The 72,089-nt window shown below is 36.4% G+C and overlaps 2 protein-coding genes across 2 annotated transcripts in view; both read right to left on the bottom strand.

Annotated features, from left to right (window-relative positions):
- Positions 1–44,359: 44,359 nt before the first annotated feature.
- Positions 44,360–53,844, bottom strand: LOC137724780 (3-ketoacyl CoA thiolase 1, peroxisomal-like). Its single transcript, XM_068463476.1, has 11 exons — positions 53,793–53,844; positions 51,819–51,894; positions 51,591–51,674; positions 51,395–51,410; positions 51,133–51,256; positions 45,581–45,631; positions 45,292–45,388; positions 44,904–45,027; positions 44,704–44,812; positions 44,487–44,570; positions 44,360–44,400 (listed from the first exon to the last, which is right to left on the bottom strand). The coding sequence occupies exons 1-11, from the start codon at positions 53,842–53,844 to the stop codon at positions 44,360–44,362; spliced, it is 858 nt and encodes a 285-aa protein (XP_068319577.1).
- A 9,925-nt stretch (positions 53,845–63,769) lies between these two features.
- The window catches only part of LOC137724779 (RAF-like serine/threonine-protein kinase PRAF), a 9,408-nt gene continuing 1,088 nt past the window's right edge, over positions 63,770–72,089 (bottom strand). The window contains exons 2-5 of the mRNA XM_068463475.1: positions 64,876–64,996; positions 64,698–64,784; positions 64,361–64,489; positions 63,770–63,781 (exon numbers count right to left, since the gene is read on the bottom strand). Coding sequence (XP_068319576.1) covers positions 63,770–63,781; positions 64,361–64,489; positions 64,698–64,784; positions 64,876–64,996 — 349 coding nt within the window. The remainder of the gene's footprint in view (positions 63,782–64,360; positions 64,490–64,697; positions 64,785–64,875; positions 64,997–72,089) is intronic.

The raw sequence follows: 72,089 nt of genomic DNA, 5'->3' as shown, positions 1-72,089 counted from the left end.
ACCAAATTATTGGGTCCTCTTTGTAATTTCAAGTTTATTTGGTTGTTAAAAAGCAAAAATAAATTGTCAAAATTCATGAAATACAAAGCCCAAACAAACAACTAACTAGAAAGAGGCTACGAATCTAATTACAAAATATATATATATATATATATATTTTATTTTTGTCAACGCAACTTTTCATGCAATACAAAGCCCAAACAAACAACTAACTAGAAAGAGGCTCCACAGTAATTAAAATTAGAAAACAGGTCAATCCATTCTTTTAAGATTAATAAACTCGTAAAATTAAAGACGGTTGTTACATAATAATAATAATAAATTATTATAAAAAAAAAAGCAGAAAACCAAAAGATTTCAAACAAGAATTAAATATTAATCACCATATAGCATTCTTCTTTAAGTATCAATTCCCAAATAAATTACACCAAGGAAGTACAACAACATTATAAGGAAGAATGACATGCGAATGACATTTAAACCCCTAATGCACGCAATAGCTAGATGTAAAAAGGCTAAAATGGTGTCCGCATTAGTACAAGCCATGGTGGGGTTTGGGTAAACGTCAACTGATGCTGATCATCTTCTTGTTCTTGGTGTTTGGCGCTTTAGCCTTGTCGGTTGTGAAAACCGAAGAGAAAAATTGGACGATATCATCAAGAATCATTCGCTTCACTGACCTCCTCTTTGCTGGAATTACGCTCGCAGTCACACCTGCTTGCGGTTTGAAACAATCAGGCTTCATGTCTATTTTCTGAGATGAGTTCAATTTCATCAGCATCCCTTTTGGCTTTGCTTCTAAACTTGCCTTCGCTGACATCTCTCTCTGTCTCTGTGTGTGTTGATTGTGTGCTTGTGAACCATAATTTTATGAGCTTTAAATAAGCAGCAAAGAAGGCAAGAAGAAGAGAGAGTGGTAATTGGTGAACTTTGGATCGACGTAGGCTCTTTTACATTTTGGTCGTGTATGTCAATGTCATGACGCGAACGTATAATTAATTACGCGCTTTTAGTTTTTGAGGCAACTCACTTTTGTATATTTTTTAATAATTTGTTTTCTGCACCAATTTCAATTTATTTGTGGTCACAATTTGCACTACATTTGTGATTGGTACTTAAGTTAGACTCCATCAATTTGCACAACTTTGTTTTCTTAAGAAACAGGAAATTTGCATAGAGTTCATCAAAACATGCATGTAGTAGTTTGTCTTCTTCATCATCCTCTAAACGATAGATTTTGTTATAGAGGTGTGCTATCCACATACATTTTATTTTACTTTTCACACACCCCTTGATAATTTATGTCTTTTGATCTTCTTCAATTCATTCGATCCGACAGCCGAAAATTAAAAAGGTATGTGAGAAGTCAAATAGGATGTGTGGATATCACATCCCTTGTTATATTCGTCATCCACGTGCTCCTGCCATCATGTAAATGTTTAACTTCCTTTCACTTCTGTAGGCAACATGACCCTCCCATATCTTGAAAATGGGAACAAGTGTCAAAACACGGGGGACATGAAAATGATATGCACGAAATGAGGAATTTCAGTGATCGACTTGTATATTTGCGGCGATTGTTGACCGTGGCAGTTGAGGTGCACGTGTGATGGAATTTCACAACTCACAATAAATTGGGTGCCGCTATACAAGAAACACGTTTTTAAGTTCCTTGAAGGAAAATAATTGGTCCTTTAGATAAGGAGTCAAGTCACTATTTTGTTTTTTTTTTTTTTTTGAGGTAAAATTAGATAAAAGCGCTCCAATTTTACATCTTATTAATTAAATATTTGTGGGTTTTCAACTTTTTATTAAAATGCTTTGTATTTTGATTAAGGTGCTTCCATTTTTATCCATGTCATTTTTTAGTTTCCAACTCATCATTTTAAGTAAATTTTAAAGAAAAAAAAAATTAAGATAAGAGTTATTTATATTGAAACTAATCAGATCTAAAATCCTTAAATTCATGGAAAGAAAATAAGTTTGAAAATTTTGATTGAGTCATTGTCCCATTAATTAATTGTTAAGAATTTGATATAATTAATTTTCAATACAAAGTTTTGATATGAAAAATTCTCTCTTTTTTAAGGGTCATAATGTACCACTAGATTGTACGTGCCAAAGTTAGATTAACACATTGTACCAATACCATGGTACATACTAAAACAAAAATCACATAACGTACCAAAAGTAGTAATCTGTAATGTACCAAAATATTAATACGTACCAAAACTAAGATTATATAATGTACCAATTATGTACCAAGTTATTGGTACGTTATGTTTAATACATATGTGCATTCATGTATCATATCCATAATTGGTACGTTATGTTTAATATGATGTTAGTTGTATTCTTAGAATTTTAATGATATTTTTTTTATTTGAATAATAAAAAGTGTCGTTTGAAATGAATTATGGGATAATAAATCTCCTAGATTTTAGGATTTAGGTGATATTAATTTGTCATTTGATTGGTAAACCAAATATATGTAATTTTTGTTATTAAAAATTACATAAGAATGTTTGATCAAAAGTCTAAAAACTATGGATGTTAAATATAAGAATTTCAAAACTGAGGCACCTATATCCAAACACCCCTTTTTTTAAATACATTACAAATTATAAAGAAAAAGATATTTGTGTTTTATTTTTAAATTTTACTGAGATAATTTATATGTTAATACTGTGACTTACAGTTTAGCAGAGTCAGATAAGGAGTGAAACCGTATTCCTTTATTTATGAGCATGACGTAGATTAATGCTCCTAAAAAATGGTTTATCCAAAATATGAAGTTATTTAATTATTAGGTAAATTACATTTTGTACCCTCAAGTTGTTGAGAGTTGATGATGTGTGGACAATTTGTCCCGCATCAGTGAGGGATTGACTTAGCTATGGGCTTATATGGTTTTGGGTTACTCTTCATATTGCTAATTGGTTTTATGGTGATTTCATTCTGGTATCAGAGTGGGTAGTCCCTTGTGAAAGCCCAAGTGCCACATGTGCTCACATGTCACCCAGTTGTTGTTCATGTGTAGGCTTGAAAATCGGTCACACGTGCGGTGGCGTGTTGAGAGTTGATGATGTGTGGACAATTTGTCCCACATCGGTGAGGGATTGACTTAGCTATGAGCTTATATCGTTTTGGGCTACTCCCCATATTGTCAATTAGTTTTATGGTGGAATCCCAATTTCATCACAAATTTGGGTGCAATCACAACTTCTTACAACATCTTTAAAATATTTCAATTCCATACTTTTACTATTATTTCATTTCAATTCCGTATAACCGTCCCAATGTCTGTTAGAATTTTTTTTTTAATTATAAAAAGGGCCCACTCTCTTCTTCTTCTCCAGCCACTGGTTTCTTTCTCCCTTCTTCTCTAGCAAAGGAGTTGGTGAAGATTGAGAGGTGTGCAAGCTATATGATAGCGTATAAGCTTCTTACATTGATTTCGGTGTTACTGGGTTCAATCGCTTCAATGGAGAAAGCTTTTTCTGCTATAATATTGTGAAAACACCATTGCGTACAAAATGGGAGATCAATGATTGAGTAATAGCATGATTGTTTACATTGAGAGATGTATTTGCTTTTATTGATAACGAGTCTATTAAGCGATATTTTTATGACATGAAATCTCGCCGGCAACAATTGAAATTTGTTTGTATTGATAAATTATGGAAGACACTACTATATAAAAGGATTAGGTTGTTGCCATTTTTTTTTAACCTTGCACTCTTTTAAGTTTGTCCATTCCCCCGATAATTCCTGGCTTCGCTACTGATTGTATAAGGTTAATTATAATTGTATGTAAATCTGAGGGGGTAAATTGTAATTTACCTTTAATTGTTTGATCTTGATATTGATATTCATAGATATATAATATATTAAGTTGGACACTAGTGGAAATTTCATGCTGTACCGTATTTTTGTAAGAAGTTTATACTAAGTTGATGCATGTTAAACTCAAAAGACCAAGACCGCAAGTAGTTGATAAGTTCAAAACTTTTCCAAACTAAAATAAATGATGCAGCACGGTTTCAAAGATGAGACTCTTACATCGACACGGTGAGTTCCAAAATGTAACAATCAATCCCAATCAACGAAAATGAAAAGAAGTTTCTAGCTCGATGCTTTGTGTATGTTGGCGACGGGGCTGTGTAGAAATTGGTACTCGACGTGGCCAACTTGTTAAGCTTTTGAAATGAGTAACGTAAAAAGAGTAGGCTTTCATGCACGTTTATTTAATTATTTTCATATACACAAGTACATAAATAATGATACAAATTAACAAGGAAAAATTTGAAATAGGTCTAATTTTATAGATCATCTTTTGAAATAGGATCAATTTTAGTGACTTTTGACTTTTGAAATAGGTCCAATTTTTAGTTACTTCGGACCCATATAAAAAAATCCCAATTAACAATCATGGTCAAATAACAAATATCCAAACTCGAAGAAACACACAATGACACAGAAAATACAAGGGCTACGCGGTTCACCAACTAAATTTGAGTGTTACCCTTATAAGAGTATTGTATGCTTACAGGGGAAGTGAATATCTGGAAAACCTAGAGAAATTACAATGGGAGCAACAGTCAATTTATAGCCAAGTAGGCCGGTCAAACAGGGTTGGCTCCAACAATTGTAACTAGCTTGCCATTCAAGTTTTGGGAGACCAAATTGTACACATCAAACATCTCGAGTAGGGCTGCTCGATTCGGCATCTCATTTACAAGCTGGTGGTTCAGCGTACTTGTATATGAATATGCTACCACATCAAGGCAGCCTTAACCAAGATTTTCTTTCGTCGTATTGTAATAGTTATATAATTGTTACCTGTACTACTATGCTCCAAGGCCCTTGACCCTAAATATCAATTTGCACTAAATGTTAAAATTTTGTAGCACCTTAAACAGTGATTTATATATGTTTCAATAATGCTGTATAAGGGGAGTTTCAATGATTTAAAAGAACTCGATGCCCTATTATTTTTATTATTACTACTACGAGGTCGAAACTATTACATTATTTTAAAGAAAATGAGAGTTTCGAATAGTAAATACATGAATAGAAATTCATCTATCTGTTCACTAAGATATATTAGACCATATACTCGATGCCTTTAATCATTTAAATGGGTTTTTAGCACAAGTTTTGCTTCAAACTATAATATTTTTACTGCTTTTGCCATTGTTGGAACTTTTTTCTTTCACTTTACTTGGGGACTAATGGTATCACTACCAGAATTTATTGTTAGCCCGACAGAAATATTACCAATGGACTGTATATTCGTCGGGTAAATTATATTCAACAGACGGAAGAAATCATTCGATCAGGTAAACATGATTAACGTTTTGGATTTCTCTAGAAGCTTTAGACTACGACAGACCTTTGACGGGAAAATTTAATCCGTCTGGCAAATCGGACTGAAAAAATATGACAAAGAAGGTAGAACATGTAGAAAAAGGTATGTAGGCTAAAAAATATATTTGTTATTGATACGTGAATGTGGAAAAATAGAAGAGAATGCAAATGGAAGAGAATGCTTATGGAAGAGAATGCTTAATTTTTTCATTATATTTCTCTACAAGATTACAAGGATATATATACATGATACAAATGTGTAGGTAGGACAAGGTAGCCGTCCTAGTGTGTAGGTAGGACAAGGTAGGACGGCTGTAGAGGACAAGGTAGCCGTCCTAGTGTGTAGGTAGGACAAGGTAAGACGGCTGTAGGACGGCTAGTGTGTAGGTAGGACAAGGTAGGACGGCTGTAGGACGACTTATTCTTCCAATAATAATATTATATACAATTACACAAGGACTCCAACCATATTCCTTATTTGTCTAACACTCCCCCTCAAGTTGGAGAGTAGATGTCAAGAACTCCCAACTTGCATAACATACCCGAAAACTTTTCTTTCCCAAGAGGTTTGGTAAACAAGTCTGCCAACTGTTGTGCCGTACCCACATGCTTGGTCTCTATTGTGCCATCTACAATCTTATCTCGTATAAAGTGACAATCCATCTCAATGTGACGAGTTCGTTCATGAAAAACAGGATTGGCAGCTATATGTAACCCTGCTTGATTATCACAAAATAAAATGGAAGGACCATCCAAAGGAATGTTCAAATCCTTCAACAAAAAATGAAGCCAAACTATCTCGCAACAAGCACCTACCATGGCCCTATATTCCGCCTCTGCTGAAGAGAGCGAAATGGTTTTCTGTCGTTTCGTCCGCCAAGAAATCAAAGAACCGCCCAAGAATACACAATACCCAGTAGTCGAACGGCGAGTGATAGGGCAACCTGCCCAATCAGAATCACAAAACGCAGTTAACTTGGTCTGGTTGTCAGAACGAAATAATAAACCTTGACCTGGAGTAGCCTTCAAATAACGAACAATACGAAGCGCAGTATCCAAATGAGATATCCTTGGCTCGTGCATAAAACGGCTTAGAACATGCACATAATAGGTGATATCCGGCCGAGTGATAGTGAGATATATTAACCGACCTACTAATCGTCGATACTTTTCAGGATCCTTGAGAAGTTCTCCTTTATCAGATAATTTTGTGTCATCCATAGGAAAAGCAATGGGTCGTGCTCCCAAAAAACCATAGTCCTTGAGAATCTCTAATGCATACTTGCGTTGAGAAATATAAATCCCTTATTTGGAACGAGAAACCTCAATACCCAAAAAATATTTTAAATCACCAAGGTCTTTTATCCGAAAATGATCACGGAGAAAAGACTTCAGAGAATTAATGGCACTAGCATCATTGCCTGTAATCACAATATCATCCACATAAATGAGCAAAGCTGTGAAAGAAATACCAGACTTTTTAGTGAACAATGAATAGTCAGCTTTGGATTGTTGAAAACCGGCAGAAATGATGGCACTAGTGAATTTGGCAAACCATTGGCGAGAAGCCTGCTTAAGACCATAAAGTGACTTGTGAAGGCGACACACAAGATTCTCCCCCTGTCGCCGAAGACCAGGAGGAGGAGACATATAGATTTCTTCATGTAAGTCACCATGTAAGAAAGCATTATTAACATCAAGCTGATGAAGAGACCAAGACTGACTAGCAGCAAGAGCAAGAAGACAACGCACCGTAATCATCTTAGCAATAGGAGAAAAAGTGTCATGATAATCAATACCTTCAGCCTGAGTGAAGCCTTTAGCAACCAAACGAGCTTTGTAGCGGTCAATAGAGCCGTCGGAATTGTGCTTGAGTTTGTACACCCACTAACAACCAATGGGAATTTTGCCAGGGGGCAAGGAAGTTAAAGTCCAAGTACCATTAGCATGTAAAGCTTGAAGCTCCTCAGTCATAGCACGTTGCCAATTGGGGTCAGTGGCAGCCTCGGCAAAGGAGGAAGGCTCCACAGTCCGACTGACAGAGTTAATGTAAGAAAAATGCCTGGGAGAGTAACGGTGATAAGAGAGAAAATTACAAAGTGGATATCGCGTACCTTGTGTAGAACCGGGTTGCGAAGTCGAAGATGGGTGGGATGGCAGAATCACCTGCGAGCAAACGTAGTCTTTTAAATGGGATGGAGGTTTATGGGCACGGGAAGAGGTGCGGGGAAGGGGAGGATTGGTTGGTAGTGGGGGGGGGTAGGGATGTCCGTGGGTAAAAGGGTGAAAGGTAAGGAAGTAGCGGGGGGGGGGGGGGGGGAAGGAGGGGATGCCGAGAGGGCAGGGGCATGGGGAGGAATGGGTAATGGGGCAGCAAGGGAATCTGTGGGAGGCGTGGAAGGGGAGGAAGGTGGAGGAGGGTGAGGCGTCAGGGCAGGAAGGGGTGGGTTATATGTAAAGTCCAGAAGGGGTGGGATGGGTAGGGTAGGCGAAGAGGATGGGATAGGAGGGTGAGAAACGGCATAAGGGAAAGTAGTTTCGTGAAAGATGACGTCTCGACTAGTGAAAATGCGGTGATTGTCGAGATCGTAAAGGGTATAGGCCTTTTGTCCATGAGGATAACCGAGAAAAATGCAACGATGAGCCCGAGGGGAAAATTTGGTGGTGGGAGTGACAGAGGTGACATATGCCAGACAACCAAAGACGCGGAAGTGGTCATAAGATGGGGTTTTCGAAAAGAGAACCTCAAATGGGGATTTATGATGGAGAAGACGGGTAGGGAGACGATTGATGAGATAAGTAGCGGTAAGAACACATTCCCCCCAAAACTTGATAGGAAGATGGGATTGAAAACGAAGGGCGCGAGCGGTTTCAAGAAGATGACGATGTTTTCTTTCAACAACGCCATTTTGTTGGGGGTATAAACACAAGAAGTTTGTAAAAGCACCCCATGATCAGAGAAAAAACTACGAAGAGATAAAAATTCACCACCATTGTCAGTACGAATGCATTGGATGGTAGTGCGGAATTGGGTAGTGACATAAGTAAAAAAATCCTTAATTAATTGTTGAGTGTCAGATTTATGTTTCATGAGGAAGACCCACGTAAAGCGAGAAAAATCATCCACAATGCTTAAGAAATAATGAGCACCAGAAAGAGAAGATTGACGATTCGGGCCCCAAATATCACAATGAATTAAAGCAAAAGGGAAAGTTGATGAAATTGAACTCAAAAGAAAAGGTTGACGAGTTTGTTTTGCCAACGGACAAACATCACAAATATGACTAGAATCAAAAGTACAATTAAGAGAGCTAGATGCTAAAGCTTGCAAACGAGTGGAGGAGGGGTGACCTAGACGCCTATGCCAGAGGGAGGAGGGGATGGTAATGATGTTGCAGAGAGGTTGACGGGTGGGGAGAGAAGAGGTAAGGGCCACAAGGTAATACAGATCGCCACGTCGCTTACCCACACCAATCATCGCCTTCGAAACCAAGTCCTGCAAAACACACCAAGAAGGAAAGAAGGTTATGGAACCCGATAATCCATCTGTAAGTTTACCAACCGATAAAAGGTCCACTCGGAAATTAGGGACACATAAAACATCCTTCAAAGTAACTGAGGAATTTAAAGGAAGAGTGCCGGTAAAAGTAATGGGAGCGGAAGCACCACTAGGCAAAGAAACAGGCGGCAAATGTGAAGGAGAACGATTAACCAAACATGAAGCGGAAGAAGTAATATGCTTCGTAGCACCACTGTCAAGAATCCATTGACCATGACGAGAGGTGACAGGTAACAAACCTTGGGCAAAATCAGTAGTGAGCACGGCATTGGCCTGAGGAGAGGTGGTGGTGTCACGTAGAGCAGCTAGAACACGGGAGTGCTGCTCGGCAGAGAGGTCAGGCATGGCAAGCTGCAAGTCATGCAAAGTGGGCTGGGTCCCGTGCACTTGGTGGGTCGCTGGAGTAGAAGAGGAGGCGGGGGCCTGGGTGCCTTGCACGTGATGGGCCTGGGTGAAATTATGGGGCCGGGAAGCAGAAAACTGTGGCTGCCGGGGAGGACTGGAAGGTGCATGGCTGCGGGAAGAACCGGAAGCAGTGGCACGGCACGGTGGTCGCCACGGTTGGCCATGGAGGGGATGGCCAACAGGATAGCCATGAAGTTTATGGCAGGTGTCTCGGGTATGATAATCAAAATTGCAGTAGGTGCAGTGGAGGGGAGGACAAGCAGAGGAGGGACGGGACGGGCCACGAACAGCCATGGGAACGGCAGAGAAAGCTGCCGAAAAAAAAAATTAGGGCTAGGGTTATAAACCTGCTCTGTATACCATGTAGAAAAAGGTATGTAGGCTAAAAAATATATTTGTTATTGATACGTGAATGTGGAAAAATGGAAGAGAATGCAAATGGAAGAGAATGCTTATGGAAGAGAATGCAAATGGAAGAGAATGCTTATGGAAGAGAATGCTTAATTTTTTCATTATATTTCTCTACAAGATTACAAGGATATATATACATGATACAAATGTGTAGGTAGGACAAGGTAGCCGTCCTAGTGTGTAGGTAGGACAAGGTAGGACGGCTGTAGAGGACAAGGTAGCCGTCCTAGTGTGTAGGTAGGACAAGGTATGACGGCTAGTGTGTAGGTAGGACAAGGTAGGACGGCTGTAGGACGGCTTATTCTTCCAATAATAATATTATATACAATTACACAAGGACTCCAACCATATTCCTTATTTGTCTAACAGAACATTCGGTAACTAATAAGTTAGAACATTCCTGTAACTAATAGGTAGAATATCCCGACAACTAATAAGATATGAGAAAGAAGTTAAAGCATCCTAGAACTTATCCAAGAATTAATTATTTACCAGATGCTTATAGAAGTGAACGAGAATGACAAGCACCTTTGAAAGTTGAAACAAAGAAAGAAGGGAGATTTAGGATTTATTAGAATATATTATAGTATATAGTACTACTAAGCTAGGTAGGTAGATAGGTTTCTATTTTAGTCAGTAGAGCGAAAAGTGGCAACTTATGGATATTTTTAGGAGACGGAGGATATTAGTTGGGCAAAATATTTTTCGTCAGGCAATTATTTGGCGCTAAGAAGAAAATTTGACGTGAATGGCCTTAAGTCTGAGGGGACGAAAACTATATCCGTCGGGTTAAGTAATTTTACTTGATGCAGTGTTCCATCGAGTAACTATATCATTCCGTCATTTGAAAAACCATGCTGATATGTTTAAAAAGAGCGGTAAAACACTTAATCGTCGACATATTTTGATTTAGCTGACAAAATATTCCGTCGGGTAAACCCTCCTCAACCATTAAGATTCATGCCTTCACCTTTCCCTGCTTTTTTCCCCTCCCCCCAAGGTTCCTTTTCTCTGCCTCTCTTCCCCTTTCTCTGTTTCTCTTTTTCTCTCTCTTACACACAAACAGACACTCTCCTATATATCTTCCTCTTCCAATTGATTGAAGGTTGGCTTATTTTTAGTTTGGTAAACTACACAAAACCACCTTAATTCTGGGTTGGACCATAATCTCATATCTCACTTTTTTTAAAATTACAATGTCATACCTCAATTTATGAATTTGTTGCAATGTTAGAGCTCTGTCAATTTTTCTATTAATGTTAATTCTGACTTGGCTTGAGGCAGGGCTCACTCCCTAGTCCAACTGGATTAGAAATTTAAAAATAAAATCATTCAAATGTTTTTATAAAAAAATATGGGACCCACTGCTTACAAACCTATCACCCTCAGGCCATCTCCAACCGATAGTTGGCCAGAGGGCTCGTTTTAGCTCTCTGGGCCTCCAAGATTCTCCAAGATATTAATATTTTAATAAACAATACAGGGCCATATTTGCCTCCGTCTCCAACCGAGGGCTAGAGGGCCAGATGGCTTGTTTTAGCCCTGCCACAAAAAACCGTCTCCAACCAAGGGCCAAAGGGCCATAGGGCCAAACATAATTTATTATTTAAAAACTACAACTTAAATTCAAATCCAACGGCTAAGTGACGTCTGCTAGCCTTTGGTGGCTGACATTATGCTGACGTCAGCTAGCCGTTGGATATGAAATTTTCTTTTGCTATAAATAGGGTGGATATTGGGCTATAATTCACATAACTTTGAATTCAATCTATTTCAATACAATCTCTTTCAATTCAAGTTTGCAATGAATTTCAACTGGGGGTTCTCATCCAATTCCAAATTGGAAGCAAAATGGGCGCAAATGAGACGAGAAGATGAGAAGTGTGATGAAGAAGTTCAAGTAAGGCGCAACAAACAAAACATGGCAGCAGCCATGGCTGCGGCCATGGTGTGTTAGCCAATTGAGGAACAACCTCAATGGGGTGGCTCTATTGCTGGTCGCTCTTACAAACCACGAAACAGAGCGATGTCGCATACCAATCTGATGAACAATTACTTCAACCCCAACTCGGTGTACACAGAAGAGGATTTCAGACGTCGCTTCCGGATGAGGCGTTACGTCTTCGAGCGTTTACTTCGTGATGTCTAGCAAGTCAATCCATACTTTCGACAGAAGCTGGACAGAGCAGGCTTCCCTGGTTTCTCACCTCATCATAAGGTTACTGTTGCACTTCGAATGATGGCCTATGGCTCCCCAGCTGATTCGATGGATGAAACCCATGGTATGTCTGAGTCTACATGCTTTGATACTCTTCAACAATTCTGTGACATAATTGTTTAGGTTCACAAAGACGAGTACCTCCGCGAGCCAAATCAAAAAGATCTGAATCGGCTCCTTCGCAAAGCTGAAGACCGTGGGTTTCCGGGCATGATAGGGTCATTAGACTGCATGCATTGAGATTGGAAGAACTATCCCATCGGATGGCAAGGAGGCTTTAGCGGAAGGTTGAGAAAGCCAACTGTTGTGTTAGAGGCAGTTGCCTCATATGACACATGGATCTGATATGCTTTCTTTGGAGTCCTTGGATCCCAAAATGACATTACATTTCTTGGGCGTTCACCCCTCTTCAATAACTTGACGGAAGGTAAAACACCTCAACTTCACTACTACATCAACAACCGTCAATACAATATGGGGTATTATTTGGCAGATGACATCTACCCAAAGTGGGCGACACTAGTCCAAGCAATTCCAAACCCTAGGAATAACACAGAAAAGTTGTTTACCTTACACCAAGAGGCATACCGGAAAGATGTTGAGAGAGCTTTCGGTATTCTACAAGCACGGTGGAAGATTATTAGCGAACCGGCAAGAGGGTGAAGTCGAGAAAATTTGGACTCCATCATGATGTCTTGCATCATATTACACAATATGATAGTGGAGGATGAGCGAGATGAGTATATTGATGGAGAGTCCGATGACGACTAATAAGATCCAAATAGATCAAGAAGGGCTCATGCAAAAATATATGATGGGCCTAATTTGTCTTTCAATCTAAGAAATGGTAGTATCTCTATAAATGAGTACATGAGGCGCTATAGAATAATACGTTATCGTGCCACAAATAAGTACCTACAACATGATCTTGTTGCACATCTTTGGGCCAAAAGAAGCATGGAGTAGGCGTTTAAGTTTTATGTTATTAAATGTTTTTTAAAATGTTGGTTAAGTTTCATGTTGTTAAATATTTTTTTTTATGTTGTATAATTTGTATGTTGGTTAATGTTATTTAATGTTATTTCATATTGTTTAATGTTGTTTCATGTTACTTAATTTAATTTAATGTTGTATAATGGCTTAGGAAGTTATAGGAAAAAATATAATTTAAAAAAAATATGAAACAAATTTTGTGAAATAGAAGTTATACGATAAAAATAGAATTTAAAATAAAATAAAGCAACTATGTGAAATAGAAGTTATAGGAAAAAATGGAATTTAAAAAAAAAAATAAAACAAATTTTGTAAAATAAAAGTTATAGGAAAAATTTTGTAAATAAAAAATAATAATAAAACTAAAAAAAAAAAAAAATATATATATATATATATATATATTCAAATGCAACGGCTAGCTGACGTCAGCTAACCGTTGGATTTGAATTTTTTTCTTAAGCATTCCTGTCGGTTATAACCGACAGGAAAACTGAATTTTCTGGCCAGTCCTTTAGCCCTCTCCGATTCCATGGGGCCCTCTCAGATTCCACAGCCCTCTGGCCTAGCCCTCGGTTGGAGACGGTTTTCGGGCTATTTTCAGCCCCCTGGCCCTTTGGACCCTTCGGTTGGAGATGGCCAGGGCTGTGGAATCTGAGAGGGCCCCACGGAATCGGAGAGGTCTAGAGGGCTGGAGAGCTGGCCAGAAAATATAGCTTTCCTGTCGGTTATAACCGACAAGATTGCTTTAAAAAAAAAAAAATTTTGAATACAACAGCTAGTCAACTAGCCGTTGTATTCAAATTTTTTTTTTTTTTTTTTTTTTTGGTTTTTTGGGCCAATTTTTTTTTCTTATAAATACCTAAACCATTCATTAAATTTAAATTGTAATTTTTTTGGTTTTTTGGGCCAGTTATCATTGTAATTTTTAAATTTAAGTTGTTGTAGTTTTTAAATTTAAATAATAAATTATGTTTGGCCCTTTGACCCTCGGTTGGAGACGGTTTTTTGTGGCAGGGCTAAAATGAGCCCTTTGGCCCTCGGTTGGAGACGAAAGCAAATATGGCCCTGTACTGTTCATCAAAATATTAATATATTGGAGAATCTTGGAGGGCCAAAGGGCTAAAACGAGCCCTCTGGCCAGCCCTCGGTTGGAGATGGCCTCACCCTTCTTCCCCAGTCCACCGGTCTCCTTCCAATCTTCATTCTTTCACTACCAAAACCAGAGCTCACACCCCTACTGTCGCCCTCACTCGCCAATCACCCTCTTTGATGCCAAGGAGGTCGACAATGGTTTCACCCGCAGCTCCTCGAGATGGTCCTTGTTCATATGCAACACCCATTGCCCGTTGGCATCCGTCAGAACCAAGTTGTCTAGCATTTTATGCTCGAAAATGATGGGATGAACCAGGTAGTGCCTGGCGGAGGCGGCGATTGATGAGCTGATCGTCCAGACAACCCTCAGCTTTGTTGGATTATATGGCATGTGTCATGCTATGTGCCATGTTATAGCTGATAGGTTTGGTTAGAGATAAGGATGACATGTCAGCATTTGTTTTAGCTAAAGTCAATTATATTAACTATAGTAGTTTACTGTGTAAGCAAGGCAGTTACATAGTATGAGTGTAAGAATTGAGATCATTTGTAAGATACGATTGAATTGAAGCAAATACAAGAAATCATTTTCTTCTTCACCAAGCCTTCTCTCTCTCTAGATTTCTTGCCTCTGCAATTATTCATTTCATCATCTCTGTCTCACTGTTAAGATGATATCAATCGCTGCGCATCAATCCTCACTTTGCTCTTCCGCTGTGTTTTCGTGGTAGTTCATGTTTGGTTCTACATTTTTTCTAGGTATCTCATCTCGGTGCTTTTGATTCTTGTGAAGTGCGATTTCGAAGGTCTACTATGAATCTCTATTATTCGTTGCATAGAAGGGAAAGAGGGTTAGATGGGCGCAAAGGAAAGAAAAGAGGGAGGGTTTGGTGGGGTTGGGTGGGATCGGAGGTGAGGTAGGAGAGGAAGCCCAGATTCTTTTATTTTTCTTAATTTTTTTTTTTAATTTTAGTAATTTTTGAATTTTTTTAATATCCACGTGGGCCTGATATTAACATGTGGTACCTAGTCATTGTCTATGTGGGGGCTATATCACCAGATAACAGCTGATTCAACAACAACCTTAACGGATGAATAAAAATGTCCCAAAATTATGACTTTAGGATGAAAAAAACTTGATGTACCAAATCTAAATGTTAATAACCAAGAAACTTCAGGATAGAAAACTGAAATTAACCTATTAAAAACTAAAGTAGAACGTGACTGCTTCAGTGTTTCTTTCATGGAGTAGGATTCTCTCTCATTATATTTCTCTCCCCTTCCCTTTCCTTTTCTCACACTTTGTTTTTGTCATTTTGTCTCGATAAAAGGAATCAATATAAGATGTTGCATGGCTTAATCGTAGTCTTTCAAATACATGGGGAGAAAATGGGAGAAATATTAGGACGGGAAAGAATCATACTTCTTTTCATTGCGTTCAATTTTATTGGTTGATTGGGTTCAGTTTACTGGTTCATTGGGATTGGGTTTTCCCTTCATTGAATTAGCTAGAGTCATAATATGTTCGGCGTTTGATCCCCAATGTATGAGGGTGCTCATAGTATACTGAGCTAGAGTTATAATATGTTGGGCGTTTGATCCCCAATGTAACGAATAAGAAAAAAAACGTTTACAAATGTTTTTTGGTGTGACCGATAATGCTTATAGAAACGTGACGTGAAAGTTGGATGTTGTGATCCAACCAAACTCAAACAATTCAACCAATTTTAATTTATTTTTTGTTCCATTACACCAGATATCTCCAAACCAAATGGATCACTGTCTGTCAATGTCGTATCACTCTGGCAAGCAACAAATTAAATCCAACATCCTACATAAAATAAAAGTTTAAATCCAATATGGATGGACGAATCTTTCAAGGTGATCACTTGTCCAAAAGTAATGGAGTCCATCCATAAGAATAGATAGATGCTTGTTTGGTTTTCTTTGCACTATCAGCTTCAAATTGCAGCACAATGGAGGGAGTGGGACCTGAACACCATTCCGGCTCTCATAGTCAAAGATTGCGGAAAGTTAAATTTGTAGTTACTGAAAATGTCCCTTGAGCAGATTAAATAAAATCTCACAAACTTAGGACTGTTTTCCTAGAGTTTAGTTGAGCAATTTTTCTGGTTTATCTGTTTTTTTACTTTCACTTAGCCAGTTTTTCAAGTGAAATTGCTCATGTTGGGCGTCCAATTAACGTAACATTGGGTACAGGTTCATTAGCTACATCTATATATAAACGGAAAAGTGTTATAATAAAAATGATTGGATAATTGAAAAAAAAAATTCTAACTATTTATATTATGATATTTTGTGTGTCAGGCTGGATTCTCGGCACATAAAAAAATTTCTCCTTTTGAGGATCCTTCGAATGTTTGGTATGAGTCTCTTTTGTGTTCACCAAATGCTTGATGTAATGCTTGTTAGGCATATCATGGCAACACTCAGCAAGTTGCGTCGGAAGCAATCGACAAATTCTCTCGATATTACTCATCAAATTGCTTTGGCATATGCCAATATGTGTTGACATGTGTGTGATAAGGTTCAATAAATGACAACAAGCCCACCAAGTATTTGACAAAATATCTTAGTGAATAAACTGAAATTTTGTTGCATACTTCGAGCTCTGTTTCTATCTAAAATACTTAGACCTGTAACACTAGGACTCCCAATGTTCAAATCCGTCACTGGACATACCAATGTTCTACTAGTATAATATAATTCCTCAAAGTACATATATCACAACATTAATTCAGTCCATCGAAGCTAGATAAACTACATATGCATAAATGACAACAAAAAAAGACTACATTTGCATGTCTTAGTTTTATTTAAATTCAAACGTTACAGAAACTCTAACTAATATTGAAGCCTTATTGTACGTTACAAATATGTGGAGGCTAAACTGGAAAAACACTGTAGGGTTTGTTCATATGGGCCTTACCTATCAGCATGATAGGGTTTTGGTTTCGGAGACTCAAGTAGAAGTAGAACTGGAAGGAGTAATATTCTGGTCAGCAGAAGCAGACCAAATTCGGGCTAAACGAACAACCGCCAGTACCTTTATCAACCTCCTCTTTGCTGGAATCACACTCCCAGGTTTTGGTTTGAAAATCTTCAGTGGAGCCTGATCAGTCTTGTCGATGTTGTCGATGTTGTCGATGTGGTTCAAATTCACCGGCTCCATTGGGTGCTCCATTTCCTTCATTGCCATATTTTCTTTGTTTTAGAGGGTGTGTTTAATCGGTGTTTGCGATCAATTTGATTAGCTTGTGAGCCTTCCTTTGTGAGTTAAATAATCGAAAAAAGATATACAGTGAAAAGGAATCAGATTCCCCCCATGTAATGTATTATTAATGCAGAAACATTTTTCGTTTGTCTTTTTCTTTTTTTTATTGTTGCGTTTATTTGCCAACAATGGACCAGAAAGTCTGTCAAATTTCATTTTATGGATTATTTAGATATAGATTCTTACAACTCTTATTTCTTAAACAAAAATTCATCTAGTCATAAACATCCAAATAAATCCCAAATTTGAAAATGTCTATTGAGTAGAAAAGTAATTGACCTTTTATTACAAAATATTTACAACTTGTACCACAATATTCAAAACAAATCAATAAATGTAATTACTCACCTTATTTACAATTTTTTGGCCGGATCTAGACTTGGTTTCCTCCATGCATTGTAGAAGAATTACATGGAACGAGTTTACTATCATTGCGGCGTTATGTTCTAATAATATAATATCATGTGTAAGTTTTTCTCTATAAAATGTTGCATTATTAGACTAGAACGCTATGTCGCATTGAAACTGTTTTATGCAAGTTGCTCTCTTATAAAGAGATTAATATTAATCTATAGTACCATTTGAAAAAGATTATACTGCCCCCCCCCCCCCTAATCAAACGATGTGTTATAATATAATCATATATTTTATAATATTAATCTATAATATAACCTTGGTTAGAAAAAGAATCATCAATTATTAATAATTGAGATTTTTTCAAACAAATTAACACAGTTAGAGGTAATTTTAGAGTCAGCAGGTATACCTCAGGTACCATGACGTAGACATGTTATGGAGATATGAAAGCAGCCAATATGGAGGGAGAGAGCAGCTTGGACAGCACATGATTCTTTTGTCTTTTTAACAAACTTTAGAGTGGAGAAAGAACCTAGCAGTGGATTACTTCTTTTCTTTTTCTCCACCCATATATGCATGAATTTGATGCATACTTCCTTCTTTTATCTACAATAATCTAGACACTGGTACTCTTTCTTGACCAGAAAAAGACTAGTGCTCTTTAGAGCCGAATAAATCTAAAGAACAAAACATTATATGTTTTGACTACTTTGGGACTACATCTGCTACCAGAAATCATGTACAAATAAAATCGAACATGCATCCAAAATACGAGCACATGGACGTTATTACCTTTATCTTCTTTCGTTTTTGTGCGTACAGCTAGCAGGCCAGCCAAAATTTGTACATTCCCGTTCCAAACATTTGAATGCAACCTTTCCCCTCTGTTTGTGGACGAACTGTAGTGATCCTTGAAGCATGAAATTAATTTTTACGGCCAAACTGATTTGGTTTTGAAGCCAGGGCCTTTGGAAATATGAGCTATCGGATGTGAAACTCAGCACAATTTATCATGAATTTCTATACACGAATCTAATCCAATCTTCAAAATCGATTGAAAAGCCAAAAGAGTGCGCACATCATTGGTAGGTACAGCCAAAATAAGCGCGGAGGGTCGGCAAAGGGTTTGATGATGCATGGTAGGGTACGTCATGACTGGTGACGCAACCACCGAAGTTAAAGCGTGGCGGTGAAGTTCTTTCAGCATGAAACTGCTTTAGACTACTGCCTTTTGTTGACAGGGCAGTGACGGAGTTAGAATTTGGGCCTAGAAGGCCCCAAAGTCTCAATATGAAAAGTTCTCCTAATCTCATATAAAATATTTTGTTTTGTGGTGAGGAATTGATTACTCTCAAAGTTTAAGTCTACTATAATCTTGTTATCATTATCTTTCTTAAATCTAAACTCCACGTCTTTCTAACTTTCTTTCACTCTCGTCTCTCCTAAAAGCTCACAAGCAAACGATTTTTGGAACTCCATAAGAACCACCAATCTCAAATCAAAACCAAAGAAAGAAATTAACTAAAAATCTTAAAAATCATAAACATAACAATACTAAATATTTTTATGTGAAAAAAAATGTCACGGTAGGCCTGGGACCATTATGGACCCCTCCGCCCATGTGACAGGGTTTTGGCTGGTCTTCACTGCCCACCTACTATTATAATACCCCACTATCTTTCTTTCGTAGATTTCTTTCCAGTCAACGCACCAAGGCATACTCTTAGGCCGCATTTTGTGCAGTGCGAGTAAACCTTAACCGACCATGGCGAACAAATATGGACTAGGATTGTTTCTTCTTCTCTTTTCATCATTTTCTATTCCTTCATCTCACATTCTTTATTTTATCTTTCTCTTTCAATAAAAAAAATTAATATAAGATGTTGACGTGACTTAACTGTGACCGTTCAAATAGGAGGAGAGGAAAGGGAAAGGACAAAAAGAGGAGAGAAAATCCTACTCCAACAAATATATATAGGCAACCATTTTGTTCCCTTCGAAAATTTTAAAATTGGGTAAAGCCATAAAACTCAATTCATAAATCAAGATCTTGAACTTCATAATTTTCACAAAACGATTAATGCGAAATACGTAAATCACATACATTGATAATTAGTCGTCAAACATCATCTACAACCTTTAACTTGAGAGTTGCAAGCCTGCAACATAATATACAACGGGAGGTCCACACAAATTTAGTCTTGAAGGCTGAAAAAATAAATAACAAAAAAACCTATTCTAAAGCAGTAAAAACCAAATCGCCGTCGCCGCCACATCCTCAAAGGAAGCCAAACTCCGAACAAAAAAAATAGACACTAGACTTAGATTCCCTTTACAATACCCTACAAATATATACAAACAAAAAATCATATGGATAAAGATGAAACTAAGAGGTATTGTGACGAAGACCACAGAACACGTGGCCTCAACGAGAATTTGGCATGTCGGTTGAGAGAAGAAAAGTGGGGAAGGAAAATGAATCTGATATCCAATTGATATTATTTTAGAATAAAAAATAAAAATCGGCCGCACTTATAAAGATGGATTTTCAAGTCAAGTCAAATCAAATCCAAAGCTCAATATGACATTAAATGCTAAATATTTCATTGGGCTATGTTTCTTGACCCTGTAAAACTTCATTATGTCAAGATAGACAGAATTAAACTTCGTTTTGGTCCATTAAAGTAATTAAGTAAAGCACTCATCTGAAATTAGGTAGCGATTTTGCTTTCAATGATTAACCACTTTGTAGTTTGTAGGTTAAACTTATGTCTTCTATTTTCAGTTGTACAACTATACTGGTGGTCTCCTGTTTGTTGATTTTCTTCAACTTTTCGTAGATGAATTCCGACGCGGCTTTACAGAAAAGGATACGGATCTCAAAGCAAGGGGATTTTCACATATAAATGGGGTCCTTGGGTATTGAAAATGACAGAAATATTATGTGTGGGGGTTTGCGTAGTGAAGCTTAGATGGATTACATTTTTCCTTTTTTAATAACAAAATTGGAACTTGAAATATCTGGCTGGAGGTTTTGGGCTATACAAGTCCAGAATTGCAGATGTGTTCATTGAACTCAATAGTAATGCAGAGCTCTCAATCTGTTTTATTCATTTTGTTGCTGCGCTAAATTAACTCTATGTATTATTGCTTACCAATTAATCGCTCTCCCCCCGCCGCCCCCACCCCCCCTCTCTCTCTCAAAGGAAAAACATTTGTTTTTTGGCCGGTCCATAAAATTAAATATCAAAATACAAATATATCGTCATCGGGGTTTATCTTGGTTTCTCTGGGAAAAATGGGGGGTTAACTGTAATATCTCAGATTAATTATGAATTGTCTAGGAATCTAATTACCAATCGTGGAATTCACAAAATTTATCGAGAGAGAGAGAGAGAGAGAGAGAGATCCCAGCATCTTATATGAAATCCATAAAAATTATACCAGCGTAACAATGATATTAGCAGAAACACAATGACTCTGTACTAAATAAAAAATAAAACATAGTTCATATGCAAATCTATGGTGAGCTTGGATAAACATGGTTGCTGATGACCTTCTTGGTATCTGAGTCGGAACCAGAGCAAAACCATTTGACAATTTGATCAAGCATCATTCTTTTCACTAACCTCTTCTTCACAGGGAACACACTTCCAGCTTTTGGCTTGAAAATCCATGGCTCAGCCTTGTTGTGGAGTTCCACCATTTGTTCTTGTTGAGATGGGTTCTTCAACTTCAAATTCAACTTCATCATTTGCTCCTCCTCCACTGCTTCTGAAGCTTTCTTCTTCATCGCCATCTATAACTTTCTCTTTTTCTTTTTTTTCTTTTTTTTTTTAACTGTATGCTTGGATGTGCTATATATGAAGTTATGAACTTCTGATCCTCCATGAGATGAGTTTATATAGTGAAAAAACGCAGAAGCAGCCAAGAATGGTTTTAATGCCCGAGTACTGATAGGAAGACTAAATTTAGAGATTAAAATTACAAACTAAATAATGTGTTACTAATAAAAATAAACACATATATTAACGTTAAAGTAATAAACTAATCATCAATTTACATGTCCTTTAATTTTCAAAATTTAATCTCTCTAACTCTAATTCTTAATGCCCACGGCAGATGTGGTGGCAGAATATTTTCAGGGACCATTTGAGTCCAGCACTGATAATGACCTTGATCGCTTCAATTCTCCGATTGACTTTGTCTGTCACGATTGAGAATATTTCGTCATAAATGTGGGATTGGCCTGAAGTTCAACCTTGTCTTGGTGTTGTGGCGTGGAAGTCTTCAAACTGAAGACGTGATTTGACATGATTTGTCTGCCACCAGCAAAATTGAAAGAAGGTCTTCACTTGGTCGTTTTTCATGCAATTGTGCTTTTTCTTCCATGCATTAAATGGCAAATGGAGAAAATGATTGCAAGCTATAGGCTGGGTGGAGCAAAGGATTTAAGACCATCTCTAACTAGTGGCTAGTCAGAAGGCTCATTTTAGTTTTATGACCCTTCAAGATTTTTCAAGATATTAATATTTTAATAAACAGTACATGATCATATTTATTTCTGTCTCCAACCAAGGGTCAGAAGGTTATAGGGCTCGTTTTAGCCCTGTCACGAAAAACCGTCTCCAACCGAGGGCCAAAGGGTCATAGGACCAAACATAATTTATAATTTAAATTTAAAAACTACAAGAACTTAAATTCAAATTCAACAATTTAAATTTAAAAACTATAACGATAACCGGCCCAAAAAACCAAAACAATTAGAATTAAAATTTAATGAATGGTTTAGGTATTTGTAAGAAAAAAAAAATAGAACTTTTAAGAATTTAAAAAAAAAAAATTTTTTTTTGAATACAACGGCTAGCTGACTAGTCGTTGCATTCAAATTTTTTTTTTAAACAATCCTGTCGGTTATAACCGACATGAATACATTTAATTTTTAATATAAATATATTCCTGTCGGTTATAACCGACAGGAATGCTATATTTTCTGGCCAGCCCTCCAACCCTCTAGTCCTTTTAGGCCATCTCCAACCGAAGGGTCCAGAGGGCTAGATGACCGAAAATAGCTCGAAAACCGTCTCCAACCGAGAGCTAGGCCAGAGGGCTTTGGAATCTGAGAGGGCCCCACGGAATCGGGGAGGGCTAGAGGGCTGGAGGGCTGGCTGCAAGCAGCTAGCCGGCCAGCCAGCCAGCCAGCCCGGGGCTGGCCAGAAAATTCAGTTTTCCTGTCAGTTATAACCGACAGGAATGCTTAAGAAAAAAAATTCAAATGCAACGGCTAGCTGACGTCAGCTAGCCGTTGCATTTGAATTTTTTTTTTATAGTTTTATTATTATTTTTTATTTACAAAATTTTTCCTGTAACTTCTATTTTTAATATTTTTTTTAAATTCTATTTTTTCCTATAACTTTTATCTTACAAAATTTGTTTCATTTTTTTTTTAAATTCCATTTTTTCCCTATAACTTCTATTTCACATAGTTGCTTTATTTTATTTTAAATTTTATTTTTATCCTACAACTTCTATTTCACAAAATTTGTTTCATATTTTTTTTAAATTATATTTTTTTCCTATAACTTCCTAAGCCATTATACAACATTAAATTAAATTAAGTAACATTAAACAATATGAAATAACATTAACCAAAATACAAATTATACATCATAAAAAAAACATTTAACAACATGAAACTTAAACAACATTTTAAAAAATATTTAATAACATAAAACTTAAACGCCTACTCCATGCTTCTTTTGGCCCAAAGATGTGCAACAAGATCATGTTGTAGGTACTTGTCTGTGGCACGAGAACGTATCATTCTATAGCGCTTCATGTACTCATTTATAGAGATACTACCAGTTCTTGGATTGAAAGGCAAATTAGGCCTATCATATATTTTTGCATGAGCCCTTCTTGACCTATTTGGATCCTCTTGGTCGTCATCGGACTGTCCATCAATATACTCATCTCGCTCATCCTCCACTATTATATTGTGTAATATGATGCAAGACATCATGATGGAGTCCAAATTTTCTCGACTCCACCCTCTTGCCAGTTCGCTAATAATCTTCCACCATGCTTGTAGAATACCGAAAGCTTTCTCAACATCTTTCCAGTATGCCTCTTGGTGTAAGGTAAACAACTTTTCTGCGTCATTCCTAGGGTTTGGAATTGCTTGGACAAGTGTCGCCCACTTTGGGTAGATGCCATCTGCCAAGTAATACCCCATATTGTATTGACGGTTGTTGATGTAGTAGTGAAGTTGAGGTGCTTTACCTTCCGTCAAGTTATTGAAGAGGGGTGAACGCCCAAGAACTGTAATGTCATTTTGGGATCCAGGGACTCCAAAGAAAGCATGCCAAATCCATGTGTCATATGAGGTAACCGCCTCTAACACAACAGTTGGCTTTCTCGACCTTCCGCTAGAGCCTCCTTACCATCCGGTGGGACAGTTCTTCCAATCTCAATGCATGCAGTCTAATGACCCTATCATGCCTGGAAACCCATGGTCTTCAGCTTTGCGAATGAGCCGATTTAGATCTTCTTAATTTGGCTCGCGGAGGTACTCGTCTTTGTGAACCTGAACAATTGTGTCACAGAACTGTTGAAGAATATCAAGGCATGTAGACTTAGACATACCATGGGTTTCATCCATCGAATCAGCTGGGGAGCCATAGGCCATCATTCAAAGTGCAACAGTAACCTTCTGATAAGTTGAGAAACCAGGGCGGCCTGCTCTGTCCAGCTTCTATCGAAAGTATGGATTAACTTGCTGGACATCTGAAATCCTCTTTTGTGTACACCGAGTTGGGGTTGAAGTAGTTGTTCATCAGATTGGCATGCGACATTGCTCTGTTTCGTGATTTGTAAGATTAACTAGCAATAGAGCCATCGCATTGAGGTTGTTCCTCAGTTGGTTGACACACCATGGCTGCTGCCATGTTTTGTTTGTTGTGCCTTACTTGAACTTCTTCATCACACTCCTCATCTTCTCGTCTCATTTGCGCCCATTTTGCTTCCAATTTGGAATTGGATGAGGAATCCCAGTTGGAATCCGAAGAGGATCTAAAGTTGGAATTCATTGCAAACTTGAATTGAAAAAGATTGAATTGAAAGAGATTGAATTGAAATAGATTGAATTCAAAGTTGTGTGAATTATAGCCCAATATCCACCCTATTTATAGCAAAAGAAAAATTCAAATCCAACGGCTAGCTGACGTCAGCTACCAACGACTATCTGACATCATGCTGAAGTCACTTAGCCGTTGGATTTGAATTTAAGTTGTAGTTTTTAAATAATAAATTATGTTTGGCCTTATAGCCCTTTGACCCTCGGTTGGAGACAGTTTTTTGTGGCAGGGCTAAAACGAGCCTTCTGGCCCTCTGACTCTCGGTTGGAGACGGAGGCAAATATGGCCTTATACTGTTCATTAAAATATTAATATATTGGAGAATCTTGGAGGGCCAGAGGGCTAAAACGAGCCCTTTGGCCAGCTCTCGGTTGGAGGTGGCCTTAGATTCCACAATCCTTTGGCCTAACCCTCGGTTGGAAATGGTTTTCGGGTTATTTTCAACCCTCTGGACCCTTCGGTTGGAGATGGCCTAAATATGGTGCGTGAACTAAAGGCCAATTTGGTCTTACTCGTTGGCTTCAGTTTAATGGGTTGCCGATGATGTATGCCTATAACTAGACGTAATATTGGTGCATTTGGTATGCATTCGGAGTTAAACACGGGTTGAGAGAAAATCAAAGAGTAAGAGTGAAAGATTTCTTGGGAGAGAGTAAGTTTTGGGGAAATACTGTGAGAGGATGTACAAGGATTTTGAGATTAGGTTATGTTGATTTAAAGTGTATCTTGTACTTGTTATTTTCATAGTTAAAATCAATATATTTTTTAGGGACGTAAGCAGGATTTTGCTGAACTTTGAAAATTTCTCGGTAATTTTTTTTTTGTTTTTTTGTTTTCATCTACTCAATTGTGCTTTGTATTGTGGTGTAATTGTTATCTGAATCCCGGTTTCGCACAATAATAAATTTGTGGAAAACAATGGAACATGAAAGGCATATCATTAATTGAGAAATTGGATTGGAGAGCTTTCTAACAATTTATTTTTTGGTTCTCGTTTTATGTAATTGATTAAAAAGAGAGTGCAAATGAATAAAATGAAAGTGTGAAAGCTACGATCGTAAGATAGTAAGAGTTTGTTTGATACCAATTATTTAAAAATTAATTGAATTAGTTAACTCATGAAATTCCAGTTATATTGAAAATAGATGCCAAGGATTTCATAAACCTTCTAATCCTATCATTTTTTTTTTAAATTTGGAATGAACGAGGAATACATATTCCACTTAGCAAAACATCAAATCGTATCATTAACATCAAACCCAATATCGTGACTGAAATATTGAAGTGGCTTTAGTAAAGGTTGTACACCATCAGACTCATGATCACCACACACGTGGGACATATATAAAATACGAATCTAATCAACTTGTTCCAACGCTAGCTATCTAGCATGATGAGTCACTAACCGTCCACCAACCTATCAATTCACCAATGTTTTTGCTTTGCTCGCGACGAAAGTAATGCTATCAAACCACACTAAATTTCCATCACCAGAGATACTTTAGTATTTTAATCCGAACAAAATTGTATTATTTTTAATAAATAAAACTCTAATATGTACATATATAGCTTCTTCGTACATATAAATATGGTTAAACTTTATTAATTTGGAATAATTAAAGATGTAGACCGCAAAAGAGTGGAACTTAAATTGTTTACTTCATTTATACATGCATGACCGACTACCATAAAAGATAGTGATCCGTTTCTTTGCACTTCCAGTTTTACAATATAACATGCATATTGGGGTGGTGTTCTGAACACTTTTTCTACGGAAAGAAAAATTGAAAGTATCTTATCATAGAATATGAGCACTCATGTCATGGGCCACGGTCAATTGACTCATGGAAAGAACAGAGAAAGTATCTTATTATGATTTATGAAAAGGAATCCGAGCACTCATGGGTCACATCAATGGCATTGTTACTAACAAGATGGAAACACCTTAAATATAGCTGAATGTTTCTTTATTTTCTACTTTTATAGCTTGACATCTCTTACAGTTTTATGGGTTAAATTTTTGGCCTGTATTGAACCCTTCTGATTGTAAAATGGTGCTCTTCCAATTTTTTCGTATTTTCTTCCACTCTTTATATATAAATGACTCGGTGAACATCCAGGATTTAGATGGAGAAGAACTTTGATATGCCACAGAGATTTTACATTGTTTTACAAATCAATCACATACTATTAAGGGATACATCCAATGACATCCTCGTAAGTTATCTGATTGTGTTATTGTATGTTTTTTTGGATTGAAAAATTGAAGTCCTTTTCAAGTTTAAATTGTAAAAAAACTACAGAAAAGGCCAAAAGAGGGTTGATGTCAGGTACATGGTGGGAAGCAGCATATTCATGGACCATGTGACCTGGTCTCCATGCCACTGTTTTCCTTAGAGTGACATTTTGTAATCATCGTCCAATTGGCACCAAAATGTGTCACTTATTTTGGAAAATTTGGTCCTTTTACAACGTAAAAATTAATTTAGGAGAGTGAGTTTGGCAATTTTTATATAGTTCCTCATCAAATTAGTTGAAGAAAAGTAGATTGTGAGAGATTAACGGAGTTTGGTAATGTTACTTCCCTTTTTTTTATAAGGAGTGTGCTAACCACGCACCTCATTTTACTTCTTATACACCCCTTGATAATTTATATCTGTTGATCTTCTTCAATTCATCCAATCCGACAGCCGAAAATTAAAAAAGATATGTGAAAAGTGAAATAAAATGTGTGGATATCACACCTCTTTTTATAATTGGTGAGTGATCATCGCCTTATTAATTAGCAAACACAATCCATGATTGGAAAATTTAAGACATATGATCTTGTACTTGTTAGACATTTTCTAAAAGCATCGTTACATGCAATTCCGTCAACAACATCGAGATGCATACTTGGAGCTAGTTTCCAATGATTTGATGCCATTTGGTTGAGTAGAAAAAGGCATCAAAGTGTAATTATATTTTCTTTATCGTTTATTAATTCCTATACATGATCCAAATCTTCAAACTAGCCAATCCATTAACTTCGGACATAATAATCATGCGAGCCTTAGAAAAAGGTCTCCTACGTTCGTCCCCCTAGACTTGTGGGACGCCCTTTCGGCATAAAGAAAGTAAAATAAAAACTATGAAGAATTCAACCTGCCTATTAGTTGAGAAAAATCTGGCGTGTCAAATTGTCAATGTCATATTGTTTGTATTATCAAGATGCTATGCACATACTTTTTTTTTTTTTTTTTTTTTTCACTTTGTGTATATATATATTTTAAATAATGTTAGAGAGATTAAATTTGTAGATTAAGTTTTGTAAATTAAATGATATAAAAGTTGATGGTAAGATTATTACTTAAACGTTGATAAACGTGCTTATTTTTTATTGGTGACAAATAATTTAATTTGCAATTTTAGCTTATAAATTTCATCTTCCTAGCATTACTCTTTTTTTAATTTTGTATTTTGATCATCTTCAATTCATTCGATATAATATCTAAGAATTGAGAGAGATCTGTGGACAACATCATTTTATCCTAAATTGGTATAATTTTAATATTTTATAGTGTAAAATGAAAAGTTCAAACATTACCCCTTAAAAAATACCCCAAATTTCAAGAGTGTGAAATACTGTTAACCTTGAAATCAATCATTTTCTTTTCTTCTAGTGAATCTCCTCTGTCCATGACATCTCTCCTAATTTCAGTCATGGAACTTGTGTTTGTTAATAAGGTGATGATCACTCATCAATTTTGATGTTAAAAATTAACATGATTTCTGACAATGAGTATAAAACATAGGGTCCCATTTATATCACATATTCGTCACATATGGTATTATTGGGATCCTTTGTTTGTGTATGTGCACACTCCCCCCAACTACGTTGTATTAAAAAAATATCTTTGATTTTCATTTTGAAAGGAGTTGCATGTAAAGCATGAACAATTTCATGGAATATTTAAGAAGAAGATTTCCAAACCAACACCCCACCCCCACAAAAACATTCTATTAAGAAACTACGTACACACACATCACCACATAAAGAAAATAGTTAGAAAGGGGACGTTTGCACATGTGGACTGTATTCAATATAAATAACCAACTATATTATTATTAATTAGTAGTGGGTTTTTCTAAAGCGGGTACACCGTATATTGACATGGTCTCTTGCGAAATAGTTGCATGATGTAAGTTGTTGGTAAATCATCATATACAACCTGTATATTTGTATACTATGGTGGGTTTGGGTAAACGTGGTTGCTCTTCTTGGTGTTTGTTCTTTCAGCTTTGTAAGCAGAAGTGGAAGGACAAACCTGGACTATTTGATCAAGAATCATGCTCTTAACTAACCTTCTCTTTGTAGGAATTACGCTCCCTGGTTTTGGTTTGAACGTTTTTGGCTCCTCATCTGAAATGTCGCTCTTCATTTCCATCTCCATACTTTGTGTTAGAGAGCGTATGAGAGTGTATATAGTAGGTGCTGTTATGCTTTCTTTTTCTTAACCTTTCGGGAGCTTATATAAGCGGAAAGAGATCATCTCCAGATCTTTTCGTCCAAAATCCAAGGATCAAGTGATCTGGATTTTTAAAATTTGATCTAATAGCTAAAAACAGAGAAATTAGTAAAATTTTTTAAGAATTATAATAATTTTATGTTGTTTGATCAGATTTAAAAATTCAGATCACTTAATCCCTGAATCATGGAGGAAAAGATGCGAAAAAGATCTCTTTCCTATATAAGCGCAGAAGGTTGATAAAGGGTTTGATGACGCATAGGGTACGTCGTGATTGGTGACGCAACCGCTGAAGTTCAAGCGTGGGAGTGAACTTCTTTCAGCATGAAACTGGCCCTACTGCCTTTTGTTGACTGGGTATTGGCTGGTCATCACCTGCCACCAACTATTATAATACGGTAATACCCCAGTTGCTTTCTTTCGTAGATTTCTTTCCCGTCAACCTCCAAGGCATATTCCTAGGCCGCATTTTGTGCAGTGTGAGAAAACTCGACATGGCAAACATATATATATATATATATATATATATATATATATATATATATATATATATATATATATATATAGACCTTTTAAGAGAAGGAATTTTTATTTTTTAAAAAACATGGGGATATCTTTTTGACTATTAAATTTAACTTTAATGAAATTCTGTGGTTGAGATTAAATTACAGACCACAGAATCTTAATCACAGGATTTCATTAAAGCCAAATCTAACGGTCAAGAAGATGTCCTCATTTTTTTTTTTTTTGAAAAATGGGGATTCCTTCCCTTAAATGCTTCCTATGTGTGTGTATATATAAAAAATATATTAGGCAACCATTTTGTTCCCTTCGTAAATTTAAAATAGGGTAAAGTCATATGACCCAATTCATAATTCAAGATCTTAAACTTCATAATTTTAACAAAACGATTAATGCAAAATACATAAATCACATACCCTTGATAATTAGCTGTCAAAGATCATCTACAATCTTTAACTTGAGCGAATCATCCGTTGGTGTGGTGGAAATTAGGTTTCTCTCTCTAGCCTTACTTGCACGCTAAAACTCTAATACTTGTTTTTCATTAGTGTACAATTAGATAGATATGTGCACCTTTATAGGCAAAGAGAGGACTCGATTTCTAATAAAGCTCATAATTAATTATCACTCATTCATCATGATAATAAAATAAAAAATCAATTCTCATAATTTGACTAAAAATGATTACTTCCAAAGTTTTTCCAAAAGGTGAAGCTTTGTTACCGATTTGAGTACCGATGTAATACATCCAAATTCAGGTGTAGTCAATTAAAGTTTTAAAAAGTCGATACAAATACGTAGGTATTCAAAATATCATAGATTTTGAAGGATTTCATTAAGTATGTGATTTTGTAGGATTTGAGAGTGAATTTTATGCATAACATAAGCAATGATTTTGTAGGATTTGAGAGTGAATTTTATGCATAACATAAACAATTAAAATCCGACCTACACCCCTAAGATTTCTTTTCAAGGTTGTATCTCAAGCTGACTTCTCTATCTCTAACCACCCCCACTCGCCCCTTTCCTTTCTATGCTATGCAAAGCATCCATGGCTGCCATTTGCCTACCCTCCATGTTTTTTTATTCCTTGTCAGCACCATCATCTCAGTTTTGTTCTAAACTCTAGCAGATAGAAGTGCAGAAATGTGTAGCTTCCGTCGTTAGGGTATACTGAGTTGATGCGTGGACTTAACAAATGCATTGTTTGGTTGGACAAAAGCTTTATTTGGATCCGGATTATTTGTGTGGCTAAATTAGGAGTTTATATCTTGAATACATTGTTTAGCCATACCATTCAAATAGGATTTTATGTCTTATGGGTTTGTAGTTCAATGTTTTTTTGGCAAAATTATTAGGTATTATGAGTCAATACTTCTGGGTTTGTAATTCGATTTTTTTTCCCATGGAACATACCTCATCGGAACATATAACTTGCAATTATGGGTTTAGGGTTCCTAATGCGTCGGTTTGTGTTCAGTAGGTAATGAAGAAGTTTTAACCACAATCCTTAGATTTATTAAAAATGATCCAACAGCTATACATGTGATTATCAATTTTTTCTTTCTTTCTAAATCCTAAGAAATCCATGAAAGAAGTCCATAACAATCCATAGAAATCTATAATTGAAATTCATAGAAATCTTCCAAAATCCGTATAGAATTGTAGAATTTATTAATATCTTTTGAAATCTGTCACTTAAAAAAAGTCTATTAAAATCCTCTGAAATCCAAATTGACTACACCCTCAGATAAACTTGTTTGTACCATACTTGACCAATCCCGAAACTACTGAGCACCGATCAACAGTATACTGTCAATGACCCACAAGACTTTCCCTCCAACCAGGAGGCCAATTACAATGCGACATGTGTCGGTATCATAGGCCAATCACAGCGCAACACGTGTTGATATCAGAGGCAAATCACAGCACGACACGTGTCAATGTTAGAACAAAACTAGAAACTCTCTTCTATAAAAGGGGATCATTCTCCCACAATAATCCCTCATGTCATTTGTACTAAACTATTCACTATAACTCACTAAAGGAGAGCTTGAACTTATGTATTTTTGTAAACCCTTCACAATTAATGAGAACTCCTCTACTCCGTGGACGTAGCCATGGAACAAACTTGACACTATTTTCGGGTTATTTTCGGCCCTCTGGCCACTATTTTGAGGAGTTGGCCCTTTGGACCCTTCGGTTGGAGGTGGCCTTAGATTCCACAACCCTTTTGTCAAGTTTACAAAAGCTTCACCTACAAAGTTTCAACATCAAACAAAGCTTCCTCAATGGAGAGCAACTACAATTCTCAAAAGCTTCACACACTCTTGATCAAGATAGTGTGAAGTAAAATCAATTTATGGTGCCCAACAAAGCTTCAACACAAAAGCTTCACCTACAAAGTTTAAACATCAAACAAAGCTTCATCAATGGAGAGCAACTACAATTCTCAAAAGCTTCACACACTCTTGATCAAGATAGTGTGAAGCAAAATCAATTTATAGTGCCCAACAAAGCTTCAATACCAAAGTTTCACCTACAAAGGTTCAACTCTCAACTACAAAGCTTCAACACAAAAGCTTCAACACCAAAGTTTCATTACAAAGGTTCAACTCTCAACTACAAAGCTTCAACACAAAAGCTTCAACACCAAAGTTTCACTACAAAGGTTCAACTCTCAACACCAAAGCTTCAACACAAAAGCTTCAACACCAAAACTTCACCTACAAAACTTCAACATCAAAGCTTCACCCATTAAAAAAAATAATAATAAAAAAAAAAATTTCGTAAATAAAAAAAATAATAATAATAATAAATTCGAAAAATCAAAATATAAATAAAAAAAAAAAAAAAAAAAAAAAAGAGCCAAACATCCCCTTCTTTGGCCCTAACAACTTTCATACCAAATATATATGAATGAGGAGTTTTAGGCAACCACCTAGAAAGGAAAATGATGAAGTTTTGTTTGGAAAATTGCCTACTAGCAAGACACCTCCCTCGTCAACTCCCTCGACCGGAGACTTGGGGGACTCCTACCATATACCACTACACCTTGGTACTCAGAAATTTCACGACTACTCAGTGCCTTGGATTTTTCAAGTCCCCAACCGAGAAGTTTTCCTCATTCAAGAAATTAAGGGAGCACTACTTCAACCTACAGGGTCCACCCATGAAGTTTCAACATGTAAACTTCAACAAAATAAAAAATTCAAAGAACTTAGTGAATGATATCTTAGTGTATTTAACACAACACGGTGAATGAAGTAAAGCTTATTTATTGATATCTTTGATAAATTACAAATACGTGCATACACTTGAATCAAAATAAACAAACAGGAGGGCGCCTTCACAAAGGCTGCTCAGGAGAAGTCTCAACACTCGGCAAAGTCCCAGAAATAGGAGGCACCAGAGGGTGATTATTTGGAGCCTCAGTACTGGGCAGAACCCCAGAAAGAGGAGGCACCAGAGGTTGATCATTTAGAGCTTCAGTATGTGGTACAGCCCCAAAGGACGAAGGCAACAAATGCCTTTCGAACAAACTCACAAACCTCTTATGATCATTTAAAATCTGACCCTCAGATTCCTGTAATTGGTCAAGCTTTCTCTTCATGGTTGTAGAATAGCTATGTGCGAGTATATGCAACTGTCTATTCTCGTGCTTAAGCCATCTGATCTCCTGTTTGAGACTTATCATTTCAGCCGCCAACGATTCAACTTGGTGGGTTCGAGCAAATAGGTGTTGGGCCATATTAGACACAGAACCTGCACACTGAACACTAAAAGCCAGAGAATCCTTAACAGCCAACTCATCGGATCGTTTGGAAAGTAGTCTGTTGTCTTTGGGAGTAAGAAGATTCTTGGCCACCACCGCAGCGGTCATATCATTCTTCATCACAGAGTCCCCAATAGTAAGGGGACCAGTAGGAGATAAGAAGGATGAGCGCCATATGTTATCTTGAGGAGACATGGCTACCTCTTCTACAACATTCAAGTCCAAACGACTGTCGAACGGGCCAGACATTCTCAGAAAAGATGAAGAAAAAAAATGAAGTACAGTATGTCTCAGAAGTACGAAAATAAGAAAAAAAATTCCTACAAGCAATAACTTTCAGAATGGACTCCTTGAACTTAATTGGTGCTCCTATAAACGAAAGAGCCAAATCTTCAATAAGGCTGCTTGTTCAAAAATCGAAGAGGCACCACTCTCTAAATTTCGAGAAGCGGATTTCCTGGGTTAAAATTTATTAGCAATCTTCACCCGCGACATCAGTTCCTCGGATACCAAGGACAACTTTGCCAAAGAACTCTGACAAAGTTAAGATAGGTAAATGTTGAAGGCCCAGTTACCCTACTATTACCCACAAGGATAAAGGAATAGCACCACTGCTTGATTATTGGAAAATCTTTATGTGTGTCAACCTCTGTGCTCAGTGGTAAAGCAAACTTGCAAAAATGCCCAACTTTTCTTCACATCTGAGAAAACACTCCCAACAAGATTGCTTGCCCAGAAATCGAAGAGGCACCGCTATCCAAATCTCGAGAACCATATCCCCAACAATATTGCCTGCTCAAAAATCTAAGAGGCACCGCTCCCCAAACTTCGAGAAGTCGGATTTCATTAAATAAAATTTGTCCACAATCCTCACATGCAACATCAGCTTTCTGGATACCACAGACCACTTTTTCAAAGTGCTCTGACAAAGTTAAAACACGTGAACCTTGCAGCGATCACTACATTGTTTTGACCGAGAAGGGTAAAGGAACAGCATTACCACTCGTTGTTGGGACAATTCCTATATATGTCGACCTCCATCCTCCACAGCCAGGCAGACCTGCCAAATAAAAAAAAATGCTCAACCCTTCCTCACATCCGAAATGGCACTCCCAATCTAGCCTCTCGAAATACTCTGTTTTCTTCTCCTTCGATAATAGCCATGCCAACCAGCCACATCAGAGCAAGAATATCTCATATCATTAGGGTTGAAAGCAAGAGTATCCCATATCATGCTTTTTTCCTGTCTTTTCCTTTGGCTTTGCTCTTACTTGCAGGACAAGGAGAAAGAATGCAATCAGTCGGAACCTGAAATCAAACTTCCGATCTAGAACTGATTGCCCGGAACCTTTGCCTGGTCGCTTGCCTAGCATTGCTCTCGAGTACTCATCCTCAACTGTTGTCAAGGTCATGAATTCCTTTGGCAAATACCTCAGAACAGTTGGTACGATATTGGCTCTTTACACTGAAGCTGCCAAGCATGGATGAGTCACTGAGAAGTCGTGCTTTGAAGGACCATTTAAATGCAAAGGTTGTGCACTATTTCTGCTATGCAAAAGATTGAAGCAGAAGGTTCAACGGCTAGCTAGAACAGATCACTACAGCATGACGCATTTCTTGTGGAACCACACAACCCAGACGGAAGAGTTTAAGTCAAATCTAAGCTCAACATCATTGCTCTAATTGAAGAGATCGAGAAGTCTCAACAGCCTTTTGCTAGCACCGTCGTCGAAGAACAAAGCTTTGCCATACCACATCTACTACTTTATCAAACAGCAAAAGTATCCCATATCATCAGGATCGAACATACTCCAGGTCTAACGGACTTGTTTTGACCCTCAAATTCTGGAGTCGACTCGTTCCTTTGGAGGAAACCAGAAAAACCTCCAGCCCAGTTCAAGAATACACCTGTGGAAAGTTAAGTACAACAAAGCACGTGCCGATTCGTCCGTCTTCTCAAAAAACAAGAGTACCTCATATCATCTATTCTCCCTGTTTCTTCTCTTCATCCTTATTATTGAATGAGAGATAGGGAGAATGAGTACAATCAGCCGGAACCTAAGATCAACCCACCGATCTGAGACTAATTTCTTGGAACCTTGATTGCTTACCTTGTCTGTCACCTCATTCGACAGATCTCCTCGCTTAGAGACTTGGGGGACTCCTACTATATGGTTTGTATCGCACTTAACCAAACCTGAAACTACAAGTAAGTTTCAAATGAAAATGATACATTACCTTGTGCGTCAACGCCAACCAAAGATACCACTCCTGGATGAAGGAAAAGTACTTCCAAGAGAAGATGCCATATCTACTCACAGGACAGAGAAGGCAAGTAAATGCGACACCACACTTTGGTACTTAGAAGTTTCGTGATTACTCAATGGCTTGGATCTTGCAAGTCCCCAACCGAGGAGCTTCCCTCACTCGGGAACTTAGGGGATCACTGTTTGTACCATACTTGACCAATCCCAAAACTACTAAGCACCGGTCAACAGCATACGTCAAGGACCCACAAGACTTTTCCTCCAACCAGGAGGCCAATCACAACACAACACATGTCGGTATCAGAAGCCAATCACAGCGCGACACGTGTCGATATCAGAGGCCAATCACAACACGACACGTGTCAATGTCAGAACAAAGCTAGAAACTCTCTTCTATAAAAGGGGATCATTCTCCCACGATAATCCCTAATGTCATTTGTACTAAACTATTCACTAGAACTCACTAAAAGAGAGCTTGAACCTATGTATTTGTGTAAACCCTTCACAACTAATGATAACTCATCTACTCCGTGGAAGTAGCCTCAACTTGAGGTGAACCACGATACATCTTGTGTTATTTGCTTCCCTGTCTCTATTCATTTACATACCTATCCACACTAATGACCAGAGCAACCTAGCGAAGGTCACAAACTTGACACTTTCTGTTGTAACAAAGTCCTCGCCGATTCTGTGCATCAACAGATACTAATGAATTAAGATAAAATGCGATAAACAGAGGAGAGAGAGGATGGGGAAGAAAAGAAAGATAAGGGGACTTTGAAAGAGTGTGTGCGTGTAATGTATCAATAAAATCCCATAAGCACAAAAGCTCAAAATGTTCACACAGAAAAATACCACAGTCGAGACAAGTGGCATGTAAGAAAATTACACTACATTAACAGTGCGAACATGAACATGAAACCATTAGATTAAAACAAGAGTAAGTAAACCACACAAAATTAGAAGAGAACAAGCTGACAATGCCCTAGCTAGAACTCAAAGTGAATTAAGCAATCAATTTCACGATACAAATCTTGTTTTTAAAAGAAAAGATACAAATCCTTAAGGAAAAACAAATTCAGGCAGTAACCATACCTAGTATAATGATAAATTTGTATATAGTGACATGTGAAATTTTGAAAAGTAGTCAAATTGTGGGCATAACGAAGGTTTTTAGACCAATGATTCAAATTTTTAAAATTTCATTGCTCGAAGGGGCTTCAGGCCCAATCAAAGTAAGTTCGAGCATTGCCCGAGGAAGCCCCGAGTGCTTATATTTGTAAACTCTGAAAATAATATCTAATTATACTTTGTATGCATGTATGTTGAAGGGTCCATGCATGAGTGTCAACCGTGGAGCAGCAACAACAGTAAGGAACATCACTCATTTGCCCCATCTCTCGAGGAGTCTTAGGTCCCCCCATATGTACTTAGACTATCAAACTGACACATTCCGACCAAAGTCAAGACGTGCTGGCCGTCACGTGAGAGTGACGTAGCCAAGTGCGCAACAGAAGTGATACTAATAAAAGAAATGTGAATAATTAAAAACCAAAACTAAGCTGATTTAATAGAGATACTTTGTAAGTGTGTGAAAGTGATCAAATATAAGATACACCCATATTAGAGTATAGGTAAAACGAAAGTGCAGTCGAACTAACTAAGTACTAATTATACAAATAGGGAGAAGATCCCTACTTTTATTTATGTAAACGTTAGAACCGCCTTATAGTCATCGTAAGCCACCAAAGATGAACATTTACCTATAACCTAAAGGGGCGTAAAACAGAAGGGTGAGTGGGCAAGCATTTGAAAACACATTTATCTTTATGAACATAATAACCCCTCTCCGTAAAACCCGTATAATTTCCAGAAAATACTACTACGTAGGCATGAAAAATGAATGCACAAGAAAACTGAAGTATGCCATGTCATAATATCTCAACAAGAATAAGTGTAAGCCAGGTGTGAAACCAATATAAAATAGTACACCAGTCGGAGTCACCTAATGTGACTTGTACGATTGGACCGGTAGCTTATCAACATATGTCTGCACACGAGTCGGAGTCACCTAATGTGACCTGTACGACAGGCTGGGTGTAAATAAGTACGCTTAAGTGCTATGATCACGTGAAAGCTATGCGATAGATCTCAGGTCACCTACGAGTCGGAACCACCTATTGTGGTCTGTACGATAGGCTAGCACCAAAACTTGGATCCAAGGTGAGTGTGCGGTGCGAGAGGTGAACAATCATGTGAAAGCTGTGCCTTGGCCTCGGGCGGAAGCACTAACACCGAGGAGCAGCATAGTAAGTTCTAAATGCATAAATGCATAGCAATATGCAATGCAACAAGACCAATCACATGCTAACTTACTTGAAGCTTACCTGAGCCTCCGCAACATCAAATAGTATAATTCACAATTCACACTAATGCAACAATATAGTAATAAGCGGTATAGACATGGCATATAAGGCATAAATTCATTTAAAAACATTTTTTGGAAATCGTAAAGCATATATATATATATATATATATAGAAAACAAATGCCCACTCACTGATAAGTAGCAAGATCGTAGCCTCCTAATCTTGCTTGTCCACGCTCGTCTTCAGGGTACGTCTCACCTATATGCGAAATAACTAATTTAACATTAATTCAATATCACAAAAACAAAGCCTAGGATTAATTCCTCACGTTGCTCAAATGTGGTGTTTGAATATACCAACGTGATCTACTCAACAACACGAACACCCCTATATTTTTAGAATTTTTTTTTGACATCGGATGAGCCTTCATGTGTTGACCAAGGCACGGCCACACGGGCTGGCCACTCGCAGGCACGTGCCGTCTGTGTGACTGACGCCGTTAGGAATATTCCGTTAGTTTGATGGAATATTTCATTAAATGTAACTGATGGTACCTGACACCTTTAGCATATTCTTTTAAAGTTAACGGAATATTCCCCTTCTTCTCCGGTCACTCTGCAGTCCGCCACTGTTTTCACTTGTCAGTTTTTGGAAGATTTTCTAAAGCTTATAACTTTGTCCTTTCTCAACCAAAATCCATGAAATTTATATGGATTTGAAGGTCTTGAAGAGTAGAACACATTCGTACCTAATACAAGTTCAAAATCCAACGGAAAACGATCGGAAATTCCCTCGATACTTCCGACTAACTCTGCAACCTTCCAAACTCGCCTATGCCAACGTCCACTTCACTCCAAAACTATTTCAAATGGTTAGAAAAGTTGGGTGAATACCTTTCCAAGCCTTAAAATCTTGAAATCAGCCAGGATCATGTCGGAGCAAACTTGACTCCTCGCCGGAGCTTCTGGTTTCTCACGTTCCTGTCATCCGTTCGATGAGCTAAGGGTATGGCTAAGTTCGTGAGGTCGAGAGGAGAATGATGATGGTTTCCAAAGACTCAATCCATGAGAGTTTGATGATGATAGTGTATGTAGGTGTCACGGTGCAGAGAGAAAGGAAAGATAAGGCTCGAGAAGAGGGCAGAAAGTGTGTACGTGCGTGTGTGTGCGTGCGTGCGTGCGTGTGTGTGTGTGTATGTGTGTCCTCCTGATTGGGCAGAAGAAGAAAATATTAAGCCTTGATTGGGCTGCCGTGAGAGAGGGAGAAAGAGGACTAATTTTGATTGGTCCAGATGAGATAATAGCCCAAATATCTAATTGGGTCCAAGGAAATAGGAATTATGGTGATTGGTTTCTTAGTTTGGTCTGTTTACGTTCTATACGTTCGTAACTTCCTTGTTACGACTCCGATTCGGCCCTAACTCGCGTCAACGAGCTCGTGATGTCGAGTACAATCTAATTACGATAGCAAGGAAATTAATTTAAAACTACATATGTACATCCACGTCACTAAGCCAACGAGAGCAATATTGTTACTTTACACACTAGGGGAGAAAATGTATATAATAATTTGGGATGAGCCATCACACAAACTTTTAAGAAAGATAGGCATGTCACTTTACATAGCGGTAGTAATTGCAGACCTTGATCACCGAGATATCTTGATCAACATCTAGCACAACAAGCAAACTGACATGAAGCACGTCATGCATATGGCAATTCAGAATTCAGATAAGATCAAACTCAACTGCTTAATTAGTTATTTGTTTTATTTTTATGTTTTTCTAGACCTAATAAACAAGATAAATTTTACGAAATTCATAGTTATTCCAACTTGGGTTTCTGGGTTGTTTTAATTTTAATATATCAGGACTTTTCTCTCATTTCCGCATTTTTTTTCTCTTTAATTTCCAAACTTAGGTTTCTGGGTTGTTTTAGTTTTAATGTATCAGAACTTTTCTCTCATTTCCGCAATTTATTCCCTTTAATTTCCAAACTTGGGTTTGTTTTAGTTTTAATATATCAGAACTTTTATCTCATTTTTACATTTTTTTTTTCTTTAATTTGTGTATGGAACCCTGTGAATCTCTTAGATTTTTTCTAAAGAAACAATCTCTTAGAGTTTTGGTGCACTATCCAAATCCGAATCAGAGACACAAAAGCCAAAAGTGTGCACACATGAATTGTTCATTCTATATATGGAAAAGTAGAAACATTGAAACATTAAATCAAAACCAGATAAGCAAACGACATACATAGATCAAAATTACAAAAACGAAATACACAGAATTAAGTACTTCAGGGAGGAGTTAAAAAAAAAGGTACTTTTGGGAGGAGTAGAATAGCTGCTGAATCGTACATATGCATTACGATGGTGTTTGATATTTGAGGTGATGAGAAGTGAGAATTAGAGATCTATTAGGGTTTTGGGGCTTGGGATGCCAAAGCTGATGATGAGGAAGGAGGACTATGAGGAAATGAACCAAAGCAGGCAACTAAACGATCAAACATCATACGTTTCACTGATTTTCTCTTGGCGGGAAACACACTTCCAACTTTTGGCTTGAAGCATGAGTAGTTTTGCGTCTCCCGCTGAACCATCATCTTGATTTCCCGACCATCTGGATTCTTCTGCTTCTTCGTCCCTTTCTCTTCAGCCTCTCCAATGTTTGCCCTCAGTGCCATCTCTCTCTCTCTCTCTCTCTCTCTCTCTCTCTCTCTCTCTCTCTTTTGTGACCTATATGTGTATGTTGTTTTGGTTGTGGTTTACTCTAAGAAAAGGGGGTTTAAATAATATACAAGAAATCGCCCAAAAAAAAAATTTGAAAAAAGAACAATCAATGATAGATGATGAAGAAAAATCAACTCAAGAAAGAAAGCGTGGTAACAAACAGTAGCTTATTGGCAATTTTTTTACAAAAAGCTATGTCAAGACAAATTTTTAGGACTAATATCAATACAATCGATATTTTGTATTGATATTTATATCAAGGCAAACTTTTGAAATACAATTTCAACATACATATAGGTAAGCAAACATGGCAACGAACAGTCCGGCAACGTTGGGATATATATATGATCATCGCCCTTGTGTTTGACTGTATAATTTTCTCAAACAAATTATACCCAAGATAAACATTATATGTAGCGTTTACCGATCCGAAATGATTGTATAATCTTTTTGAGCTTTGAAAAAAAAGTGTTTATAAATCATTTCATAATAATTGACATGCATGAAAATTTCGAAAATAAAGAGAGAAAGAAAAACATAGAAATATGAGATAAATAGAAAATAGAAAATATTTTACTTATTTATTTATTTTTCAAACATAGGCGGTTCAAAGAAATTTTCTAGATATGAAAATACAATGCATAAATTTAAAATTCTTTATTAAGCATTAAACATATTCATTTTGATATGAGAGAGGGCAGCTTCCATGAAATGTCTGGCTACATCCCACTTAACGGATGACTACGTCTCAATACGTTCTCAACGAAATGGAATCACTGACAGCAACATTTCTTCTTCCGTGCATCTTCCTGGATGTTTGAGGTGAGGACCAACCGACCAAGGCATCGGCTTCTTTGAGTCAATTCATCTAGCTAGGGCTTTATAACTGTAGATTTACATAGTGGTTATCAAAATTGTTCTCAATTTTTTTTTTTCGTAGAGAACTTCATTTTAATCCTTAAAAAAGATGAGTTTTAGACAATAACCTTGTGTAAGATTAAAATCCAATTTTAGTCCCTAGTACATTTAATCATATCATTTATTAGTTATATTTTGATGTTTTATTTATCTTTTTATTTTTATTTTAATGTATTTAAATTTAATTTTTATTTCATTCATCATAATATATTTTAATGTCTACAATTAGGCACCTAATTTTTTTATAATATATATTCCAGTAACAATTTTGTATGTTCTTCATTTAGGTACATTAATACATTTGAATATTTCGGTATATTATCGGTACAAACATATAGGTATATTGATTCAATATAATGCATTTCGTTACGTACATTTAGGTACACACATTTGAGTATTGACTTTTAGGTACATTAATTCAATATATTATATTTTGGTACATACATTTAGGTACGTAGATTTTGGTACATACATTACGGTATTGACATTTAGGTACATGTATTTTGGTACATACATTTCGGTATTGACATTTAGGTACGTACATTTTTGGTATATACATTTCGGTATCGACATTTCGGTACATACATTTAGGTTCATTATAATATATTTCGGTACATACATTTAGGTTCATTATAATATATTTCGGTACAATCACGTAGGTACAAATATTTTGGTACAAAAAAGTCAATTTTATATATTTCGGCACAGTCATTTCTGTACACTTATATATTTATATATTTTTGTATCACAAATTTCTTTTAATATTTTCTCATTTACGTTCGTTTATAATTTAAAAAATAAATATATGCATATTAATAAAATTAAAATTTAATGTGGAGAGATTAAATAAAAATACACATTAAATAACAAAAATTGAATGTAAATTTTGATAAAAGTACATTCAAGGGATTAAATTGAATATGTAATCTAGCACAAGGTTTTTTTTTTTTTAAATTTTAATCTTTTGCAAGGACTAATGTTCAAAAACCCCTTTTTTTTTTTTGTTGTTCTCACTTTCTTAGTAGGTACGGAAGGGCATTTTGTTTTGAAAAATTTCAGAAAAATATAAACCATTTAAAAATTGAAGTAAACGTGGAGACCAGGTCATTCAAAAGAAAGACGAATCCATAAGAACAAAAACATAACGGAAAAGAGCCGTATATTCGCAAATTTCACAAGATACAGGGGGGTTTATTAGGTCTCGAAATAAATCTCAGGAGGGTATTATGTTGATGAACCAACAAGATTTAGCAAGATGAGCTATGTAACTTCGTTTGTGAAAGTTTTAGGATGGGTACTAGTAAATCTAGAGGGGGTGAATAGGTTCCAACTTAAAAATCCAATTCAATTTTAAATTTAATTCCACATTCACAACACATATCAAATTATCTTACACATATGCAGTTAAAATAATAAATCAAATGTGCACTAGGATGTAGAATTTAACAAGGCAAAACTCACCACTGGGAAAATCCTTGGGCTCTCCTCAAGACAAACACTAAGAGAAAGGAGTACAAAAAGACTTACAAAACTCATCAACTAGACATACTAAAGAAATCATGCATAATGTATGTATAATGAAATGATTTTTGAAAATCAACCAATTACAAAAATCACAAGACACATTTTCATAATTGATTTCGATTAAAGCCCGCAAAAAAAAAAGCAGCGAAGAAAAAATGAATTTTGTCTTTTAAAATCACACGGCTGAAACTGTTTTTCTCACACTAGCACACGGCTGACGTAAAGATCAAACTGTAATGCTCTCTGTGCTTATTAGCCTAGCTATGCGACTAGAACCAAATATATAATCATATATACTCATGCACCATGAAGTGACTACACCATCTATGAAGCACTCACAACCGCAGCTATTTTTCTGCTCTGCTCTTAGTGCATGTGGAATTTAAAGCATGTGCATCTCACTAAAACCTCACTCACGCATGAGCAGCAGCCAAACCAAACCCTAATCTAATGCATGCTGCAGCAACCAAAACAAAAATTATGATATGATGAAGACTTCTAAAACACTAACGCATGCCATAATACTCTCCAACAACAAACTGACTACTCTCGATGCATATGTGTGTGATTCGGCAGCCACATAAAAACCCCTAATCTGATGCATATATATTAGATGTAGACACTGCACTGACACTCCTATCCCAACGTAATAATGACTCTCTTCTCTTTATCTTTAACAAACTTAATCAGTGATATTTGGATTAAAAAAAAAAAAAAAAAAAAAAAAAACTTAGTCAGTGATATGCATGAGATGGGATAACAACAGAAAACAAATATAATGATACCTAAAGCAAAAATTAATTATATACAAACATATAATCAAATCAGGTCAACATGTGGGCTGTTGCAAAGGGAATTCGAACGTCCAAAACCTTGAGCCCAAATAATGTAACGTAAAAAAGAAAACTACATCAGATGCAAGCATGCAAACATACATGAGCATGCGTCTGGTCTAAGACATACAATATTCTCATATCAGGCTCTCAATATTCTACCTTCATTCATAATTATATTAGATGGAAGAGCGCAAAAGGATACCTATGCACATGGAGATCACACCAAAGCGGTGATCCTTGCCACGGCGTTTCGTCTCATCCAGGAGAGTTGCAACACAGTGAGAACCTAGCACACCAAAAAGGAAAAATCACCTAAGATAACAGAGAGTGAACGAGTACGTAGTTGCGTCAAAATATATCAGCTTTAGTTTATCGCAGAAATAGAAGATAGTCTCTAATTTAAAACATCATTCATATACCTGTAGCACCTAAAGGATGCCCTAGAGCAATAGTGCCTCCGTTAACATTGACTTTCTCAGGATCAAGCTCCAATTTCTTGACACAATATACATATTGAGATGCAAATGCCTAAATGAAACAAATAAAACTGCTTAGCCGAAATCTTCAAAGCTAAGCTAATTCATCATGAAGCTTACAGAAATCAAAAGCAATGCATCACCTCATTTATCTCAAATAGATCTATGTCATCAAGCTCAAGGCCAGCAGACTGCACTGCTATCGGAAGTGCAGCAGCTGGAAGCACTCCCATGACAGCGGGATCCACACCAACAGCAGCAAAACTCCTGCACAGAGATCATTTAATTGTATACGAAGTACAAAGAAAGCTTTAGTTAATTCTTGAACATATCAATCTCAAGGAAATTAACAAAAATTAGCAATGAAAAGAATTATTAAGAACGAATATACCCCTACCAGCCAATCTCTCAATTTTCTGTTTCTTAATAATTAGAGTTCTTTACTATGAATTTGCAGTATCGGTACTATAAAGTCAACTCGAGAATAGGAAGTCAAGCAATTAAATTGAACATAAATAATCAACGCCATACCTGAAAACACCAAGAATAGGAAGTCCCTTCTGCATAGCTAAACTTCTCTTCATAAGGAGGACTGCTCCAGCACCGTCACTCACCTGGCTATCATTTCCTGAAAGACAAAAGTAATGAACCGGTTCACAATGCTTGAAACAAGTTTAAAAAAAAAAAATTCTTATGTAAAGAAAGAGTTGTGCAAAGATATCCACCTATTGACAACATATATCAGTTCAAAATAACACCACGTAAACCAGAATATCAAATAAACAAGGAGAGTTAGATTATACTTTAGGGTTAACTTTACTGAATCCGCCAAGTTTATCAACTGTCATGGACTCCAATCCAGCTGCAATGCCTGTATTCAAAACAAAGATCAAATCCATTGATGGAGACCACCTAGCGGCTAAAATAGATGCATAATCAAGAGTTTTTCTCACCGATGTCATAATATCCTGCTTTTATAGCAGCAGCTACATCAGCAACTGCCTGGAGGCTAGATGAACATTGTGTTGGAAAATCAAATAAAAACAGGTTGTTAATGGTTAAAACAAGCTGTCAGTTTCTTTCCAGGGTGTTTTTCAGCAACTACAAAGATCATTGCTTCCTCCATGTGTTAGCCGAAAGGAGATTGAAAGACAGCAGAGATGTGAGCTGCTGTGTGCAAGCCGAAAGGTGGTTATTACAACCTACCATGATGCAATGCATGTGTATGTCAACTGTCAAAGTTGCTGCATGTGTTTGAAAGGGTGTAAAGATGTGGAACACAATCATTCATTATATGTATTGTTGGATTGTTTATTTTTTCAGTTTTGTATAAATAGGCCATCTTGCTAAGCCTTAGAGCATATCATCCGAATCCCATTTCCCATTCTCATTTTCAGCTTGTAAGCTATTGATTTTTGTAAACTCTCTTTTCATATATCAAAGTCCAAGTGTTTTTTTTTTTTCAAAGCTTGTTGCTTCCCTCCTTTCTCTATTTCTTTGTCCAATTTTATTGAGAGTGAAAGTGAGAGGTGTGATAGAGTTTGTAAACTTATCACCCACATATTTTGGTATTGAGTTAGTAAACTTTAGAATACCAACAATTGGTATCAGAGCCAGAATACCATTCTGGCAGGTGCAGCAGTTATGGCGTCCAACTTAGTGCAACTCCAAGTTCCCACATTGAAGAAAGAAAATTATGAAAGATGGTGCATCCAATTCAAAGCATTGTTTGGATCACAGGAGCTATGGGAAGTTGTCAGTAGTGGGTATGTTGTACCCACTGCCGAGCAAGAAGCTGTATATACTGCGGATCAAAGGAACACTCTCAAGGACTTACGAAAGAAGGACCAAAAGGCGCTGTATCTTCTATACCAGGGTTTGGAAGATTCAATGTTCGAGAAGGTTGCAGAAGCAACAACGAGCAAGCAAGTATGGGATACACCCAGTACAATCTACAAAGGAGTAGATCGAGTCAAGAAAGTGAGATTACAGTCACTTCGAGCAGATTTTGAAACTGCTCACATGAATGAAAGAGAGAGCATCTCCGACTATCACACAAGGCTCATTGCGATAGTAAATCAGATGAGGAGAAATGGCGAGAAACTCGATGAAGTACGAGTTGTGGAGAAAATCCTTCGGTCACTCACATCCAACTTTGAGCATGTGGTGACTGCCATTGAGGAATCGAAGGATTTGGAGACAATGAGCACAGAGGAATTGCAAGGATCCCTCCTAGTTCACGAGCAACGCATTCAGAAGAATGCAAGCCCCACAACGCTAGAGCAAGCTTTGGAGTCAAAGTTGAATATTGACAAACCAAATGGAGGTCGTGGGCAGTGGAACTCACGTCGTGGGAGTTCATCCAACCGTAGCCGAGGACGAGCCCGAGGAAGAGGTCGAGGCTATGCACAAAATCAAGGTCAGTCTCAGGAGTGAAGATCTACTCGAGGAAAGGCGCATATCCAGTGTCACAACTGTAAGCAGTATGGACATTATGCAAATGAATGTTCATATAAAAATGGTGAGCATGTCAACATGGCAGAATCAAGTGGAAATGCTGGTGAAAAACTTACAGTCTTACTAGCACACCATGATATCAGTAGCCAACAAGATGTTTGGTATTTAGACTCTGGTGCAAGCAACCACATGTGTGGAAAGAAAGAGTTTTTTGCCGAACTCAAAGATGGGCCTTATGGATCTGTGAGTCTTGGTGACTCCTCAAAGTTGCCAGTTGAAGGCAAAGGAAAGATCAAAATCATCCAGAAGGATGGTAAAGAAGAATACATCTCCAATACCTACTACATACCAGGTATGAAGAGCAACATTTTGAGCATTGGTCAACTGCTCCAGAAAGGGTATGTTATACATATGGAGGATATGTTTCTCACTCTCAGGAATGCAAGAAGAAAGCTTATTGCACGTGTTCAAATGTCAAAAAACCGAATGTTCCCGTTGAAGTTGAACACAAAGATTGGGAGTTGCAACATCGGTGTAATGGAAGATGGGTCATGGAAATGGCATCTTCGGTATGGCCATCTTCATTTCAATGGCCTAAAGTTGCTGTTAAATGAAGGAATGGTTCATGGTCTACCCCAGATTGAAGCCACACGCCAAGTATGTGAAGGTTGTGTGCTTGGCAAGCAAGCACGACTATCATTCCCTGTTGGTGATACATGGAGAGCAAGGGCACCACTGCAGTTGGTACACACAGATATATGTGGTCCATTGGATCCCATGTCTTATGGAGGTAATAGGTATTTTATTACTTTCATTGATGATTTTAGTAGGAAGACTTGGGTTTATTTTCTCAAGGAGAAGTCGGCTGCCCTAAAAATCTTCAAGGAGTTCAAGGCACTCACAGAGGCTGAAAGCAACCACAAGCTTGTGGCTATGAGATCAGATAGAGGTGGAGAGTACACCTCCAATGCTTTCCAAGCCTACTGCAAGGAGCAAGGAATTAGGCATCAACTGACTGTTGCCTATACACCACAGCAAAATGGGATAGCCGAAAGAAAGAATCGAACCATCCTTGACATGACAAGGTCCATGCTTAAGGAGAAGAATTTGCCAAAAGAATTGTGGGCAGAAGCTGTAGCTTGTTCGATTTATTTGTTGAATCGATGTCCAACAAAGAGTGCCAAGAGAATGACACCACAAGAGGCTTGGAGTGGGTACAAGCCGAATGTTGCACACCTAAGAGTTTTTGGGTGTGTTGCATATGCTCAGGTTCCAAAAGCTAAGAGGAGAAAGCTCGATGATCGAGGTGAAAAGTGTGTGTTTGTGGGATATAGTGAAGAGTCCAAGGCATACAAGCTCTACAACCCACTAACTGGCAAATTAGTGGTTAGTAGAGATGTCATCTTCAGTGAGGAAGAGGCATGGAAGTGGAACAACAAAGAAGTCAGTAAAGAGAAGATCGTTTCCACTGATTTTGAAGAACCAGAAGTTGTACCACCTGTTGAGCAAAAACCTGCTCAAACAACCACAACAACTCCATTGCACAGAACTGCAAGGAGTGGTCCGACATCTAGTGAAGAAAGCAGCTCCTCAACTCCAGTGAGGTTAAAGAGTCTCACAGAAATATATGCACAAGAAGAAGAAGAAACCAATTTTTTCTGCTTCTATGCAGACCATGAGCCTCTCTCATTCAATGAAGCTGTAAAAGAAGATTGTTGGAAGAAAGCCATGGAAGAAGAGATCCATGCCATCGAGAAGAATGACACTTGGGAGTTAACAAAGCTCCTACCAAATCAGAAGGCTATTGGTGTTAAGTGGGTGTACAAGAGCAAACGCACTGCAGATGGGAGTGTAGATCGGTACAAATCAAGGCTTGTAGCAAAGGGCTACAAACAGAAGTATGGAGTGGACTATGATGAAGTCTATGCTCCAGTTGCAAGACTTGACACGGTAAGGTTGCTAATCTCTCTTGCCGCTCATCATAAATGGAAAATTTATCAACTAGATGTCAAGTCAGCCTTCCTTAATGGAGTTCTTGAGGAAGAAGTGTACGTGGAACAACCAGAAGGCTTCCAAGTACAAGGAAAAGAAGATAAGGTGTATCGTTTGAAGAAAGTTTTGTATGGCCTCAAGCAAGCACCACGAGCTTGGAACTCAAGGATTGACAACTACCTTCACCAAAATGGATTTCAGAAATGTCCATACGAGCATTCAGTTTACGTGAAGAACGGTGAAAAATGGGAGTTCTTAATTATTTGTCTCTATGTAGATGACTTGTTGTTTACAGGAAACAATGAAGCAATGTTCTAGGAGTTCAAGCAATCCATGTTCAGTGAATTCGAGATGACTGACAATGGATTAATGTCATACTTTCTTGGCATAGAGGTGAAGCAAGAAAGTGACGGTATCTACATCTCTCAACAAAAGTACATGAGAGATATATTGGAGAAATTGAATATGGACAAGTGCAATATTGTCAACACTCCAGTTGCAACTGGATTGAAGCTGTCCAAGGAAGGAGAAGGTGAGTTTGTAAACTCAACCGTGTACAAAAACTTGGTTGGAAGCCTAAGGTACCTTACAATCACAAGACCTGATATAGTTTATGGTGTTGGACTCGTGAGTCGATACATGGAAACACCAAGGGAGTCTCATTGGCTGGCCGCCAAGAGAATTTTGAGGTACATAAGAGGTACTCTAAACTATGGTCTATTTTATAATTTTGGTGAAGATGCAAAATTATTTGGTTATTCAAATAGTGATTGGGGAGGTGACCAAGATGAAAGGAAAAACACAACTGGCTATGTGTTTTTTCTAGGATCAACAACTTTCTCATGGACTTCAAAGAAGCAATCAATTGTTGCTTTGTCATCGTGTGAAGCCGAGTACGTTGATGTAGCCTCAACCGTGTGTGAGGCAATTTGGTTAAGAAATCTGTTGAAGTCAGTGTGTCATCCACAAGTGGAATCGACTGTGATTCATATGGATAACATCTCAGCTATCAAGCTTGCTAGGAATCCAGTCCAACATGGAAGGAGTAAGCACATCGATACCAGGTTCCATTTTTTGAGGGGTCATGTGAAGCAAAAGACAATTGAGCTTGTCTATTGTCACACGAAGGAACAAGTGGCAGACATCTTCACTAAGCCACTGCCAGTTGAGCCATTCAAGTTGCTACGTGAAATGCTAGGGATAAAGGCGTTTTAATTTGAGGAAGTGTGTTGGAAAATCAAATAAAAACAGGTTGTTAATGGTTAAAACAAGCTGTCAGTTTCTTTCCAGGGTGTTGTTCAGCAACTACAAAGATCATTGCTTCCTCCATGTGTTAGCCGAAAGGAGATTGAAAGACAGCAGAGATGTGAGCTGCTGTGTGCAAGCCGAAAGGTGGTTATTACAACCTGCCATGATGCAATGCATGTGTATGCCAACTGTCAAAGTTGCTGCATGTGTTTGAAAGGGTGTAAAGATGTGGAACACCATCATTCATTATATGTATTGTTGGATTGTTTATTTTTTCAGTTTTGTATAAATAGGACATCTTGCTAAGCCTTAGAGCATATCATCCGAATCCCATTTCCCATTCTCATTTTCAGCTTGTAAGCTATTGATTTTTGTAAACTCTCTTTTCATATATCAAAGTCCAAGTGTTTTTTTTTTCAAAGCTTGTTGCTTCCCTCCTTTCTCTATTTCTTTGTCCAATTTTATTGAGAGTGAAAGTGAGAGGTGTGATAGAGTTTGTAAACTTATCACCCACATATTTTGGTATTGAGTTAGTAAACTTTAGAATACCAACACATTGCCTGTTAACAGTTGTGATGGGAACCGTATCTTGACAAAACCGGCAAACCATAACCCTATAAGCCAAACCAAATAAAAAGAAGGGCTGTCAAACCATCAATTAAAGCTAAAACTTACCTGGAAATCCAGCATAAGCTGCCATCCTGTGCTCAGTTGCTCTAAGTGAGCTAGGTGCCATAACTGTACCAATAACTATATCGCCCACCTCATTTGGGTTCAAATTTGTTCTCTTTATTACTGCCTGCATAAAAAGTAAACCATATGTCAATATACTCTTTTACCTTCATATTCTCACACATCCATATGACGAATTTTCAAGTCAAACACGTGGACAACACGAATTGGGTGACATGGAGCACGTATGATTGTTGGGCTTTACACGGGCCAACATGGCTCTGATACCATGAAGAAAGTTGAGGTTCCACCATAAAACTGATTGGCTATATAGTAGTAGCCAACCTTTTGTAAGTCATTACAATGTTTCTCTTTTTATCAATGTGAGATTCTTTTACCTTCATATTCTTACGGTAGAAACACATTCATTTCTCTAGAATTAAGTTGGGATTGTATCTAACCTTAAAGCAGGTGCCAGTGAACCATCAGGTGAAGTGTCCTTAAAACCGCCATGCTTCGCCTTGCAAATGGCAGTCCGGTAGGCTCTATTTAACATGATTTTACAGCAAGATTCAATACAGAGAAGCTATAAAGCTATAAAGTTAAAATACAGATTTCATATAAAGTTTGAATAAGCAAGAAAAATTTATTAACTTTATCAAATCAGTTTAATATTTTAAATTACTCACGCTACAATCACTACATCGTCCCCAAAAGCAGCTGTTCCACGGTATGCAGCACATCCCCACCTGCAAAAGTTGAAGCCTAATAAACCAATTCAGAGGAAAACAAAAATAAAAATCAGCTAAATAATAAGCAAAAATATTTACAAATTTAAGAAGTGAACTGAAAAAAAAGTGGATAGATATGAATTTACAGAGAGAGCAGGTGATTCATAATTTGGAGAAGAAACAGATGAATTGGTCTGAAATGCTGAAGCAGAACCTTCTGTCTGTTGAATACTTCTCTCTCTCTCTCTCTCTCTCTCTCTCTCTCTCTCTCTCTTTCTCTCTCCTCTCTTTCTTCCTCTAGCTAATGGAATACAGAAAACTCTTTGATCAATACAATTTGTGGAGCAGCAAAAGAATATGCAATGGTTTGTGGGATTTTATTGGAATTATGATTGATGAGGTCGACCTCCGAAATTTCCAAGTAATGAATTGACCAAAGAGACCACCCCACTCAGTTAAATTGTGAAATGGAAGGGAACTGATACTGATATTAAGTGGTCCATTTCAGAAGACCAGAGTAAGGAACCAATCACAATAATTCCCACGTTTTCCACTGAAACCAGCCACAGTAAACATATCCATGTATTGTCCTTTTTATCTCTTTAAGGAAAATATAAGAACCAACTCCCACGTTTTCCACGAAAAACCAAGTAGAGAAATATAAAGAGTGAGATTGTTTATGAATTCTGTGTCACATTACAGGTTAATGTTAAGTTTTAAATCAATGTTATAAAGTACCGTAGATGAGGTAGTAGAGAATCTATAAAGAGTTCTACTTTTAAGTCTCCTTCACTCAACCAAGTATTGTTATTTTTATTCGAAAAATAATTTTTGCACATTGTTTTTTATTTTAATTTGTTCAATTCAAATGTTTGAATTCAACCAGAGTTTGAAAATATAAATAAATAAGCAAGAGAATATCACTTTTAGGTATACCGTACAATTGCTCGGTCGATTATTCCTCTCCCCAACAACCATTTTTTTATTATGTCTCTTTTTGGGAACCATTATGAATTCCCACTCGAGGACAATTTTGAAAACATTTGGTGCGTGTCCGTTTTTCAATGGGCTGGATGGAAGTCAAGATCATTGACTCATGGCTGCGGTGCAACTTCGTTTTCCATACTCTTTTTCAAAAAAAAAAATACAAATATATATATATATATATATATATATTTCTTTTAAATTATTATTTAGGCTTAAATATCAAAATGATTTTTGTGTTATAGTCATATGATCAATTTAGTCATCGTGTTTTTTGTTTAGCTAATTTAGTCATTGTGTTTGTCTCTATTAGCCAATTGAGAACATTTCATTCAATCTCTTTTAAAACATTCATAAGCAAAATCATATGAGAAATAATTACATTTTCTCTTTACAAAAAAAATACAAATCAATGAGAAATAACATGTATAAAAAATAAAACTTCCAATCTAAAAAAGGATTAAGGTTGTAACTTAGAAAAGAGAGCGGGTAATGTTAGGGGAGAGTTGGTGGGAGGATGATAAATTTTCTTTTAATTTTTAATTTTATTTAATTTTAAATATTTTAAATCAAATAAATTATAATTTTATAAATAAGTTTATATAAATTTGATGGAAATGTCCTTATTTGGCCAACGAAGAGAAACACAAGTACCAAATTGGCCAAGTTGAAAACACATGGACTAAATTGACCCAAAAAACTAGTAACTTTATATCTTGTTAGCAATCACAAGGTAAGATAAAAATTTGCATAATCCTTCAAACACTACCGGGGTTACACAAATTAAAGATTGGCTCACAGATGGGTGTGTGCTGGGCAATGAACCTGTTGATGTATTGTAGCCTGCCCAAAAAAGCCCAGATTTCTTTCTCTGTTTTTGGTACTAGCATGTCGATAATTGCTTTGCCTTTTGCAATCTTCTGCTGACAATGGACCTGAGTAGCTTACCTGACAAAGCACCAAAATCCCTCTCGACTTTCCCAAAAAGTGGATCCTGCATTAATAGCTCTGAAGAACTTCTTGTCAACCTCTTTAGATATGAATATGTTTGATTTAGAAGGGCAGAACTTGCATCAGTATCTCAATTTCAATTCAAACATGGGTTTGATTCACATCCATGTTCTGAGAAATTTGACTAAAACACAAGGATCATTTTAACATTTATTGAGGGGAGGAGAGGGTTCAAAACAATTACATTAATTTAAGGGATGAATTAATACTACAGTATAGTGGTATTCTTTTTCAATTATTAGTGAGAGGTCTTAGGTTCGATTCTTGTCAAAGGCGAATTTGAACCACATTATTGCTAGCTCATTAGGAGGCTAAGCCCACCCCCTCCCCTTTACTGTAGCTAATATCGTTTGTTCAAAGAAGAAAAAAAAAAAAAAAAGGAGATGAAGAGTTTTGAACCCAAAACAAGTGAGTTGAAACTTGACACACTATCCACAAGGATATTAGACTACATGCTTAAAAATATGCTTAATAAAAAATCGGAACTGCCAAAAATATATATGACAATATTTGAGAATTTCTTGTCTATTCATTATTCATTTATCTCCAAACTGGAGTACTATTGGTATTACATATGCACTTCGTCAATGTGGGACAACAGACTACTATTTAAACTTTAACTAATATGTAAATATATAACTTGCAACACTCCCCCTCAAGTTGGAGCAAAGATGTCACGCATGCCCAACTTGTCAAGCGAGTTAGAAAACACGCTATTAGACATAGCCTTAGTAAGCACATTAGCAAGTTAATCTTGAGATCCCACAAACAGAGAATTAATAATTCCAGCATCCAATTTTTCCTTGATGAAATGTCAATCAATCTCCACATGTTTTGTTCGATCATGTTGCACTGGATTATGAGCAATCTCAATAACAGCCTTGTTATCACAATGGAGCATAGCACCCTTGAGTTTAAATCCAAGATCTCTCAACAATTTTTCCAAACCACAACAACTCATATACACCATGAGACATACCATGAAACTCAACAGCACTTGACCTAGCGACCACTTTTTGTTTCTTGCTTCTCCAAGTAACTAGAACAAAAAATAAAGTATCCAGATGTAGATCGCCGGTTAGTGATAGAACCTACCCAATTTGCATATGTATACCTTCTACATTCAAATGATCATTCTTGGAGAAAACCAAGCCTCTTTCTGAAGCCATATTCAAGTATCTCAAAATACAGATTACTGCATCCATATGAGCTTCACTAGGTGAGTGCATAAACTGACTTACCACACTAACTGCATAAGCAATGTCAGGGCAAGTGTCGAACAAATAAATTAATCTCCCCACAAGCCTCTGATACCATTCCTTATAAGTAGGAACTTGATCCATGAAATTGGTACCAGATGAAATACCCTATAATAAAAACTTAAAAGCCACTGTACTGACTAGCTAACATACTAGTCAACTGAGTACAGATTGTTAGAATCCCACAAGCATATAAATCAAACAAACTTAAAAGGTTAAAACTTAATAATGTGAACTTCAGCTAAGTTTTAGCCTTAGTACTTGAGTTAAGTTCACTTGATTAATAAAGTGTCAATACTAGCAAACCCTACAATGTTTAGTTCCAACAAGGTTATAAATAAGGCTTTGTAAAGTATTGAATACAAGAAAGTTTTTGGCCTGAAAAATCTACCTCTAGGTCAAAAAATCGGGGACTTTCCATTGAGTCCAATCCACCAGTGTAAACAAAGGTTCATACAAAGATCCACACAAAGCTCAGTTCCTAGAACCTTATCTAAGGACCAACTTTACCTTTGTGCAACCTTGCCTTACATAAGATAGACTTTGTCGGTTTTCACGAAGTGGCAGCTTCTCCCGAGCACATCACCTTGTGGTACCGAGATCAAGACGATCAATGATGTGATATGATTTTATAATATGAACAAGAGATTTGGATTTAGCTAACTAGTCAGGTTCTTCAGTCAAACAGTTGAAGACGAACCTAACATGAATCCGAGAGATTGGTCTATGAAGGATATGAAAACTTAGGTTTAGACCAAAAGCTTAATGCCAAACCATTAAAACAATGTAACCCTAATATACAGTGATTGGGTGTTTGTGCATGAGATGTTTTTGTGGCTAGGATTTCGGTTTTGAAGCTTAAGATGTAACTCTAGGCTAAATGCACTATTTTTGTCAAAATCTGAAAATCTTAACCAAGGAACAAATGAAACCTTGAAAACCCTTATAATGGAAGATATGAATATTTTAGACAAAGGGAACAAGGTGACATTTGTCACGAGCCAAAGGGACCTTCACAGATCAAGGGTGAGAGATCCACGCAAGGGAAAAGGTGTCAGATGACCCATGTGGGCTGTTTTATTTTGTGTGCCTAGGCAGTTGGAAAACAGATAAAAATTCTGACTAGACAACTACACTGGACAAAAGTATTTTGGAAAAATAAGCTTGACATGTATATGTAAATGTTTGATTCAAACCTTTTGTAGTGAAGATGGATGTTGCTTTGACGATTTCATTCCAGCAGAAATCTCAGAACAACATTGAACCCTTAACTCTAAATTATGAGCATGTGTGGTAACATTTACAATTTTTTTGACAAGGGAAGCCAAACATTAAACCTAGTACTTAACAATCTCCCTATTTGGCTTTTCTTGACAAAATAACCCCCAAACCTATAACTAGATTCACACTTTCCCCACACTCAAGAAATCATGCAGTGACAAGAGAAGAGCAAGTCATAACTCCTACAACAAACATACATTTCTCGGCAAGAGATATGTGAGATTCATCATGGGTTATTATAACATAAGCTCATGTTAAAAATGGCACAACAAATTGCATGATCAACACAAGTTAGTCCAGTGAAAAGTGATTTAATTTTTTTTCCCTCCATTTTGTCATGGTAAGACAAAGGAAGAAATTGATAAGTGAAGCATAACACGCAAGAAATAAGGGTCAATGTAACTTGATGAAACAAAACAGCCCATAATGGTGCAAAGTTTGGAATCCAAGTGATAATATCTAACAAATTTAAGCGTAAAAGACACAAGAGTAAGATAAAGTCAAAAGAGTAGCAAGATTAATTACAATAGAAACCAAAAGGAAATGGAGTTTCCATTTTAACAACCATTGTTCAATAGATAACGAAATAGAACTCCTCCATAAAACTTGCTCTCACTAAAACCCCTACAAGAGCTCCCCTATAAACTTATAACTCCTCTGATTGTGATAAGTCCTCTAAGCCGACAGAAGATCTAAACTTAGAACTCCTCTAATTGTGATAAGTCCTCTAAGCCGACAGAAGATCTAGTAGCAATGACATCTTCAACAGGAACATCTCCAGGGCATAGATCATGATCAAGACATTCTTCATCTTCATCTTCATCAGTGGAATATATGGACCTAGTGTGCTTGCTCTTCGAAGTAGGAGTGGAAGATAAATGCTGATAGACATTGATGGATACTCCATTTCCTTTAACAGCGTAGGTAGCAGCCATTTAGGCAGCAACAACATTAGAATTACCAGAGGAAGCAACGGTATGATAGGATATAGATGAATGATCTATATGGCGATAAGGGACAAGCTTTGGAGGTCGCAGAGAAAGCTCGAGAACAAATGAAGAAGGATCCGAAGAGGTTTGACTCAGAGATGGCCAAGAGAATGAGTTACTGACAAGTGGTGAAGACGATGGTTGATTAACCAGAAACTTAAAATCAACAAATTGCTTTCTAAGAGAGTTGATTTCAGACTTAAGATATGCTATTTTCTTATCCTGGGAAGCAGTTGATGGTGGGACTGGTCTAAGATCATTATGAGCTACATCACACATGACATTACTGAGATTCATCATATTTATGTCAATGTCCTTAGTGGTTCTAGGACACAGATCATCAGGACGTTTTTGAACACCAACAAGCTCACATAACTAAGTGATCAGACAAAGATGAATGGTGGACCCTCTCTGGTAGGTTGCAGCATGCTTGAACTTAGACAAAATGGACTTGAAAATCAGAAAGCCAAAAAACACATCACAGTGAGTTAACTTGGCAAATAATACTCTGGTTGATTCAAAGGTAGGGTTACCTTTGTTTGATGTACCTACAACATTTCTACGGATAAAGTTAACCAAATCCTATATAAGGGTTTGAGGCAAGACTTTGAAACTAGACCTTTAACAAGAGGAATAGACGGATCAGCATAAGCCTCATGATGGTAGACACTCAGGTCATACTGACTGGTTGCAACATTAAACTTTGATGACACAGAGGCAGAGGACGGATCAAGTTCAATGACCGTACAAATGACAGATGGGTCAAAGGCAACCATGACACTATGAACATAAATAAGACCACTAGACTCAGGAAAAGTTAACAGAATGTTAGAGTGAAACTCTTAAACCATAGACACATTGAAATTAGGATGAGAAGAGTTTACCTTATGAAGTCTGTACCGTTCAACTAAGTTATCAGAGCGGATAGCATCAGCCAAGGAAAGATCTTCCCAGACGATTCGTCGTTCAAGCATGACCTTTCGAGCAGCCATCGTAAAGAAGAAACTCTTAGCTTGAGTGGACAAAAAGATGGGAACCTGGTCATTAGTGTACCTCCTAAGGAATTCCACACAGTTTGAGATTGAGTAAAACGACGAGAGGGCTGAGCACGAGCAGAAGCAGTGTGACCGGTAGTTGGTAGAGAAATTTTCTGGTGAAATGGATTGAGAGTTTGAGACTGGAGGGAAAGAGAACTCAAAGAAAATGGCACAAAAAGAGGTATGGTAAAAACCTAGATGAGTTAGATAAGGTTAAAACCTAGGACGCTGTAAAGACAATTAAGTCCTGCGATGAAAACTAATGGATGAGATGCATCAGGCAAAAACAGACATGCAAAAGACAGGAATGCCCTTAATGAACCTTACCTTTTTAATTAAGACACTTGACTAGTCAGAATATTGAATATAATCACTACTAGACTACATTGGTGCAAGAAGTTGTAACCAAGGGAGAAGATAACACACACACACACACAAAAGAAAACAAACTACGGTTACAACCTAGTACCATTCAAGATATAGCCAACTAAAAATCTCATAGAGAAAGACCCAGAATAAATAGATTTAATAACCAAGCTTCCAATACAACTTTGATAGAAAAAAAATATTTGACAAGGCAAATACATTTGAAAGGAAACATGCAATGCAATACTTCAGAAACAAATCTTTACTGACACACAATGATAGCACAACGCAGATTAACACTTGTTCATACTACAACCATGATGTGTCCAGGTATGGGAAATGGATTGGTGAAAGACAATGAAAAAGCATAGTGTCATGTAACTAAGCAAAAATTTAATTCAAAGGCTAACCAAACTTTTAATAACTCGTTGAGATTAAGAACCAACCTTACAACATAAAGTGAGCAAATATCTAGACACAAAACTACACACAATGAGGAACCCAACCCAATAGAACATTTAAGTTGGCAAGTGATATAGAGCATATAACCAACAATAGGATTTGTGAACATTACATTTTAGCAATCCATGGCACATTTTGAGCCCTTTTAAAGACAGAGAGAAAAGAATTGAACTTTCATGACATTGTATGAGATAATATTTTTGAGAATTTTGAAATTTTGTCTTTCTCCCTTTTCTGAAATTTTGAGAACTTTGCTTATGAGTGAATAGGTTGAAGCTCAGATACATAATTTTACTTTTAAGGAGATCTGAGCATAATGAGAGACAAACTAGGTGGTGTTCTGCATTGGAAAAGACACTTAGCCCAATTTATAGAGAAGAGTTGACACTACACCTCAATCAAGACCAAAGTAAGTTTAACCCTTAAATCAACGAGAGCTTTTGTCAAAAGACACAAAGATTTTTCACAAGCCAATAGCCATAATAGGGAGAACCTTTGACATCGCAGACTCATAGAGAAAGAATTAGTCAAGTTTAATCTACAAAATGCTAACATGTGAGATAGTTAAGAAGTGCACAAAGTGACAAATAGACTTTACTGATGAGGTGATTGACAGGACATATACAAGAACAAGAAAAGTAAACATGTAGACGAATAACAAAATGGAAGCAAGACTACTCAACCTATTCAGTCAAAGGCACAGAAGTCAATAGACCCTCGAAGAATTTTATGTCTTCGATTTTTCAAAAGACTTATGACATTCATAGCTAGCTATTTCTCACATGGCATCACATTTATATCAAAGACATTTCCTCACATAAATCTCCTAAGAGCAAGATATTTGTTCTTAAGACCTTTAGAGATTAAACAATTTACAACACTCAACCAAACAACTAGTGTATAAACTTGATCAGAATGTACATCAAGGGCCAAATCAAGGGTATCAAAATGAGGAACAAGCCATGATGCAAAGATGTAAACAAACAAGGGATATGGAGAAATTACATTCATAAGTGAGATAGAACCATAACTTGGTGTAGTGATAAATTCAGCATCCAACATGAAGGGCAGCTTATCACGAAACAGAGTTGGAGATTGAAAATTTCAAATTCATTCTCTGGATGATGGACTTTGGAAAAAATAGAGCAATAACCCTCAGAGTAAAATACAAGAGGATGTCTTCCCAAGATGTTAGGTTCACACAAAAAGCATTCAGAGACGAAGTCTTGTAATTTTTCACATTGGACCATTTGCTGAAAAGTATCTGTGTTCCAACTTGAGCAATCATCACACTTAGAGGAAACAATTGTGTAGCAATCTTCCTTTGATCTTGGAACCACTAATATGTTCTTCCCAAGTTTATCAACAATTCTGCAACTTATCTTGGAAAAGCAAATTTCATTAGCAACTTCATCACATAGTTGACCAATACTAATGAGATTAGTTGACAATCTAGCCACATAGCAAACATCTTCAAGCATAGGAAGTCCACGAATCTTCACCACTACTTTTCCAACAATCCCAGCTTTGTCTCCATCACCAAACTCAATCATTCCACTTTTGAATGGTACAAGAGATAAAAAGACATCTTTGTCACTTGTCATATGATGAGAGTAATCACTGTTGAGGTGTTAGGTGTCTGGCCTAGAGGATGATGTTGAACTTTGAGCAAAGATTCAAACCTTTTGTAGTGAAGATGGTTAATGTTTTGATGACTGAATTCCAGTAAAAATCCCAGATCAACATTGAACCCTTAACTCTAAATTATGAGCATATATGGTAACATTTATAAATTTTTTGATAAGGGAAGCCAAACATTAAACCTAGTACTTAACAATCTGGAAATAAGCCCAGACGGTGATTCTTCTCAATTAGAGTATCAACAGGTTTGCAATCTAACATACCTGTTTCAGCTAATAAATTAATAACATACTTCCATTGAGATAGAAAAATACCATGCTTGGTTTGTGCTACCTCAATTCCAAGAAAATACTTTAATTTACCCAATTCTTTCATCTCAAATTCAGTATTTAGGTACTTTTGAAGACGTTGTACCTCCTCCTGATCATCACTAGTCACTATCATGTCATCAACATAAATAATCAATGTAGTTAGCTTACCATTTCACGCTTTAGAAACAAAGTATAATCTGAATGACTCTGAAAATACCCAAACTTATTCACTGAACTTGTAAACCTCCCAAACCACGATTTATGAGATTGTTTCAAACCATACAAAGCCTTTCACAATCTGCACATAACATCATTTTTAGGAGATATACCAATACGAGGTGGGACATCTATATAAACTTCCTCTTTAAGATCACTATGAAGGAAAGCATTCTTAACATTAAATTGCAATAAGAGCCAATCTTGGTTTGCTGCTAAGGACAGAAGAACATGTACAATGTTAAGTTTGGCAACATGAGCAAAAGTCTCCTGATAGTCCACACCATAGGTTTGAGTATAACCTTTAGCAACTAATCTAGCTTTGTACCAGTCAATAGAACCATCTACTTTATACTTAATAGTGAACACCCATCTACATCCAACAACTTTCTTCCCATTCGACAATGGAAACAAATCCCAAACGGAATTCTTTTCCAAAGCTTTCATCTCAACATTCATGGCATTAACCCACTTAAGGTCAGACAAAACATCATGCAATTTTGTTAGAACATATAGACTAGATAACTAACTTATGTAAGATGCACTTGGTTAGGATAAACGATAAGTAGACAATATAGTTGTTGATAGGATACTTGGCTTTGGCATGCATATTAGGCTCATATTGTACTTTATGTTTTCCACTATTAACTCGTGGAAGCAACTGATAAGTAGAAGAATCATCAGAATCTACCTCATGTATGTCACCATCTTGTACTAAACCATTAGAAGAATCATCACTAGACGAACCATCAACATGCAACTCGTTAGTCATACCAACAGCAGGCAACTGGTCATCAAAAGGTAATTCGTTAGACATACCAACAATAGGCAACTCGTTGGGCACATCTGACGGGTCATCAGTAGAAATAGTTTCGGGAATGACAGTTGATCGATCGCCATCTATAGCCGATTGGTCAATATCACGCAACATAACAAGTTTCATCCCCAACTCTGCTTGTAACACATCATATATATATATATATATATATATATATCATATCTTCGAATCTGCACGTCACTCCCCATCTTCTGCAAATACAGAACTTCCTTGTGAAAGGTGACATCCATGGTAATATAAGTTTTCTGAGTCAGAGGATGATAACACTTATAGCCTTTCTAATTGTTAGCATATCCAATAAATACACATCGAAGAGCATATGCATCAAGTTTACTCCGTTGATGAGAGTAGACATGCATATACGCCACACACCCAAACACCGTGGGAGGAAGTTTGGATACAAAAACAAGATAAACGTTCTTTTGTAGCACATCAAACGGTGTCTGAAAATCAAGAACCCTACTTGGAACACGATTTCCCAAGTACACAGGAGCCAAAACAGCATGACCCCACAAATGATGAGTAACATATTTATCCAACATCAAGAAGTGGGCAACCTCGATTATTTAACGATTCTTCCATTTTGGACACACCATTTTGTTGAGGTGTAAATGAAGTAGTCATCTGGTGAATAATATCATGATCACGAAAAGAAAAAAAAGCATGCCAAAGTGTGATTCACATATTCTCCTCTATTATCAACCCTGAAGGCTTTAACTTTGGTCTGAAACTGAGTAGTCACCATTGAACAAAATTCTTGAATAAATAAATGGACATCACTCTTATTCTTCATCAAGAACACCCAAGTTAATCGAGTACAGTCATCAATAAAAGTAACAAGTCAACGAAATCTATTAGAAGTAACTCGCTGAACCCCAAACATCAGAATGTATCAAATCAAATGGCAAAGTAGCTTTAGAATCACTTATGGGAAAGGAAGCATGATGACTTTTAGCCATGACACGTGTTTCACACTTGAACTCTTAATCACTACAAGTCGAAACAAAGAAGGAAATAGATGCTTCATATAACTGAATGATGGATGTCCTAAACGTCGATGCCATAACCAAATTTGATGTTTGTCATCCACTTTAGCACTTAGAACTTGATGATTATTTGAACCTGAAACAATAGTATCCTTCATAGTTAAGATGTACAAACCCCCAATTCTTTTACCATGACCAATTATCTTCTGAGTTTGAATGTCTTGAAAATAACACTATGTGAGGTAGAAGTGAGCGGAACAATATAAGGTATTAAGTAATTTTACTACCGACAAAATATTGCACTTAACATAAAAAACAAGTAAAGCATGAACCAATGATGTGAGAGAGATAGTGTCTTCACCCTTCACAGGGGAAGATGCTCCATTTGCACTAGTAATATATGGATCATGAACATAGTCACGTAACTCATCAAACGCTCTAGGGTCACCAGTCATATGATCAGTGGCCCCAGTATCAATTATCCATATATTGGTTCCACTAAGATGCATAACAACACTATGATTATATTTAGCCATTTAGCTAAAACACAAACAATAAAGGCACAAAAAATACGCAGCAGAATTAAGACAATTTACTAGAACAGTGTAGCAGAACTGCTCTGATGCCAAGTTGAATTAAACATGGTAAAATACCAAAAATATATATGACAATATTTGGAAATTTCTTGTATATTCATTAATCTCCAAAGTGGAGTCTATACAAGAGTGACAATTAGTATTATATATGCACTTCATCAATGTATGACAACATATCACTATTTACACTTTAACTAATATATAAATAAATAACTCGCAATAGTAGGGCACAATCAATAGACAATAAGTTATATATAGCTAGCATGCGTTTATCATCTATTAGTCTCACACCAATTCTATTTTTATTAAAAATTTATAGCCGGTTTTATTTGTATATATCTCCTAGACGAAGAGCCATCATCATCAAAGGTTGGTGAACGCACATTTTACAAATCAATAAGAGAAAAGGGACAAGGTAAACCAAACAAAGTCCTACGATTTCTCTTTATATATACACATATAGACAATCGTTTCTCCAGCAAAAATACATGGGCTTAATCTGTCTTGTCTGATTGCTAGGTACCTTCCCCTGAAGTGCATTGGACATGGCTTGCAACCTGTTAGTTATCTCGGTAAATGATGGACGGATGTCAGGATCAGATGACCAGCACTGTTCCATCAGGTTCTTCCGCTCAGAATCACAACGTTCGTTCTTCACAATTCCACCATCATTCACAAGTTTACAAATCAATTGAAAAATTAATATAAAGATTCAAAGTATCCATGTTAAATTGTTAATCTTAATTCAAAGCGAGCAGGGGAAAGATACTCAAAACAGATCCAATGAAATTTTTCTCAACGAAATTTTCTTTTGTAAAAGAATCATTTTATTCGCAATCAGTACTGATAATGTTGATAACTAGGATGGCACCGCAATGCATATTGGCATATGGTTCCTCCCCGGTCAAGATCTCCCGCATTGAAATTCCAAATGAGAAAACATCAACCTGTCAAAATTAATACCATAACGTTAATTACAAAACAAACCATTCGTTTTTGCCTTCTACCTTGCTGACATATATATAAAGTCATACTAACCTTGTCAGAAACCCGGCTCCTGCTGCCATTTAACAGTTCTGGTGCCATCCAAGGAAGAGTTCCTCGCACACCACCAGATACCAAATATTGCGTTTGATTCTCCATAACCAAAATCTCCAACCTAAAAGATCAATCCCCAATCACAGTATTAAATAAACATCTTTTATCCTAGTCCCTAGGGAAAAAAGTAAAATAAAGAAAGAAACATTTTGATATGTGACTAAAATTTCACATAAAACGTTCCACGAGGGATACAAACATGTTCACATTCTGACTTCTACCCTCCATATAAGAGAAAAAAAAAAAAAACTCCTATTAGATCTACCCAATTGCATCAGCCGGGAAACTTTTGGCACCATAATAGTCTACCTAGTTTTAACAAATTTTTCCAATTTTACTACCAGCAATTTTAAAAGAGAGACTTTTCATGAACTTTCAGCCATCTCAAGCTTTTGACATAATTTATGTTCTAACATTATAAAACATTATACCAAATACATGAAGTGGTAGACAGTTCATAGAAAATCATATTTGAGAAAGTCTACCTAGCATTTCTATGTTAGATGAGACAACAAATCCAAGAAAGAAAAAAAGAGAGGAAATTTTTTGCTAAAAAAACCTCTGTATTATTTAGTCGGATTCTCAAAAACGCTAAAACAGAATTTCATCGTTCTTTCCCTTTCTCTCGCGATCTGCTTGTGCGGCCATCTTCTTCTCCAACTGAAATAATCCCTTCTTCTTCTACTTCTTTCTCTTTGTCGATTCATTTCACAAATTCTTATCACTGCTTTTTGGGTTTTCTTCATCGCCATAAGCAAGAACTTGGTTTTTTAACTGCAGACTCCTTCAAAGCTCTGATTTTTGGATAAAAAGCTTGCTTCATTCATGGGTATTTGAGCCTTCTCCCTTTCTGGGTTCTAATTAAAGTGAATCTTCATCTAATTTGATATGGGTATTCTTTGATTTTGCCATTTTTGGAGCTTTTAATCTGGTTCTTGGAAGAGTAGTATAAGAAATTGAGAGGTGGAGTTTTGTTGGACTGAAAGATTCATCATACCTGATCAAGGATGCTTATCTGATATGCCTATCCCAAAATTTGGTCGGTGTATGATTAATTCGTTTTTTTTTTCTTCTTCTGTTTTTCTTTAGTTTTTCCTTTATCCATTTAACATAGGTTATTATGTGAAAAGTTACTAAAATTATTTTGGTTTGAAGTAATTTTTCTCCTTTCTTTTTCACTGATCATCAAAGTTTCAAAGTTTCAAAAATAATAATAGGTAAATTACATTTTGCATTCTCAAGTTTTGGTGCAATTGCAACTTCTTATAACATCTTCAGAACATTTCAATTTCATACTTTTACTATTATTTCATTTTAATTCTGTCCAACTGTCTCAATTTTTGTTAGATTTTCAATTATTTGCTTATGTGGATCTCACGGGCCCCATATACATGTGACATGTGGATCAAAAATTAATAAAATAATTTTTTATTATAAAAGGTCTCTTTCCTTCTTCTCCAACCCACCTACCCTTTACTCTCTCTCTTCTTCTCTTGGTCTCCGCCCATCCCTTACTCTTCCATCCTCGCGCACCGACATCTCCATCCCCGAGGACCAGGAGTCATTGTCTCCATCGCCAACGTCAACTGTTATGGGAGATACTCTTGCCTTAATGGGAGGGAAGTGGAGATGGTTGGAGATTTTGGCAGTAGGTTTTGTGGTTGGGCTGCGGGGGAGAATTGCAGAGGAAAAAGGGTGGGGGGTGTTCTAGAACAGAAAGAGGGAAAAAAGGGTGGAGGGGTTTTGGAACAAAATAAGGAGAAAGGGACTCAAGGAGGAATCACACCTCGTAGTTTTGGATGTGGCTTGCCAGATCAGCCATGGTTTCCTGCGAAAACGGGCACCAAAAATCTTCTAAATTGAAGCAAACCCACCAACTCATTGCCACCACATTTTGGTCTCGAATCTTCGACTGGATCCCTATCGACAAAATCTAACAACACAGAAATACGACGAGGGCTTTGGATCTTCGACCTGGATCCCTATCGACAAAAGCTTCTTCCTCGTTGTCAACTTTGCCGTGGAAAGTTGGGTTCGAGACAGGCCTCTTCGATTTGAGGGCTTGGGGTTTGAAAATCACCAAGCAGAGTCTTGGGCTTTGTTCCATGAGGAACATTGGGTCATGGTGATGGTTTGACATCGATGGGGAACGGCAGTGGAGCCAACGTTTGAGTTGTCTGGATGAGTCAGATCGTCGGAGAAGAAGATGAAAAGGGATTGCAGCCACTGAGTTTGGGGATGGAGATTTTTAGAGACACAAACGAGTGAGAGAGAGATAAGTGGGGTTATTTTGTTTAATTTAGTTTTTTAATTGATTTGTAATATTTAATTGTTTTTATTTGCCTAGTCATAAAAATACATGGATTTTATATATTCCTCGTCATCACTTAACGGTCAAATTAACGGTTTGATTAACGGATGTTTGAAATTGTAATTAAATGATAAGTCAATGTGACTGAAATGTTTTAAAGATGTTGTATGAGGTTGCAATTGCACCCAAACTTGAGGGTGCAAAATGTAATTTACCCAATAATAATAGTTTGAAGAAAATAATAATCGTTTGAAATGCTCCTATTTTGTACAGTGACAGTATAAATAATACGATTATTAGTCCGATTTGCACCAAATGTCCATCTAACTTAGTCAATACTATCTGGTGACTATTTATCCTATCTAACTGAAATAGTCAGACGAGACCTTATATACACACATAAGAGAGGTCAAAGATCTTTGAGCGAACTTAAAGCTTAAGCCTAAGCTAGCTAATCTCTCGTTTAATTTCATCGTTTTGGCGGAAAAGAGAGGAAACATTAGGGGAAAAAATAGATGATTAAAGGTTGAGGAATAGTGTGGAAGAAATAAATGTACACGAGAAAGTACACAAAAAATTATTTGATGGAAACCCTCATATAAAATTATTTGACGAATACTCATTCTGTAACTTTTTACAACATTCAAAATTATTTATGCCTTAGTATATCATTTATAGAGCGTCTTTGTAAAAAATTAGACAAATCTAAAATTATTAAGACATCCAATTGTAATGAAAAAAATTAACGAATAAGGTTTTTAAAAGAAACACTATTACGACTAATATTTAATTCAATGGTCAAATGGTTTCGGATTTAGATGATTTTTTTTGTACATATGATCTTTGAGAAATGCCTACAAGATAGATGGTTGAATCTTTGAAATATGATATAGAGCGGACCTTATAAAAGATCCCCCAAATATGCGTATTTGAGGAATCCCTCAACGGATGGGGACTGATATATATTTTTCCTCTATCACATACCATGTTGAAGAAGGACGTTTATCCTAAGTAGTTTAAATAGTCTTAAAGCTACCTAACGAGTTTAAATAATTTTAGGCCTCTCTATCGTATTGCCAATTGAGTTTAAAAAAGAGAGTTATGATGAAGACATAGAGAACGAAAGAAAATTTTGACGTTGAATAACAAAGAAGTTTTCTAACTGTAATCCTTCAAGAAGATTGAAATTTAAACTAAACCTGGTTTTAGATTACATATTGGTTATAAGATAAATTAGAATTCGATGCCTCATTTTAGATTTTTCTAAATTAAACATCTGTTACTTTTCAACTTTTGATTAAAGTGCTTTTACTTCTAAACAAATTTTATATTCCTGGTATATTCTTAATTTAAGTATTTTATAAATTCTTTTAAATCCATTTCTATGTAAAAAAAAAAAAAATGCACTCAATAATATTCATTAATTTATTGCTATTTTTGTGGAATCTCATCTCTTCCTCAATTTAAGGATTCAATTATATCTACTGGGGTTCAAGATTAATTGGATGAAATATAGTTTTTCCAATTTCCAACTCAACATTTTATATAGATTATAAAAAAACAAGGGTCATTTACAATTAAAATTGAGATGTAGACTAGACAGCCTAATTTCATGCAACTGAAAATAAATTTGAATTTTTTAACAACTACTTATAGTAGAAACGTGAACTAAGAGTTTTCACATTTTTATTTTTATTTAAAATGAGTCCTTATTCCAATAATTAATTATTAAGAGTTGACAAAGTATTTTTTAGTGCAATGTTTTAATGTGAAAAGTTATCTTTTTTTTGGGTTACGCAACTTACACATAACGTACCATAAGTTTTGTACGTACCAAAATAAGGATAATACAACATACTAATAACTTGGTACGTACTAAATAAAGAATTGCATAATGTACCAAAAACAATATTTTATAACGTACCAAAATACTAATACGTACCCAGATTAAATTTATATAACGTACCGAATGATTGTTACATTATATTTAATATATCTTTTTGGTACGTTATATTTAATATATGTGCATGTTATATTTCATAATTGTATGTTAATAGGATGTTTATGTGTTTTTAGAATTTAAAACAACAAATTATTTGAATAAGAAAAATTCATTTGATAAGATAGGATGTATGTATGTGGTGATTTTAGAATATTTGTGATATTATTTTCTGAACTAGTTGGTTAATTAAATACAATAAAAATCATAATTTTTAATTAAAAATTAGTAGAGGAATGTTTGATCAAAAGTTTAAAAGTTATATATGTTTGATTAAAAGAATTCAAATTTGAGGTGTCTATATCAAATTGCCCCTTGATTATAATCCCTTGATATGTTCTTAATTCAAAATAATTAACATACAAATTTTAATTTATTTTTTGACCAAAAAAGAGTTATTTAATTTATTAATTTTATTTAACATTCTTCAAACTTGAAAAACTCAATTAATGTACCTAATGTTAGTACCAAAATATGTGTACTGAAATATATTATATTGAACTAATGTATTTAAATGTTAGTACTGAAATGTATGTACCGAATATATGCACCGAAATGTATTATATTAAATTAATATACCTAAATGTGTGTACCGAAATGTATGCACCGAAATGTTAGTACATAAATGTTTTATATTGAATTAATGTACCTAAATGTTTGTATCAAAATATATGTACCGAAATATGTGTACCTAAATGTATGCACCAAAATGTATTATAATGAATTTAATGTACCTAAATAAAAAAGACAAAGTACTTCGAAATATATTGTATAAAAAAAATTAGTTTATCTAAATGTTTACAACAAAATATATTACGGTAAATAAAATGAAAATTATAATTATAATTAAATAAAAGTAATGCATTAAAAATTAGGAAGATAAAGAAAGAAAACTAAAAAATCAAAATATAATTAATAAATAAGGTTGTTAATGTATCAAGGGATTAAAATTAAATTTTAATCTTATTCATGGTTTTAATAAAAAAATCATCTTTATCAAGAATTAAAATAAAGTTTTTAAAAAATAATTCATGTCTAAAAATACAAAAAGTAAAATACAAAAGTATAATTAATGGTCACTTTTAATACATAAGTTTTTGGTGGAGTTTAATGCGTGGTTAAGTTGGTAACACGTGTTGATTTTGATTTTTACTTTTTGCGTGACAGTTCTAGTGTTGATTAACAGTTCATATGACCGACTATGAAACTTGTGTCAAATAAAATATCTAGTCATTAATGGGTGATTTTTTTTTTTTTTTTGTTTGGATAAGATACAAAAAGTTATATCAACTATTGATGTCACGATACTTTTATATTCATTTTTTAAAATTGACAATATCATACCTCATCTTTAGAATTTGGTCTAATTTTATACCTTCCGTTACTTGGCCGTTTAATTTTCAAATAAATGCTGACGTGATTTGATTCGAAGCCCATTTTCTATTAAAAAATTATTAAAAACTAAAAAAAAAAAAAAATTTGAAAACCCATCAACCCCTCCTCCCCCCCTCCCCCACCCCCACCCCCACCCCACCCCACCTGGAACCCCTGCAACCTAGAAAGAAGAAGAGGAGGAAAAAAAAAAAAAATTCCAACCCAACCCAGTTCGCCCACCCCACCCCCTAACCACCTGCAACCCAGAAAGAAGAAGAAGAGGAAAAAAAAAAATTTCCAACCCAACCCAGTTCGCCCCCCCCCAACCCCCTGCAACCCAAAAAGAAGAAGAAGAAGAAGAAGCAAAAAAAACAAAAAAGAAACCCAACCCAACCCAGTTCGTCCCCACACCCCCCCCCCCCCCACAAACCCAACCCCCCTGCCAACCCCAAATCCACCACTCTCATCCATTCTCCATATCCTCTTCCACAGCCATCCTCCACCTTCTCTGCTCACCCATTTTCCCGTCGACGGGATCTGGGTTTTATTTATTTATTTATTTTTTTGGGGGGTTGGGGGGGGTGGTTTGCAGGTGGGGGGAAGAAGATGAAAATGGAGAGAAGACAAAGATGGGGAGGGGGAGGACGAACAGAGGGTTGTTTTTTTTTTTTTTTTTTTTTTTACTATTTTAATATTTAAAAATATTAAATAATTTTTTTTTTAATTTTTAATAATATTTTAATGATTTTTTTAATAGAAAGTGGGCCTCAAATCAAGTCACGTTAGAATTTAACTGAAAAGTAAACAGCCAAGTAACGGAAGGTATAACATTGGACCAAATTCTAAAGATGAAGTATGACATTGTCAATTTTAAAAGATGAGGTATGAAAGTGTCATGACACCAATAGTTGAGGTAGTTTTTTGTACTTTACCCTTTTTTTTTTCATTGGTTGATTATGAAATTTGAATAAAATATAGGGAATTATTATTAGCACTCCAAAAATCTCATTTGGCACTCCAAACTTTCTATAATTAGAAAGCAAAATACACTTGTGAGGAGTGTAGAATGAAAATTTTGAAGTGCTAATAACAATTAATATATACAAGAAGATTTTCATGATTAAATTGCCTGAAATAGTAAAAGTAATGTTCTTTACTTTTCTGGCATAACATGTTTAACCGCTTTGCAGGTAAAACGTTTGGCTTCTATTTTCAGTTGTACAACCATAAGATCATCTTCAATTTTTAGGTTAAAATTTAAAAATTTTAGCCTAAAAAATTTAGATTTTAATCCATAAATAATTTTTTTTACTCCAACTATTCTGGGTTAAAACTTTATCTCCAGATTATTAAAAAATGAATTTAGATTAATTTTTTTGTATTAAAGTGGCTTTTTTAAAAGAAAAAATTATGTAGACTATCTTACTTTAATTTTATTAACAATTTAACCTAAAAATATTTAGATTAGGA

The sequence above is a fragment of the Pyrus communis genome, chromosome 2, assembly GCF_963583255.1.
Source record: "Pyrus communis chromosome 2, drPyrComm1.1, whole genome shotgun sequence".
Lineage (NCBI taxonomy): Eukaryota > Viridiplantae > Streptophyta > Magnoliopsida > Rosales > Rosaceae > Pyrus > Pyrus communis.
Note: the sequence above shows the minus strand (reverse complement) of the source record. Positions and strands in the feature narration are given on the sequence as shown.

What these genes read in the sequence shown, in the direction of transcription:
- LOC137724780 (XM_068463476.1), bottom strand. Translation starts at nt 53,844, where the DNA reads ATGCAGGATCCACTTTTTGGGAAAGTCGAGAGGGATTTTGGTGCTTTG. An exon ending in AGCTTATGCTGGATTTCCAG is followed by an intron (nt 45,632 to 51,132) that starts GTAAGTTTTAGC and finishes TTTTGAATACAG; the next exon opens with GCATTGCAGCTGGATTGGAG. An exon ending in GCATCCTTTAGGTGCTACAG is followed by an intron (nt 44,571 to 44,703) that starts GTATATGAATGA and finishes TTGGTGTGCTAG; the next exon opens with GTTCTCACTGTGTTGCAACT.